General features: G+C 44.0%; 1 protein-coding gene across 1 annotated transcript; it reads left to right on the forward strand.

Annotated features, from left to right (window-relative positions):
• Positions 1-3927: 3927 nt before the first annotated feature.
• PTCHD1 (patched domain containing 1) lies at positions 3928-54740 on the forward strand (the record flags this gene model as incomplete). Its single annotated transcript, XM_079727810.1, has 3 exons — positions 3928-4278; positions 41155-41815; positions 53032-54740. The coding sequence occupies 3 exons, from the start codon at positions 3928-3930 to the stop codon at positions 54684-54686; spliced, it is 2667 nt and encodes an 888-aa protein (XP_079583936.1). The 3' UTR covers positions 54687-54740.
• Positions 54741-72089: the final 17349 nt, after the last annotated feature.

The raw sequence follows: 72089 nt of genomic DNA on the forward strand, positions 1-72089 counted from the left end.
ACCAGGCCAGCTTCTGCATGGCAGGGACTGACTTTCTTCTTCACACACACACACATATTCAGTCAGAGAAAACTAGAATTGTAACAAATATCATTTACTGTTTGTGATATTCCAGGCACCGTTTTAAGTGCCCTACATTTTTAACCTATTTAACCTTCACAGCAACTCTATGTAGTAAGTACAATCAATATTCCCATTTTCCAGAAGAGAAAAGTATGGCGTAAAGAGGTTAAGTTACTTACCCAACAAAAGTAGTAGAGCAAGGATTTAACTTAGTGGCTATAGACCAACAGCCTTAACCTCTACATTATGTTGTCTATGTGTACAATAAATTATTAATAGAGGTTACCTTTGAAAGGTGGTGAAAGTACAGGGATACAGGTGTCTTTCTCTTTCTTTTTCTTGTTCTTATTTTCTAAATTTTCTACAAGTAATATGTATTAATTTTTAACCAGAAAAAGGAATAATTTACAAATGTACTTATGGAAGCTCTGTACCCAAGCCAAGGTCATCGTCCTAATGCAAACCCAAGTCTTTGGTGGTGGCAATGCTCCCCTGAATGTCTGAATCAAAAGAGAAGACAAATCAAATCGGGAGGAGGCAACGCCCTCCCTGCGCTCGAGCTCTCTTTCTCTTAACTCCAACTCAATTTAGACAATACTAACTGGATTTCCCGTATTAAAAAGTGGCAGGGAGACCCACTCTCAGGCCGGTCCGTGTGTCTGAATTAAAGCCGGTAGGGGAAGTTCCCCCCAGTATACAGAAGCACAATTAGGAACCGAGTTGGGAGGACTAGAAGCAAATGCCTCGGTCTCAAAGGTAAGGCCCTTTCCTCGTGGGAGAAAACACCCCCAACCGGCCCGGTGAGCACCGCTGCGTTTGTCCCCCTCTAGGACTCAGCCCAAGCACTGAGAGCGGGGATGCCAGCTCTCCAGCCCGCGTGAAGGCTTATAGTAAAGGGCCGAAAATTGTAGGGACGGGAGGGAACCATCTGGAGGGACAAAGACTTCAGAATGCAAAGAGCTTTGCCGAAATGTTAAAGGCTCCCCAGCAGACCTGTCGGCTGGTTTCCCTTCTCTTACTTCTGGCGCTGCGCTGGCACCAGAGCAAGAGGAAACATCTTTGTTTGCTCCCCGCGCAGAGACCGACTTTAGGCCTCCTGAGAGGTGCCCACCCACCAGCTGCCGCCGGCTCGGCCGCAGAGAACGGTGCTCGCAGTAATTCCCACTGCCACCGTACCCCCCTCCCTCCCCCGGCCCTTTCCTTCTTTCCGAGCGCCCCGGCCGAGAGCCAGGCGAGGCATCCACCATGCCATTTAGCACCTCGGCTGCGCAGTGGTGGGTGGTTTCCCAAAGCGTGTGCCCTCGCAGCCGCTCGCGCTCGAGTCGCCGCTAGCAGGGGCACAAGTCAATGAGGCTTTTCCCTCCGTGATCATCGTGAATCAGCAAAGCGCTGCAGAGCAGCGGCGTCTCCGCGAGCAGAAATTAAGATGACGGGGGAAGGGCACAAGTGGAGTGTTGCAGGGGGATTTCTAGCCCCTCCCGGGAACGGCAGTTCTGAGGGGGTGGGGGGCGGGGGGCGGGGAGCGCTGTTGGCTGGAAGCTGCTGGTGAACCAGAGGGAGCCTTTGGAAACAGAGAGCGGTGTGGGGAACAGCGAGGGGGAGCTGAGAAAGTGGACGAGAGTACGGCTGGGCAGAAGGACCTAGGGAGCGCAGGCAGAGCTGAACGGGTGCGCCCCCGGGGTGGGCAGCGCAGCAGTTGCGGGTGTTGCTGAGGGAATATAGGACGGAGGGTCTGGTGTGGGGAAAGGGAGAAGAGGAACCAAGAAAGGAGGATTTCCCGGCCCACGACTTCCTGTTTCTGACGTGCAAGTTCCCAAGTTCAGTTTGAGAAGTGGAGGGCCGCTTGGCATTGGGGAATCTGGGCTGGGAACGTTAGGGAAATACCTCCCTTAGTCGCGGTCTCCCATCCATCTCCCTCTCCCTCTCCCTCTCCTCCTCCTCTCTTCCTCTCCCTATCCCGTCTTCCTTCAGCTTTGATTAGTATGCATGCCCATGCTCAGTAGTGCGGGCCACACTCCAGGGACCGCGCCTCCAGTGACCGCCGCCTCTCGCTTGACCCTTGGCACTAAAAAGCTAAGCAGGAGCGACCGGAGGCGTGGGATGGGAAGGCCGAGCGCTCAAAGCGCGAAGCCTGGGGACCCCTCTCCGCGCCCCGGTCCCCAACCCCCTGGCCGGACGGAGCGCCTCAGTGGCCCAGACTCCGAGATCCCGCTTCGGTCTGCGTTGCAACGGATGGACCCCGGGGATTGGAGCGCGCAACGAACCGCGCTAAATTGTACCTGTGCGTGGCCGTTCCCGCCGCCGCCGCAGGTCTATCCCGGGCCCGAAGCCGGCGCCCGCCTTCTCGGGGAATTCTCTGGAGGGGGTGTGCGAGGGGAGCCACAGTGGCTGCCTTCTAGCTCACGGCTGGCGCGCACAAGCACACGCCCAACTTTGCCGAGCCGTCGGCGGCCCCCGGGTTCCCCCGCGCCCCCTGCGGCTCGGCACTCTCGGAGACCACATCTCTCCAGGTCTGAGATAAGGTGTCCCCCGCTCCCACACTCGCCCATTTGAGGAGAAGAGGGCGGGGTGGAGGAGAGAAGGGGAGTAACGCTACAGACTCCCTAACCAGCTGTTCACAAACACTCTATGCCCGCAGGGGCGCCCGCTCCAGCCCCGCCGCACCAAGTCCCCCAGACCCGCCAGTGACGACAGAGAGAGGAGGAGGAGGAGGAGGAAGAGGAGGCGGCGGCGGCGGCGGCAGTGCGGAGAGGCGGGAGTCCGGGAGCAACAGAGCCCTGGCGACCGGCGGCTCCACCGACTGACCATCATTATCAGCACTTTTATTACTGGGGGACGGTGTGGGGAGGTTGAGGGGCGCGCAGCAGAACTGTCCAACCCACTCTGGAGTGCCCCTAATTGAGAGCGAGAAGACTCTCCAGAGGCGCCTTTGGAGTGGACGTGCCCCAGACTCACACCCGGACTCTGTGGTCCCGCGGAAGCTGCAATGTTGGGGATATTTTAAATGGCTCTTACTTGAGAGGAGGCGTGATTTCCACGTTCGAGCGTCTTCGCTCCCAACCCCCTCTCCGCACCAGCCAGTGCGCGCCACCACCTGAGCCTGGCGAGAGAGCCTGGGCGCACGCAGTCTTCAGCCTCTTCCTTTCCGCCTCTGGGGGGATTCGGCTCTGAGCGGGTCCGCCCGACGCCCCCCGGGAAAACTCTTTACTTTTTGTTTGGAAAATCGGGGCCATTTCTTTATTCATCTCTGGGCCTCCCGGAGGAGGACAGGGGAGGGGAGGGCGTGCGCGGCGGGCCGGGCCGGGGGAGGGGAGTGCGGGGAGGGGAGGGGACTGGGTGTAGCCTGGAATTCTCCGTCCTCGTGCTCCTAGGCTGGCGCGCAGAAGCTCCCCGCGATAGCGCCGCCGCCACTCCCCGCGCCACCCCGTCGTTGGCCTCGGGGGTCGGGTGAGTGGGGTCATGACGCGCCGCGGGGGCTGCCCCGGGCACCTCCGGCGCTGAGCCGGGACGCTGCCCCGCCGCTCCGAGCCCCTCTGGCGGGGAGGCGGCGGGGGGTGGGGAGGGCGCACGGGGTAGGGCGGGGTGGGGGCGGCGCGGAGGCCGCCAAGCTGGGGGGCTCTCCGGGCCGGCGCGGCCGCGGGCAGGAGGGCGTGTCTCCGGCCCGAGGGGACCCTCCCGAGGCGCGGCGCGGGACTCCCCGATGGTGGTGCCGCGGCTCCGGGAGAGCACCGGGTCTCGCCTCCGCCGCCGCCGCCGCCGTCGCCGCCGCCGCGGGCGCCACCACCGCCGCCGCCGCCGCCGCCGCCGCCCGAGCCCGCGCCGAGCGTGCGCCTCGCCCTCCTCCCGCGCCCGCTCTGCTCTAGGATGCTGCGGCAGGTTCTGCACAGGGGCTTGAGGACGTGTTTCTCCCGGCTCGGCCACTTCATTGCCAGTCACCCTGTGTTCTTCGCCTCGGCGCCGGTGCTCATCTCCATCCTGCTCGGCGCCAGCTTCAGCCGCTACCAGGTCGAGGAGAGCGTGGAGCACCTGCTGGCGCCCCAGCACAGCCTCGCCAAGATCGAGCGCAACCTCGTCAACAGCCTCTTCCCGGTCAACCGCTCCAAGCACCGGCTCTACTCGGACCTGCAGACCCCTGGGCGCTACGGCCGGGTCATCGTCACCTCCTTCCAGAAAGCCAACATGCTGGACCAGCATCACACCGACCTGATCTTAAAGGTGAGAGGGGGGCGGGCACGGGCAGCCTCTGCGGGCGCCGCTGCCGCGGTTGGGCTGGCTGAGCGCGGGGGTCCGGGCTGAGAGCGCCTCCTCTCCCATCCCAGGCGACTGCCGCAGGGGCTCTGCTGCACCGCGCGCCCCTCGAAGGCCGCCCGGAGCCTCCCAGCCTCCCGGGCGGGGAGCGTCCGGGTCCGGGCCCGGCCCTGCCCTGGCCGCCGTCGCCGCCACGCCGGCAGCCGCTGCAACAGTTGGGGCGGCGGCGGCCACGGTGCTGTGGTCGGTGCGCTTGTTTTGGTTGCAGTGGTCTTGGGGGCGGGGAGGCTTTGGGGGTAACTGGGCCAGAAGGAACCGAACTAGAGAAGACATTCTAGAAAGTCCTGCTACTTGAAAACAAAATACTATCTTGGGGGGATTCAGAGACCCCTCTCCCCTGTCCTCATTCCTTCTCCCTTCCTCTGACCCCGGAGTGTTTTGGAAAAGGCTGCTCGGAGGGGCTGTGAGCGGGATGGTAAAGAAAATGCCTCCCATCCACCAGAAAGAAGTGTGGTCCTGGAGAGAGGACAGGGGCTGCCCTGCTGCCCTCTTCCCCGGGCGAGGTAGCCATCTCTGACTTCTAGGGTGAGAGAGAACGTTTGTAATTCGCAGTTGTTTCATCTTTCACGGTAGCTCCTCTCCTTTGAAATGCAAAAAGTTCTTTGGGAAATGGGGGATTCGACTGATGCACTTTCATTTGGGTGTATTTGGGGTGAGGGTGAGGGGCCGAGCCAGAAGGGGGAGGACAGAAGCCAGGCTGTGTGGCCCTGAGAAGAGCACGGGAAACCGAGCAGCTGGTTAGAGGGCGACACTCAAAGAAACAGGGTGTGCTGTCAGCCTGAGGTGGGAATTTCATGTAAAAAGTGAGGTTAATGGTGATAACTTTCAGGAAGTTCCTAAGAAAAGCAGAGGAGTGAGGACTAGAGTTGGAAAAGTGGAGACCTTGGGAGAGAAAAGCAGAAATAGGTGAGAATGTTCCATCCAAGCCCTGGTGGGGATTCTGGGTCTTGTTTACTTAAGGTACTCCTCTGCGGAGGGCAGACAGGAGCCAGTCCCAGCTGGAGCCCTGGGGCCGAGGGATGGAAGGTGCTGGTTTTGTGTGGGTCTCTGGTCCAGATCCAGGATTGGAGGCTGGTTAGATTTCTAGTCTCCTTATCCCACCGGGAGTCAGCCAGTGAACCTGGGGGACTCTTTGCTTCTCTTTTACTCTACAGGTAACCCCCTAGAGACAAGCGAATTTCCCCCCCCCCCCGTATTTGTTGACATGTTATCAATCAGCAATTAGTAATGAGGGGAATCTGACTAGAGACTCAATGCAATTAGGACCTTCCCACATTGGGTGGCTCGTGGTATTTTTAATGGCACACACATCACACATACTCACCACAGAACCTTAGTAACATTAATCCTGAGTTTGCTTTTTTCATGATTATGTTTCCAACATCGAAGTGGGTTTTTTTCCCCCCGATACTTTAGTTACCGTATTTTGACACACAGATAAATACTGCTCCAAATGCTTTCCCAAGAAAACATGTAGTAGTTTCATCATAGGCTTAAGGAAACTATAATTTAGCCAGTCCTGACATTTAGAAAGCTGCCCCATCTTTTGATAGATGATCTACTAAATGATGTTTCTCTTTGTTTTTGTTTTTGTTTTTTGTTTTTTTGAGGTGATGTTTCCACTGGCTTGTTTTTGGGGATTTTTTTTCCCCCTAACCGTCACGCCACTCTGACGGGCAGTCACCAGTTCTGTTCACTCTCAAGGTTAATGAGACATCAACAGGCACATCAGATGCCTTTTCAACTGGACTGTTTCTCTCCTATTGGATTTTGATCTGTTCAGGACAGAAAACCGTATTAGAAGAGAAAGTTGGGACTGGAGAGCCAGGGAGGCTGGCTTTGCCTTCATATCTAAAGGGCAACTTTAAAGGACGGTGGTCTTGTGAGTGAATTGTTTTAAGAAATGGGATGTTTTTTCGTGTTCTAGGTTTCTGGGGAAGATCAAAACCAAGTGGCATAGTGGTCAGAACTCATTTCTAGCTGATGGCTCTCTGGTGAAAATGAATTCACAGAGCTTATGAAAACCCAGACTCATGAAACTGAGGGAACTGCCTTCAATTTTATATATCCATCTTTTTCTTCTTATATCCAACGCCTATATTTGGTAGGTATGGAGCTAGGGGACAGAAAAATGGACCCTCGGTAGTCATGGTACTGTAAAGTGTGGGAACAAGCACTTACTTTTTCCCTCTCTTTTTCTATTAGAGACATGAAAGATTTGTCCTTTACACAAGATGTTAGGAGTGAAAGAGTCACTGTTTCTGCCCTTACTAGTGTTATTCTGATACTTTGTTGCTGGCATCAAGGGTAGCACTGAGAGTTAACATTGTAGACAACACCAGCCAGCCCCTGCCTGTTTTATAACAGCGCACTGGAAGTAAAGTGAGCAAAGCATAACCAGGGTTTGAGGCTTTCTCGTGCCCCACGACAAAAGTGAAGGAAGTAACTTGCAGGGCTGTGTCACTCACTCCTCATGGTGCTCTGGGGTTGTACCTACTCAATGAAGGCGATCCTTCTTGCAATATTAGTCCAGCTACTTTCTGATCAAAAATAGACTGGGAAGGGATGATAACAAAAAATGAAAATCCAGGTTGGTTTTTTCAAAAACATAATTGAGAGTATCAGAGAAAAAAATAATCCACCCTTGACAACCCAGCTGATCTGCTTTGGAGGAGCTTTCTCAAATTCATGCAAGTGACATGACTGCCATACTCTGACCTCTGCAGCGTTAGAATCTGACCACAAACTATGAGACAGGTGACTCTCCCTAGCAATGGTTTCCTCTGAAGCCTACAGGGCAAAGATGTAATTTTGGGTGAAAGTAGGTGGGGCGTGATGGTACTGGCAAAGGATCAACCATTAATTTCTGAACCCCTTTAAATACATGTTGATCTTCAAAAGTCTTCATTTCACTAGAATATTAAATTTAACTCATTACTGTATTTTAACAAAAATCCATGATGTTCATCTCAGAGCAAATTTCAGAGTAGCGCCTCCCGAGCTTTTATGGATATGTTTCTTCCTGATCACCTAAAGTGAAGTGTAAGCAGGTCTTAGTTGATAACTGATCTGGCTGTGATCAAGTCAATACTTGATTTGTTCCATGTGTGTAAAGAACCAATTTAGCCCATTCCTTATAATAATGATATCACCTTCATAACAGCTTATAAGTTATAAGCATATAGTATGTTTAAATACATCAAACACCTAAGGGTAGGCAGGAGAAATGGTGTGATTCCATTTTACCGATGAGAAAACTGCGCCTTAGAAATTAACCGAATTATCTATAGAAAACAAGACAAGGACAGAACCCGGACTGTGACCCAGGGCTCTGACTCCCCGCCCAGGGCTCTTTTCACTATCATTTACTGCCTCCCATATGATAAACTACTTGAGTGATTTTAAATGTACAGTTTTGGCATCCAAATGAGGTATATTCATCCCAAGTCTCATCCCCACCCTATACCGTTGTTCTAACAGTGGCAGTTGGATCATAAGGACGTTCTCTCGACTGATGCTGCCTAGTGTCAATGGAAATCCACTTACACAAACTCTACATGCCCAAAGTAAAGCATAAGATACTTGTAATTAGCAATATACAAAGACAGAAAGATAGACTATTTTACTGGAAAAAAATCTCTGGATGATTGAATGCAGCGATTTCCTGTTTGAGTGCTGTTCATTGGCCAGGTCCGGGTGAATTCAACTCCAATGCCTCACTCACACAGTCCCTGGCACATAGTAGGCCTTCAGTAAATATCTGTCCAAGGGACCTGCCCTAGTTTGCTCAGACATTTACGTGATGGGCAAAGAAAATTCCACAGAAACTACTCTGAAATGTATTTTCAAAATGACATTTTTATGTGTACAACTTTATAGGCAGATTCTAAGGCTTCTCTTTTTCCAAGATACCATTCTTCCTTTCTCTTTTTCCAAGATCACCTCTGTAGTCATATCAAAAGAGGGAAGGGATATGGGAACAGATGTATATGTATAACTGATTCACTTTGTTATAAAGCAGAAACTAATAAAAAAAGTGAAAAAAAAAGAATATCTACCCAGATACTTAAAAAAAAAAAAAAACACTTTTCAGTTTTGCACTTGCATAGGGGCGTCTCCTTTGCATAACGTCCTCTTTTTCAGGGGGACCTCATAGGCTGTTTTATTCCAAACCAAGGGAAGGACACATACTCACTATGCAGACATTCTTCCTTTTACTGGGGAATCTCATTTTGTTCAAATATTGAGTTTCTACTTTACTTAAACTTTTCATGTTTAATTATATTAAGGAGAATTAAGTTGCAAAATGAGATGGATAGAATGTAACTTGGAATTATTTAATTCAAGCTCTCCACGAAGCGCAGCACAACAGCTCACTCAGGGTCACAAAGACCTGATGGCTGGATCAAGATCCCAGGTTTTCCAAATACTGTCTCAGCACTTTCAGTCATCATAGGAATCGCCATTATGTCTTTCTCTACAGTCTAAGGATCGGCAAATTCCAGCCTATTTTTGAGCGTAGGAGTTTTTACATTTTTTAAAGATTGTAACAAAACAAAACAAAAACAAGGAAGAATATGAGACAGAGATGGTCTAAGACTCTCAAAGCCTAAAATATTTACTCTTTGGTCCTTTACATAATGAAGTTCCTATACTATATTCCAAAACCCCCTTACCGGAGCAATTTCAGGAAGTTAATGCTGTTAAATAATCTCTAAGGCAGTGGTTCTCAATCAGGGGCGATTGTGCCCTGCAAGGAACATTCAGCAAGGCTTGGAGACATTTTAGCTCATCACAAGCAGGGGTGAGTTGCTACTGGCATCTAGTGGGTGGAGGTCATGGATGCTCTTAAACATCCTCTGTGTGCAGGACAGCCCCATACAGCAAAGAATTATCTGGCCCCAAATACTGCTTGAAAGGGTTCATGTGTGTATTTCTTTTTGTTTTGCTAGGATTTTTTCATCTGCATTGATTATGTAAAATGAAAAAATGCCAAAGGGAAGTTCACATCCAAAAATCTTATAGAAGTTTGACTGGGGACAAATACTACAACCTGTGAGGAGATGCTCGCTTGGGCAATTGGCCAAAGACCAGATTTTCCAATGTAACCTTCCCCAAGATGCACTTATCTTGCTCTCCTAGAGCTCTGTCCTTTATGGTCTAAATCCCAATGTAGAGGAACCCAGGAAACTGAATACGGTCTAACTGCTTGAATGATAAAGCTGCTGAATTGCTGCTGGCCTTGGGACTTGTCAGAGTGCCCACTGCTGGCAGGCCTGACCCTCGGCCTGTAGCAGCCACCCACCAGGCCGGGCTTCTCCTGACAGTACGTAAGACCCCACTGTGAACAGGGACCTGCCGAGGAGACAGGAGGCCGTGCTCTGTTGCCTAGTCCAGCTGCTTTGCCTTTCTGAACATAAAATGACAAACGAAGAGCTTGCATCCAAAGGACAGGGGATCAAAGACCCCTGGGTTTGGAAGGCACCTTAAAGGTCATCTCCGCAGACACTGGAATGTGCTCTTAGCATCTCAGGGTGCTTTGTCTGGTGACAGGTGCTATGATGCCTTGGGCAGTCCTGTCACTTCGATGAGTTATCCAGGTGGCATGTACTCTTAGAAAAGATTGAGGCCAGGCCTGAAAGGGCAGCATTCGTGCATCTGCTGGACCAGCCAGTTGCCTTTTGCACTTTATTTTTGCACTAGGAGCAAAGTAAGGAGAGGGTGAGATCTCGTTTCATTCTCCTTGCATTTCATGGGAGGTGCATCTGAATAATCCAAATTCAATATCATTCTAGGGTTGTCTGACTTCTAAGCACATGTCATTTGTGTGACTAGTATCCTCCGATGCCCACTCTGTTTGTCTCATTTAGATTTGGGGAGCAATCTTTTTTTTTTTTTTTTTTTTTTTTTTTGCGGTACGCGGGCCTCTCACTGTTGTGGCCTCTCCCGTTGTGGAGCACAGACTCCGGACGCGCAGGCTCAGCGGCCATGGCTCACGGGCCCAGCCGCTCCGTGGCATGGGGGATCTTCCCGGACCGGGGCACGAACCTGTGTCCCCTGCATCAGCAGGTGGACTCTCAACCACTGCACCACCAGGGAAGCCCTTGGGGAGCAATCTTTTACTTGCCCATGTAGATAAGCATTTGGAACAAACTTTGGGTAAACTGCTAACTGAAACTGAAATTTAAATATAAAGCTATAGTGTGAGAGGAAGCCCACCTTTTTAATGACTCAGAGTATCTTGACAGATGCCATATTAGAGTTAGAGAAATATGATTTTTTTTTTAACAAACACAAAGACCGAACCTCTCAGGATTCACCAGACTTACAAACCTCATCCAACAGCTGAGCATTTAACCGGTGACTTCTTGTGATAACTAAGAGAAGAAGTAAGCTAAAAGAAGTTATTTGTTTCCTGAGAGGTTGCAGCATCCCTTGGCACAGGAGCTAGGGGATCTGATCAGCTCTGACTTTGTGGTATATGCCATCTGGTACCTGACTTTGGGGCTCAGTATGAGCCCCAAGTGATACCTGAGATAGGCTTGAAGCAGACCTTTGAAGTCACCTGCTTGGTAGCACATCACAGCAAGCAGGCCTGTCTGCCGCACTGCCTGTGCTGCTGCCACATGCCCGGAAGGCCACAGAACTTCCGAGGTATTCTGCCAGACTGATTTAATGACCAGCAGGGGAGGTGAGTAATCTCTAACCTTTAAAAGACAAAAAAAAAAAAAAAAAAGGAAAATCAACACCAGTTGTTATTTCATATGGGAAGCCCTGAATAATATGTCGTGCCTTCAACTTCAGAAGTCATATTTTGAACAAAAGAAGGCAATGAGGGAACAGGGAAGTTATTTTTATCTTCTTGCTCTCCAGGAAATCCTCTCGAGAATATTGCTTCTGGTATTTTGAAAGACCCCCATTGTTAGGTCTTCTACTTTAGGTTTAACTTGTGGGCTTCAAGTACAGTCGAGATGAGGATTTGAGTGCAGGCAGTTACCTTGGGGCGTGATATCCAAAAACATCGGTAAGGAAGTGAGGACAGGAAATAGGGAGTAGCAGGAAGCCAGTCAAGGGAGTGTTCTCAAGCCAGTGTCCACTGTGGGCACCCAGGGCTCAGTCGCACTGGGGAACTCTGGGAGACACTGGATAACCTCCATCCAAGTTATCCCAACTGCGGGTGAAGGACCTGGATATTCTTCTCCCAAGTCTCCAGCCATCATTAGTTAAGCCAGCTGCAGCCCGGCACAGTACATAAATCTCTAGCAATTCCAGATGCTGTATGTGTTCCCATAAGCGGAATTGTTTTTTGTGGTTGTTTTATAAAAGCCACAGGCAAAGAGCTGCAGGTGCTCACGGTGAGCGGCCTTGACATGTAGAGGTGAGTGTGAGTGGAGAGAAGACAGGTGGAACCCTGAGAGCATCTGCACTAAGGGTCTTACACCCATCTAGAGACATACCTCTAGGAGTTTAGGGCCCACATTGCTAAGGGATGTTCATCCCTTCACTCAACAAGATGGCCATGACCCAGGCAAGAATGACCCAGCATAGCTGTTCAGTTATTCTTGAATTTGATAAGTAACTGCCATTTTCATTTTTGCCACTGGATGGTGGTAAAGATGATTCCAAGCTGGACCTGGACACCACCCGGATTTGTGGTTTTATATCAAGCCCTCACATTTGAGTGGCCTGTGTCCAGCCCCTCTTCCCTTGAGGAATACAAGAGGAGTCTGCAGGCCCCCCTTTCACAGCCCCCATCTTCACACATCTACCTGTGCTGCTCTCCCCGCCTAGAAATGCACTTGCTGCTTACTATGAGGTCAAACTCACATGTCTCCTACTTTGTGAGGCCTTCCCAAATTCATGGCTCCCTCCCTCCCTTAAATCTATCTGGCTTTCAGTTGTACCCACATTCTTTAATGCTTAACTAGATACTCTATAATTTGCTGTATTGTCATGTGATACTTTCTCTTAAGATAGTAAAGCTCTTCAAGGGCAGGACCAATGTCTTATACTCCCACATCTCTCCTAGAAACTAGTATAATGTGGAATGTACAGCAGGTGCTTAGTAAATTGTTGCTGGTTGATGACTTGTAGGATGGAAAACACGCTCTGCCTTCCCTATTCATTTATTTTGCTTGAATATAATTTTGCCGGGTAGCATGACCATGTGATTTCTTTAGATGTGTCTTCACTTCTCACCCTTGATAAACTTTGGTTTCAAACTTGATGATAAGCAATAAGCATCCATTCTGCCTTAGGATCTGTTGATACTTACTTTATATGGGGAGAAACTCATATAAAGAAAAACCAAAACCAAACGCCTGACCACCTCTTTTGGTTCAAGTAGTTTGGAAAGGTGTAAATTGACCTCAGTCTCCAGTGGTCCGTTCCCATTTGGGAGGGCAGACACTCTGCAGTTCCCAGCAAGTACCGTCAAAGGCAGCTCTCCACTACACGTGTCCTTACGTACATGAAGTAAAGTCTCAAAACACTGGCCTAACCCATACTCAAATGTAAACATGAAACACATTTTTTTAAAATCAAGGACGAGTGGTTTTCCCAGTTGTAGCATCAGTGTTCAAGAGATCACCATTCTGATGTCATTCAGCTTCGAATTTCTCAAGAGGGAGCCCAGGGTAACAAAGACTTGTTCTAAGAGGTGAACTTAAAAAAGGATGCTGGTACAGAATCAGTGTATCTCTGGTGAGTTTAACAGAAACACTAGAACTGTTAATCCCTCGGCATTAAAGTGGAGATTCCTTTGCTCATTCTTCCATGGGCTCCACGAATTTGTCAAATACCATGGCTTTGTCAATTCCTTCCAGTTGTCTCAATAAAAACCGTATCTCTGGGCTTCCCTGGTGGCGCAGTGGTTGAGAGTCCACCTGCCGATGCAGGGGACACGGGTTCGTGCCCCGGTCTGGGAAGATCCCACATGCCGCGGGGTGGCTAGGCCCGTGAGCCATGGCCGCTGAGCCTGCGCGTCCGGAGCCTGTGCTCCTCAACGGGAGAGGCCACAACAGTGAGAGGCCCGCGTACCGCAAAAAACAAAACAAAACAAAACAAAAACCGTATCTCTGCTATACAACTAGCATAAGTGCTCAAAAAAAAAATCTTCGTAATACTCAGTAGCTTAATTTGTTGAGTTTTGCACTGTTGTCTCGTTTTTATTCTGGTTTTGGTATAGCATGTAGGCAAGTGGTCATACTGAGTAAACTGACTGCTCTTAGACTCTTTATGCCCACACATCACCTGGGCAACTTGGGAAAATACAGATTCTGATTCAGCCTGGGGTGGAACCTGCAATTCTGAATTACTAACAAGCTCTCAGATGATGGTGATGTTGCTGGTCAGTGGAGCACACTTTGAGTAGCAAGGCTCAGAACCTCATCTTCACACTTGACAGGGCTTTTTGCACACAAAGGAAGCGTTCACTTCTTGTCCGGAAGTATCTCTGGAATGAAAAGCTCTGAGAGTCTGTGGGCTCCAGTTTCAAGGTTCTCTCACAGCCCAGCATGCCAGAAAGGGATTCTCCAGCCATTTAGGTGAGCGGGTTGATAACTCTCCTCTCTCACTTAATTTACATGACTACAGTGTTTCCCTGGGAAATCTTCCCCACATAAGTAGATCCACAAGCACTTCAAAGGGAAGAGTGTGTCAGAATTGCCAGAGATCAGGAGAACCAGGCCAACTGATAATAAAGCCCCTTGAAACTGTGAAACGTAAAATTTTGCTGACTGGGGGTTTTAGTCATTTAGGTCAGTGCACTTCTCCACCTTCCTGTGTCTAAAATTTCTTTTCATATAAAAGAAATCTACAATTGTTTAGGATCGAAGAAAATTTCTCTACCTTCCTGGTTCTCTATGCCTAAACTCTTCAAACAAAACTAACCTCAGTTTAAGTGAAGATTAGCAATTTTTCTCAAATCTGAATATGTTTTGCAATTCCTTGGGAATTTTATTAATGTTCATATTCTGATTCAATAGGTCTGAGACAGCAGGCCTGAGCTTCCGCATTTCTAACAAGCTCCCAGGGCTACTGCTGCTACTGCTGGTCTGAGAACCACGCTGACTAGATCAGTGGATTGGTGGATCCGAAGAACCTTTGTATAATATATCCTGACTAATTAGTGCCATTTAACTGCCTCCATACTCTAAAGCAGTGGTTCTCCACCTTGAGTAGGTATCCCCTGGATGGCCTGTCCGAACACAGATTTCAGATCTCACCCCCAGAATTTCCAATTCTGTAGGTCTGGGGTGGGGCCTGAGAATCTGCATTTCAAACAGGTTCCCAAGGTGATGCTGTTCCTGCTGGTCTAGGGACCAAACTTTGAGAACCACTGCTATAAAGCATCCTAGTAATTAGCTGCCAGGACGAATTCTAAAAATGCAGTTTCTCTCTCTCTGTAGAAGCCTGGACAACAGATACAGCAGGGTGAAAGAGTTATTTGTTCAGCCGTTAATTTTGAATGATGCTGTCATTCAAAGGAGACTACATAAGCCTGAACCTTTAAGTTTGCAGTTTAAGGCAAGCATATTGGACAGAGGGCCCTGCCCCTGCTGCCTGTCTCCAGGAGCTGGAGTTTAGGAGGAAGGGGCTGAGTAGAAGAAAGGACGCTCAGAGATGAGGGGGGGAGAGAGATAGCCCCCCATTCCACACACATGCAGTGTGGATGTTGTTACTACCATCAATGTGTGATTGCCAAAGCTTCCTTCCTTCCAAAGACTTCCCACACAGGGTCACCTGCCATTTGCCTTTGCAGAAACATAATTTACATCAGACCAGAAGGCACAGCAGGTACAAATAGGAGCGACATGTTGTGTTTCTGAGACAAGGACTCAGCTCTGTGGTTGCCAGAGGTGAAGTGTCCATGGGGAGGACCCTGGCAGCTAATGTTCAGTTTCAACTACTGACTGATGTCAGTTCTGTTAGAGAGAGGTAAAGTAGAACTGGAGTGAAGTTCTGTAAGTACTGATTTTGGCATAGTGGAATTATCATGGTTTCAGAGCCCCAAAGTTCTGTGTTTGAGGCTGTGAACCATCAAAGTGTCCGTGATAAAAGTCATTTATCCTCTCTGGGGTCTTCATTTCCTCACCCATAAAATGGGATCAGCAATATCATCATCATAGTGTTGGAAGCCAGAAGGAGATATAACGTGTGTAAACAAACTTTGTAAAGTGCAGCATGCCTAAAGCCACACAAACCTCCCAATATCTGCACTGAACGCACACGTGTTTGGGGCAAGAGAACAACCTCCTGGGGATTCCCAGGGGAGAAGACTAACCACCTTAGTCACTCAGTTGACACATTCCAAATCACTGTCTCCTTTTATAAAAAGTATCTGTACAGTCCGTGACTACCTTTTACTAAACCAGAAGCTTTGTTGACATGGCCTCGTGCTCCCAGATGATGTAATATTACATCAGTCTATATTTTTACTTTGAATTACTCAAGGAGAATTTTAAAATAGCATATCTGATCACCCATCGTCTACACTTCTAAAGCCTTAGACCTACACTGTCCAATTCAAAAGCCACTAGCCACATGTGGCTAACTGATTTAAATTTAAATTAATTAAAATAAGAAATTCATTTCCTCACTTGCACTAGCCACTTTTCAAGTGCTCAGTAGCCCACATGTTCCTGTAATGAACAGGACAGATAACATTTTCATCATCAGAAAAGTTCTATTTGACAACACTGCTTTTCACAAATAAATAACTGATGCATCATACAGCTTAACTAATAAGCAGAGGAATCAAGATGGAAACAGATCTGGCTTCTAAAGCATCAGTAAAAAATTAACTCCACCACATTGCCCCCAAGAAATACAAAAATAGATGAGCAAGGCATGGCCCCTGGTGTCAGATGGCCTTGAAGTAGTATTTCAATCAGTAACAGAGTAAGGAGGAGCTTTCAGTTTCAGCTTCGACATGTAAAGAGCTTGGAAGTTGGCATCCCCATCCTTACAACAGGAAAAACCTAGACGAACTGAAAATCAATGATTTTTCTCGAGCACATCAGAGAACTGAGGTCACGGGGAAAAGTGCCATCCCCAAATCCATAAAGGCATGGAAACAGTCTGCTGACCTGGAGCACATGTCTCTGGTAGAAACATTTAAATGGTAATTTTGACATACTGCTGGCAGGGAGTGGAAGAAAAGTAATCCTCCTGAAATTCACCTAGTCTTCTCCATAACGAGGGGCTACTCTCCAGGGAAGAAGACTTTGCCAGAGCACCATTCTGAAACTTTATCCTAGGTTCGTCCTTCCCACTAGAGCCCCCTTTAGCTTTTGTCTCACGTAAGTTGGGGATGCAGAGTCCACAGGTGTCAGGGCTTCAAGGAAATAGATTAGGAGTGCAGCAGCCAGGAAAGGGAGTAGGAGGCAGGGGAAGAAAACTATACCACTGGAGAAATATCTGTGAAGATCATAGCCCCAAGGCACAGGTCCACTTAAAGACTGAGATTTCTTCAAAAGGTTATATACCATTTACCCTCCCATCACCTTACCACCACACCAACAGGGCTCCAATATAATAATAGTGGATTATAGCTGAAGAGCTGTAAGACACAGACTCTCTCTGAGGAGGAGTACTCAGGAAAGACAAAGTTAAGAGGAGAGACAAAAAGAATGACAATAGAGAAATTTGAAGCTTCTGGTACCTATAGCCACAACAAACATTAAATATATCCAAAGTCCTAGATTAACATAAGTCCTTACTATAAAATTCTATTTACCTCAGTTCCTACTAACTGATACAACATGTCCAGCTTAGGGGAAAAAATTACAAGGCATGCAAAAAAGAAAAAATTTATATAGTCTGAAGAGACAAAAGAAGCATGAGAACCATACTCAGATATGACACAGATGTCAGCATTATCACACAAGAAATCTAAAGTAACTGATTAATATGTTGTTGACTTTAATGGAAAAAGTAGGCAACATCAAGAACAGATAGATAATGTAAGCAGAGAGATGGAAACTCTCCAGATAAATCAAAAGGAAATGCTAGAAATCAAAACTGTAGCAGAAATGAAGAATGGTTTTGATGGACCATCATCAGTACACTCAACACAGCCCAGGAAAGAATCAGTGAGCTTAAATACTGGATGAAAGAAACTTCACATATTGAAACACAAAGAGACAAAAGAGTGAAAACACCCCAGAACATCCACGAATTGTGGGACAATATCAAAATAACATACACGTAATTAAAATGTCAGAAGAAGAAGAGAGAATGCAACAGAAGAAATGTTTGAAATAATAATGGCCAAGAATTTTCTAAAATTAATGATAGACACCAAACTACAGATCCAGGTATCTCAGAGAACACCAAAGAGGACGAGTACCCATAAAAGCACACTTAGGCATATCATATTCAAACTACAGAAAACCAAAGACAGAGGAAATCTTGAAAGAAGACAGGGGATTGGGGTGGGGGAACACCTTACATATAGAAACAAAGATAAGAACTACATTAGACTTCTTATCAAAAACCACACAAGCAGGAATAGTGGAATGAAGTGTTTAATGAGTTGAAAGGAAAAAAACCTCAGAAACCTGAAATTCTATAATTCCACAAAATTATGCTTCAAAGTGAAGGAGATACAAAAACTTTCTCAGACCAAAAAAAAAAAAAACTGATGGAATTCATTGCCTGCAGACCTGTTCTGCAAGAAATTCTCTTCAGCAGAAGGAAAATTACATAGATCAAAAACTCCGATCTATATAAAGAACAATGTTAGAGAAGGAATAAATGAAGGTAAAGTAAAATCTTTTAGCTTTCTTATTCTTAATTGATCAAAAGATAACTGTTTAAAGCGATAATAGTAACAATATATTGATTGACTATAACATATGGATAAGTAGAATGAATGTCAGCCATGTCACTAGGGACAGGAGGGAGGAATTGGAACTACTGTGTTACAACTCTACTACATATGAAGCATTACAGTATTATCTGAAGGTGAACTTAGATTAGGTATTGATATATACTGTAGGCGCTAGGGCAACCACTAAAATTTTTTTAGAAAAAACAAATGCAACAAATAAAGAATACTTACAACTATGGTAGATATTAATCCAACCGTATCAGTAGTTACTTAAAACATGAATGGTATAATGGTATATACCAATTAAAAGGCAGTGACTATCAGAGTGGATCAAGAGAAAACAAGACCCAACTCTGTGTTGCCTACAAGGAACCCACTTTATATATAAAGACTCAGATAGGTTAAAAATGAAGGGATAGAGAAAGATGTACCATGCTAACACTAAGCAAAAGAAAGCTATTATTTTTTTTTTTTTTTTTTTTTCAGTATGCGGGCCTCTCACTGTTGTGGCCTCTCCCATTGAGGAGCACAGGCTCCGGACGCGCAGGCTCAGCGGCCACGGCTCACGGGCCTAGCCGCTCCGCGGCATGTGGGATCTTCCCAAACCGGGGCACGAACCCGCATCCCCTGCGTCGGCAGGCGGACTCTCAACCACTGCGCCACCAGGGAAGCCCAAGAAAGCTATTATTAATTTAAGATATGGCTGACTTCAGAACAAGGAAAATTATCAGGAATAAAGAGGGGCATTACAAAATGATAAAAGGATTAATTCTGCAAGAAGACATAACAATCCTAAACACGTATACACCTAACAAACAGAGTATTAAAATACATGAGGCAAGAACTGATAGAACTGAAAGGAGAAATAGACAAACCCACTATTACAGCTAGAGACTTCAACATTCCTCTGTTAGTAATTGATAGAACAAGGAGGCAGAAAATCAGTAAGGATTTGGATGACATGGACAGAAGTAAGGGCCAGGATGTCTAATACTCTGGGGAGAGTCATGACCCAAATTTTATAACGACAGTTCTTATAGAAGTATAGAGGTTAAGTTGGAGAGGCAAGATACTGGAGAGGGGGAGATCCCCTCCACCGAGGAGACTTATGTAAGTTTGTAAGCAAGAGGCTTTGAGGAGAAAAGCTGCCGAAGGAGAAAAGATGGGGGCTAAATTAGACCACCATTTTCCAAAATGTGCTTTAGTAAAAATTTCCTGTGATGCGGCAAAGAAAATTGGCTTCTGTGACCAAATAACTTTGGGAAACAATGCATGTAGTAGCCCCATATTGAATGCACATTAGCATATCAAAGGCTTTTAAAAGCTCCTCTGTAAAGAAATCTATTTAACTCTATCCAGTTCAGCATTTCTGAAATTTATTTGATCATGAATACTTTTTACTTTTTTGATGACCCTTATTAACAACCCAAGGAACTAATGTGCTTCAGAATATAGACTGAAAATACTATCCCCAAAATAGGGAGATGGTATCAATAGGATTTGAGGTTCCCTGGATCTGTGAGTAAACAAAGGGAAAAGGGTGAAGTCGGCTTAGAAGTTTCCCACCTGGGTAAGTAGAAAGAGGAGAAGGATGTTAACCATAACAGGAAACAGGTAGAAGAACAAATTTGGAAGAAAAGATTCAGCTGCTGGATATATGCCAGTTGAAATATTGCCATAATATGTATTTGCAAATCATCAGGAGGCAGATGGAAATTCAGATATGGAGTTTGGAAGAGAGGTGAGGCATTGATGTGAACTGGGGATTGGTCAGCATAAAAATGACAAGCCAAACCATGGAGATGGAACTCACTGCCCGAGAAGAGTTAATGAATGTGACAAGATCAGAAGTGCCAGAGATAGAATCTTGAGTAGTATCAAATTTACAACGTAGGTAAAGGTAGAGAAGTCAGTTAGATAGACACTGGAAAACCAGGTTGAGAGGTAGGAGGAGAGGAGAAAATTGTGTCATGGAATTCATCATGGGAGAGAGGGAGGGTTTTGGTCAAACCACACATATTGAGCACCTTTGTTTGCCAGGCACATAATCAAGGATGCAGCAGTGAAGAAACCATGCCCATGCCTTAAAGGAACCTATTGGATTCCCACGAAAATCTCAAAAATGCCTAACCATCTTAGATATGTTTAAAGTACTATTTTGACTTAACTGTGTGTATCTGCTGAGAGTTCAAAAAAATGAGGACTGAAAAGTAGTCATTGGATTTACCTGCTTAGAAGTCATTGTGGACTTTTGGTTGAGTGCTGGGATACAGTCCAGAATGGAGTGGTTTGAGAAGTGAGTGGGAGGTGAGGAAATGAAGTTAGCAAGCGTGAATCACTCTTTCAAGTGTAGTTGGAGACAGCGTATGTAAAGAGCTTCTTAAAGAAGGGAAGCTATGGCAGAAGTTGGAAGGGAAGTGGGGTCAATGAGACCTTTTTTAATATGGGAAAGACATAAGCCTATTTCAAAGCTCATGGGAAGGAACTAGTAGAAAAAGTTTGAGGACATGGGAGAAGAGGGGATAAACAATACTAGGAAGAAGGAAAGGAAAGCCAGAACCCAATGGAAGCAATTGATCTTAGAGAGAGGAAGGGTCATGGCCTTGATTTTCACAGGACAGGGAGGATAGAAATGAATGGATGTGGGTATTTTTAGAGATACGGTGGCAGCAAGTTGAGGGTAATTTCCATCTGATGGCTTGGGGTTTTCTCTGCAAGACAGAAAACAAGGTCAGTAGCTGAAAGTCTTGTCAAGTGCTGAAGAAAGTGAGCGTCTGTCATTTTAATATCTATGGGCTTGGAGGCTAATTGACAAGGGAATGAAGAGACTAGGTGGTAAACTGGAAACAATCTCTCTGGAATTTGGGTATGAAAGTGAAGAGACAGTCTCTTCCTCCCTTTTGTCTCAAGATGGGCAAAAGTATAGGGAAGAAATTAAAGTGGAAGTGAGAGGCAAGCTGAGAGAGCTCACACTGGCTACATTTACATTTCAGAAGAATATGGATTATATAGAAGCAAGGATTTCTTAACTCCAAGAGTTGTTTGGCATCTGGATGGCTCATCAGAGGAGACTGAAATGACCTAGAATGGTTCAAAGAGAGGTTGGGATGGTGTGATCTCCAAGGGTAACATGGCCTTAGAATTCCATCACGTATCTCAGTGGTCCTCAACCCTGGCTACATGGTCTCACACCCATAGATTCTCATTCCACTGGTCTGACAACAGGGTGGCCCACTCCAAATGTGGTCCTCACACTGGCAGCAGCAGCAGCAACAGCAGTGTCCCCTGGGACCTTATTAGGACAGCAGACTCCACCCAGGCTCCACCCAGACTCCACCCAGACCTACAAGATCTGAATCTGTATTGTTACAAGATCCCCAATTGATCTGTGTACATATTAAAGTCTGAGAAATGCTGGACTAAAGCATGGCCTAGAGCAGGGCCAGTCATGGGTACTTTTTAAAACTCCCCCAGGAAATTCTAATGTGCAACCAGACTTGAGAACCACTGCTACATAGAAAAAGAGATCCTTTTGAAACTGCATTAATTAAGCTCATGTGGTAAAATGTCATAGTATTACACACACACAGAGACACACAAAGAGTGCACGTAGAAACCAGTGAAATCCAAACAAGGCCTGTAGTTGAGTTAATAGGAGTGTACCAAGTCAGTTTCATGCTTTTTATCATGTACTATGGTTATGTATGATATTATCATTATGGGGAAGCTGAGTGATAGACACGTGGGAACTCTGAACTGTATGTACAACTTCTTGTGAGTCTTAAATTACTTTAAAATAAAAAGTTAAAAAGAAAACATTTTAAGCTAAGAGAACGCCTGCCTAGGATGAGGAGCAGCTGTTGTCCATCATCATCTAAGAAATAAACGGGCTCCATCATTCATTCGGAGCGGAGCCATTGGAGGATTTAAAGCAGAGGGATGACAGGTTTGGATTTGTGTTCTAGAAAAATAAATCTGGTGGCAATTTAGAGGATTGACTAAAAGCAGAAAAGATGAGTTAGGAACCTGTTTCTGTCATCCAGATGGATTATAAGGGCTAGAACCAAATCAGGAGCAATGGAAATGGAGCACGAGAGGATGGATTTGAGAGATTTTGGAGGTAGAATCCACAGGATGTGATGAATGATTCAAGGATTTGTCAACCTTGGCTGTGTTTGTAGGCCCCTGGGAAGCTTTTTCAAATACAGATACCTGAGCCCTTGCCAAGGGATTCTGATTTAAAGGTGTGAGGGGGAGCCCAGGCATCTGAGTTTGTAGAGTTCCACAGGTGGTTCACATGGGCAGGGTTGAGAGCAGCTGGCTCTGACTGAGGAGGCGGGAAGTGCAGGGGAAACCTCACAGGTTTTCAGTCCAGTCGTGCTGGAACCACAGAGGATGACGAGAAGGCAGCAGAGAGGCAGCCAGGATAAATTAGGGAGGTAGCCCTTCCTCTTGCATTTGTTTTATGTTGAGTAAAACTGTAAGACTCTGAGTTAAAACGTGTAAAGCCATTATCCTTGCAACCTAGCTGTCTTCCCATGGCTTGTCTGAACATATATTTTTTAAATGAAAATAAAACCTTAGTTCGTCTGTGCCATCCAAACATAACTTCAGCTTATTTAAAAAGAACGACAGGGACTTACCTGGTGGCTCAGTGGTTGAGGGTCTGCCTGCCAGTGCAGGGGACAGGGGTTCGAGCCCTGGTCCGGGAAGATCCCACATGCCGCGGAGCAACTAAGCCCGTGTGCTACAACTACTGAGCCTGCGCTCCAGAGCCCGCGCGCCACAACTACTGAAGCCCACGCGCCTAGAGCCCGTGCTGCACAACAAGAGAAGCCACCCCAATGAGAAGCCCGCGCACCGCAATTCAGAGTAGCCCCCACTCACCCCAACTAGAGAAAACCCGCACACAGCAAGAGACCCAACGCAGCCACAAGTAAATAAATAAATAAATGTATTAAAAAATAAAAATGATGACAGCAGAAATTAACACAACATTGTAAATCAACTATACTTCAATTAAAAAAAAAACCAACGACAACAGCAACTTTCTGTTAACCCCAAATTGTGAAGGATTTATACAAACAACTCTTCAGGAGGCTAAAGGCTTTGAGAACAACGTGAAATTCCTTGTGTTTACTGCTGTTGGCCCCTCTGCATATTCTGGAAGCCCCTCCCAACCTTTCTCCCAAATCCATGCAGATGCTGTTCCCGTTTTCCTCTGAACAAGTCTTTCCTTTGGGGTTGCTGAGGCTGCTTTCTGGAATCCATCCAAAAGCTTGCTCCTGCCCGCCCCCTGCCCTCGCCACCACCACCGCATCTCCTGGGTCACCAGGCCAGCAGGCGCAACGGAGCCTCCGCAGTCAGTGCTCACTGCTAATAAGCCCCCAGATTCCATAGAAGGGCTTCTGGGACCGTGCACCATGCCCTCAGAGCTTCAAGTCAGAAGTAGCCGATGGCTAGTGGTTTATCTTTTTCAGGGTGACCCGCCAATGCCACCAGTCTCCAGCTCATAAAAACAATCTGGGGTTTCCCCACTGAGAGCTGCTTGCTGCCTATTGGGATCTCTCTTCATAAAGCTGTGTGCAAAGCACCATGAAGACGTTTCCATCTCAAAATGGTCTGTTCTTTAGCATTTCTGTTTTCCCCATTAAAGACATTTTTGCCCCTTTTTTAACTTAAAAAGAGAAGTTACAAAGCTCACCGATATCCATTATAATAGTGCAGAAGCACCTCATAACATATAATAAGCACATTACAGAGTGTAACAATGATTTAAGTGGTTAATGTGAGATGGGAAACACTAAGGTGACATTTACAGGGATACTTCTGTGTTTATGTCTCAGCTTTCTACTAGCTATGTTATTTACAAGGTAACAGAGTAATGCCTAGGCTCATCCATTTCTTAAATGAACCCGAACTAACTTTGAGATCTGCAGGCTGGTTTATATTGATTCTGATAAAGCTACTTCAGCATGGAAAAGGGGAGAGGAAATAATAGACTCAGAATTTTAAAATCTCCTTAGTCCATATTCCAATGTCCTATTCTTTCTAGAACTGCCTATATTAATAAATGCCTGTGGTATTCCCTTGAGAGCTGGGCTGGAAAAGCATTACAGTGCTGTTTTGTTTTGTGTTTAAATTGTCACAGCATCTTTACTTTTAGACATAAAAGTACATATACTCATTGTAGCAATCATCATTCCCCACGTGTTCTGGTACCTCTTGCTTGTCTGTTTGCCTTTTTGTTTGTTTTGCTTTCCCCCCCACCCCCCACCCCGAGTATTTGAGAACTACCTAGTTCTTTTGCTTGATCACTTCTCAATATTTAACTAGGCTTTAGGCCATGCAAGTGGAAGCTGTTTAAAGCATGCTGGTGATGCCAAGGCGATTGGGCAAGAGTGTGTTGGCTTGTCCAGAACGTTTCTTTCTTAAGTACTGTGTGCCTGCACTGTGCTGGGAGTGGGGATATAACAAAGAATAAGACTCAGAGAGCTGAAAGATGTCCTTATGATATGGCAGGTGATGAGACAGATGTGTCCACACGCAGGGGACCAGAGAGGACCTTGTCTGCATTTCCAGGGCAGGCTCCCTGGAGGGGGTGATGCCTGAGCTGAGTCCATCGCTCCTCACAAGTCCAAACTCCCAGGAGGGAGGGCTGGGGACCACAACTAGGCTGCTCACTCAGCAGCCCTTTCCAAAGCAGCCTCACTTTCTTATTAGTCCTGCTCTGCAGCAGCTTCTCCCCCTAAACAGAGAACATGGCTCTAAAAAGTGCCCTGCAGATCCTTCCTGCCTCACATCAGATAAGGCACTGCAAAATATCATGCTTAGGAAACCTTGCCATCATGCCTCCCACAAAAAGAGAAATGCTACTTCTCACAAAGAATAAAGCCCTCACATCATGAGACAGGCGGTAGCTTTACGACAAGACACCACTAGACAGCCAGGAAGAATATGGGATTTCTAGGCATTAAAACCATCATGTGCCTCGTGACTAGAAGCTCACAGGTGATTCTGATTGAGATGGGGCGAGGCTCCAACATTTACTAAGAACCTGTGATGTGTTCCTCTGCCAGGCACTCCATCTACATTGTCCCATTCAGAAACCAACAGCACTCTAGATAGTAAGCCCATTTTGATGGTGTGGAAACTGAAGCTCAAGAAGGGGATATACTCAGTGTTATCAGGTAGTCACCTGTTTGGCTGGATATGATCACAAGTCTGTGTGGCCCCAATGTCAGGCTCTGTTCAGCATGCCAGGCTGCCTCTGGAGCTCTTCTTTTTGGCTTTCTTTACAAGCCAGCCCCACTTGTCTTGAACTTACATATTCTCTTAAAAATCAATAAAGAAAAGACCCAACAACCCAATAACCAAAGGGACAAACAGCTTGGACAGGCACGTTGGAAAAGAGGATAGCCAGATGGCTAATGAGCATATGCAAAGGTGCTAAGCTTCAGGCATCATGGAAATGCACATTAAACCAAAATCAGGTACCAGTACACACCCACCAGAATGGTAAACATTTTAAAGACGGATAATACCAAGTGTTGCTGAGGATATGGGGCAACTGGAACCCTCATACATTGATGGCGGGAATGTAAAACTATACAATCACTTTGGAAAACTTAAACCAAATATATGCCTACTCTCTGATTCTGAAATTCCACTCCTGGTCTCTGTACCCAGTGGTATGCTGAGACTGGCTCCCACTGGCTCCTGAAAGCTGATTGGGCACATCTCTTCCTAACCCACATGCCCTTGGTAGCTTGGAACTGGTCATGGTGGCGGTATTTACAAATCGTACAAGTCAGAGCTATTTTTGTTAGAGAACTTACTGTTACACATTTACCAACACACCACTGCATATACCTGAGAGAAATGAGTACAGATGTCCACAAAAGGACTTGTACAAGAATGCCCATCGCGGTTTTATTGATAACAACCCAAAACGTCCACCGATAAGAGAATGAAAAAATACACTGTGGTATGTTCATGCAATGAAATACTATGCAGCAAGAATTAAAATACGAGCTATAGATAAACACAACAGGGATGAATCTCAGAGGCCATGGGCTGAGTAAAAGAAGGCAGACAGGGCTTCCCTGGTGGCTCAGTGGTTGAGAGTCCGCCTGCCGATGCAGGGGACACGGGTTCGTGCCCCAGTCTGGGAAGATCCCACATGCCGCGGAGTGGCTGGGCCTGTGAGCCATGGCCACTGAGCCTGTGCGTCCAGAGCCTGTTCTCCGCAACGGGAGAGACCACAACGGTGAGAGGCTCACATACCGCAAAAAAAAAAAAAAGAAGGCAGACACAAAAGAGTACAGCTGACCTTTGAACATCACAGGGGTTAGGGATGCCGACCCTCCGCACGATTGAAAATCCATATATAACTTTACAGTTTGGCCCCCCGGATTCGTGGTTCTACATCCACAGATTAACCAACCACAGACCAACCACAGTACTGTAGAATATACTTACTGAAAAAAACCCGAATGTACGTGGACCCACACAGTTCAAACCTGTGTTGTTCAAGGGTCAGCTATACATACTGCATGATTCCATTTACCACAAACTCAAGAATAAGCAAAGCTAATCAATGTTGATAGAAGTCAGAATAACCTTCCCCTGGGGGTTGTAGGGGTATTGACCAGAAAGGACACAAGGGGGCCTTCTGGGTGCAGTAGATGTTCTGTGTCTTGATCCAGGCGATGTTTATATAGGTACGTACATATAAAATTCATTGAGCTGTACACTTAAGATTTGTGCACTTTTCTATATACAGGTTACACCTCAATAATGAACGCTGTACACACATACACATTCTATTCAGTGACCCCATTAATAAGGTGGAAGCGTTAGACCACCATCCCAGCAGAGCATCCAACAGTGGTGAGTACCGACATGAAGAAAAGCAGTCTGAATCTTGGCAGGCAAATCAGCTCAGTTTTACTGACATCTGACACACCATCATCATGCAGACTTTCAGCACCTGTACTGGCAGCACGTACTCCCTGGGCACACCACTGCCTGGGAAGGAATCCAGTGAACACACCAGCTGTCTCTCCCACACACCTACCACCATAACAGCAGAAATCCAGAAATGTAAAGACAGGGACTCTCATCCAACATGGGCGACATTCCAGCACTTGCTGTCAACAGAGGACACTGAAGCCTGAGACCTTACCTGCTGAGATGTTCCAGAAGCATGCAAAGAGGCTGCTAACTGTGTCTCTGAGTGTCTTTTTTTTTTTCAAATAAAGAAAAGCCAAAGAAATGCCTGCTTCCTTTACCATCAGCAAGAAAGATGAGAGATCATGTCATCTCACAGTTCATTCCTGGCAGGATGTAGGCCTAATCCTTTCCTGAGGGGTTACCGTGCATTCTTGTCACCAATATACCCTGGACCCAACATGTGATTAGCTATAAACCTTAATGAGGAGAATGGACTCTACCCCAAATGAGGGAGAAGTGCTGTTGGTAGCATCCGGACATTGACATTCATGAACATATCAGAGCCACTTGAGGAATATTTGCTGCATACCTACTGTATGCAAGTTGGCAACATCAAAGAAATGTGTCCACCATCAAAAGACAATATGAAGAGAAGCTCAAAAGATCATAAATTTACTCCCTAAGGGTTGAATTTTGACGTAACCATTACTTGAATACACAAGAAACTGGGGGGTTGGTTTTAGAATGCTTTAGTATTTTGAGGATACTAGGAAACTCTAATTCCAGAGGCTTTGAGTGTTATTAGACATCTTAGTTTGGGTTTCCCCAGAAGCAGATCTTAAAATAAGAAATCAAGTAAAGGTAGTTTATTTGGGAGTTGAAGGGCAACCAGAAGGGATGCAGGGCAGTGAGACAAAGGGGAAGGAGCCTCAAAGGGTATGTGATCAAGCAGACCAAGGCTGTGGGCAACTAGAGCACAACCCACTGGGGAAGGAGCCTCAAAGGGTATGTGATCAAGCAGACCAAGGCTGTGGGCAACTAGAGCACAACCCACTGGGGAAGCTCTGGGAACCAGTTTAAAACACACTCACCCATGAGTAATCCCACCCATGGGGAGGGAGCTGGGTATTTCGATGCCAACTCCCATCTGTCATTGCTTGAGGTCTGCTCCCAGGGGACGTCAATTCCCCAGAAATTTTGGCCTGCCAAGCAGATGGCAAAGTGGGCTCTCTGACAAAGAGGGGTGGGTACTGGGATTCAAGGTTAGGTAGGTATATTCTCAAGAGCTAAGGGCTGGAGGATATGAACAAGGTGCCAACCACATCTGCTACAGAGGAACTTGAAGCAACTGGCCAAGAACTTCTGCACTTGTATGGTCTTTACAATCATACACACAGAAAAGTGCAAGGCCACACATCGGCTAGACCTGCACATCTATAAACATGCAGTTGATAGACGACACATTAAGACCCAAACCTAGGAAATGCAGTTCAAGTGATTAATCAGTACTGCAGATTTAAAAGTTGTCATCGGCTTCTACTACCTGATTCTCTGTTTGAAACCCTTCACTGGCTCCCAAGTGCCGACAGGACAAAGCCTGTCTTCCAGGCTCAGCAGACAAGGCTTCATGTGGCTTGGACCTTGCTTGCCTCTTTAGCTTTCCTCTCAGTTCCCGGACCAGCCTGAATCACTTCCTTTTCCCCGACATCCATTTTGTGCCTCGAGTTTGCCCATGCTGTAGCCGCCACCTGATATACTCTCCCCACCAGTTCCAGAACCCATGCCAAGCCTCTGCCTGTGGTTAATTTATTCTCATTCTTCAGGTGCTAATTTAGAAGTCACTTCCTCAAGAAGAAGACTTCCCTGGTACCAGCAAGGTTGGTGTAGGTGCCCTTCCCTTAATATCCAGTATTTCTCCCATCTTAGAACTCCATGCAGATTTTGTAGTTGCCTCTTTGCTTGTTTGTATCTCTCATAGTTTGAATGCTCTGTGAGGGCAGAGCCATACCTATCTTGTTCACATGGCTTGATGTAAGATTTACTAATAGTTACTAATACATATTTGTTGAATGTGAAAATCCTCCCTCATCTGGCCCGTCTCCTCTCCAACTTTGTATTTCATTGTACCCCCACTGCTACACACACACACACACACACACACACACCAACATACTAGACTCCGTGTACTCCCCCTTTACTCCTATTATAGAACTGTAGCACTTTACTTCACTCTGTGGTTCGCCTGTGCTAACCAATTCTGACAACCTGCCTAAAGTCCCTCTACAATACTCTAAGTTTATTGAGGGTAAAACTATGTCAATATTCTTTATCTCCCCAGGGCTTATATTAATGCCCAGCATAGTATAGACACCTAGTACATGTTGAGTAGATGGTTCACTGCTTTAACTGGTGATGAAATGCCTAAAACTTTCTCTGTATGACCTCTAACTCCCAACGAAGCACAAATGCTCTGGCCTCCCATCTGCCTGAGACCCATCACAGTCTTCACATCTGCGAGCCTTGAAAAATTTCATCAGCCAAGTCTGAGCGCCACTGTCGGCCTTAAAGCAAGACAGAATGACCCAGAGTGACACCTTTGGACATGGAAAGCAACCTTGGCTCCTGGCTGGACGAAGCCACATGTCAGTAAGACAACCAAGGGGAAGCTATCTGTCAATTCCAGCAAGGCCAGTGTGCTCAGGGCAGGAAGATGGAATGTTCTAAGGGTACTATGGATGCACTCCACCTCTGCAGGAGTGAACAGAACTAGGCTATGTGAGAGCTGAATCTTGCAAAACATCAGAGCCTTGACATGGAAGGAAGTTGCAATGGTGGGAAGGTAGGTGTGGTTGGAAGTAGTTAGAGACAGAAGGAGTTTCTCCAGATTCCTTTCCCAGAGGCCTGTCTGATGACAGGATAGCATCACCTGCAACAATCTAGGTTCCATCAGCAGTGATGGGTCTGCAAACCAAAGGACTGCCATCTCATGCCCATTGTGAGGCATAAATGGATGAAGTCACATCAGTGCTTACCTCCTCTGAGACCCCCATAGATAGGGAGAACATCCTACTTTGCTTATGATGGTCCCACTCTATGCCTGGTATTCCTGTGAAATTACTAGTGCCCTCTTGCACTCTCAAAGTGTTCCAGTTTGCATGATAAATTATATGGTCGCCTACATGGACAGCATTAACATCAGGGCCAGAAACAGACATGACATTGGATATAGGTACATGGGAGTTTTTATGTTAGTCTCTAAACTCTTCTGTATTTAAAAGAAAACTTTTCCCCTCCAACAAACAAAAACACTAGAAAAAGTTCAAACTACTCTATAATTAAGCATAACACATAATTATTTCAGTACCCAATCTCCTACCTAAATTGTTTCTCTGCTCTTACATTTTTTACATTATAGTCTAACCATATCCATTTGTCTAATGAGGTCAGCCATTTGTCTGCAGTGTGTAAGTGACAGGACTAAATTCAATGTCATCTGTTTATTTAAGATGGAAATGATATGCAGGTAGAACAGTAGCCTTTGGGTACAAATGAAGTATCATTCAATGTCACCAGAGAAAATATAAATCAGCAAGAAGGAACAAACACTGAAGGTTCAGTCAGCACGGCTTTGTTGGGCTTCCTCTATGTACCATACAGTACGGAGTGAAGCAGAGTCCCTGCCCTCATGGAGCATTTATATTCTAATGTTAAACTGCCTTTGTGGAGGAGTGATACCCAAATCCTGTACACCCCCAACTTAAATCTGATGTTTTGCAATAAATCCCCAAATTGCCAGCCCTTTTCACAAATATGTTCTATAACGTATTTTTTTCTTTTTCCTTCTGCGTGTGTGTATAGGGGGTGGGGGGGAGAGTCACATAGAAAACATACAAGATGCAAAGGCTGCTATCTGGACCGATGAAAGGCTTGTCTTCATACATCTGTTTTTGGCATCTCCAGCTAGTGGCATGTGCTTGTCACTAGTAATGAGATTGTAGCTTCTCTCTGAGGTCTCTATCATAGATATCTGGCATTTGCTGGGCCTCACTGTTCACTACAGGTCAGAGTCTTGCTGCTTCCCCTAGGCTGCTTTGTCACGTTTGACCCCTTGATTTTGCTACGTCGTCACCACTTTTAATTCATAACTGCCCCTAACCATGTCATTCTGTGGCTTGACCATGCTTAAGCCTAACACCCCAAAACAAGTTTATCAATATCCAAATGGCCAAAGCACAGAGATGAAGGGGTAAAGTCTTTACTGTGCCAAAAAAACCCCATTGGGAGACAATCTTATGAGCCCAAGATTTAAATCTGGGCTGATCCACTTACTAAATTTGTGACCGTGGGCAAGTTAAGTTCCTTGCGGCTCAGTTTCCTCACCTGTAAATGCAGTGTAACATCGACCTCTCCGAACTGCTGTGAGGACTGAATGAGATGATAGATGCAGCATTCTCTGCACAAAGCCCAAGCCTTCATAGGCAGTTAACACCTTTTAGTTTCCTTCTTTCGCCCACACCATAGTCCCCTTCCTGGTCGGATGTGCACAGTAATCTAACTGGGCAGCTAACCTGAAAAAGGTGGAATGGTTTCAGGCTGGGAGCTTATCCTGGAATTAGCGAGTGCAACTTGTAAACACATACAGTCCAGCTCTTCTCTTCAATTATGTGTATTGATGCATGCTATTAACCCCATTTACCCTTTAGTCTCTAGTAAAGATGTGAGCAAACATCTGTCACCTTTACGTTTCATTGAAGATACTTTTCAAGAAACACTGAGGAAGTTCTATGGGTAAAAGAAAAAAATTAAGGGGGACAAGGCAAAACAGAGGATAGAAAGGGGGTTTTTTGTTTGTTCATTTTGGTTTTTTTGCTAACAAACCTTTACTGGGTAACACTTGTGTGTCAGAGACTATATGGAGCAGTTTCCATTCAATTTCTCACTTATCCTCCAACAATCCTAAGGAGATAGGTACTATGATTGACCCCATTTTACTGATGAGGAAGCTGAGGCACAGAAAGAGCTATTAAGTAACAGCTTAGTGTTCGGGATCACATAGCTACTAAGAGCCACAGCTGGCAATTGAGTCCAGGCAGTCTGTGTTCTCCACGCCACATGAGGCCACCAACATTGGCACCTCCCAGAAAGATCAAGGCCCTAGCAAGCTGAATCACAGAAACTATCATGGCCTTGACCATTTGCTCTGTAAGACTTCTTTTCAGATCTGGAAAAGGAGGGCAGCAGCTGAGACACTCCTGTGATTTTTAAGGTCAGTAGCTTTGTAAGGTCAGTAGTTTGGGAAACAGAAAAAAAAAACATTTCCAGGAAGAAAATCAGGTAACACACTCTTTTATGAATTAAATCAAGTACTCGCTCTTATAAAGCTCACGGTCCACCACTCAGGAGTGCCGCCGCCATGTCATCAGGCGGAACGTTTTCCTTGCTCAGTGCCCATTACAAACTTAGTGAATCCTTTGAAGGAAAAAAAATTGCCAAAGAGCTCATCTGATGAAGACGCTTGTTCATAATTTTGTAGATTTAATATTGTTATCAATTATTTGCAGTTCCAAATAGTTCAGCGATGTGGGTTATATGGCATTTTTTTCCCTTAAGCTGAAAACTGCTAAAAGTGTGCATTCCAGTTGCATGCAGGGACTCATGGCCATAGTATCTGCAAGTCTCAGTTTTGCTCGTGGAAAAGGGAATGAGTAGATATTCTAGCCCCAAACTGTTGTCTTTTTCCTAAAAGCCTGTCCTGGTACCACCAAACTGGTCCTTGGAAACCAAATAAAATTGTCTGTGACCCCCTCCCCCCAGGGGAGTTCTGGCAGGACTCTTGGAAAGGAGGAGGGGCTAAAAGGGGAAAGAACAGACCCTCGCTGAAGGTCAGTCAGGTGATCCACATAAAACTGCCAAAACTGAACCACTCTTTTACCTATAGAAGTGGAAATTTCATATGGTTTAACCCGATATTAAATGCCAGACCACACACCTTTTTTATGTTATCACACTTGATCTTCATAATGACCCTATGAGGTCAGGTTTATCCCCATTTTACAGATAATGAAACTGAATTAAATGCCTGAAGTAACTGTCTTAGTTTGGGTTCCCCCTAAAGTTGACACAGAGTCAAGGAACTGATGCAAGTAGTATATTTGGAAGACAACCCCAGGAAGCACTGGTAAGAGAATGGCAACATGAGACGGGGAAGGGAAGAAGTAAGTTATGGGGACATTGTCAAGCCGGTTACTCTGTGGGCAACTGGAGCCTAATCCCACTGGGCAACTCCAGGAGCCAATGAGGAACACACGTGGCAGAGTCAGCCCACCTTGGGGACAAGGGAGCTGGGCTATTTATACACAAACTGTTTTTAGTCATCGATCCAGGCTGCTTGGGATTGAGATAGTACGTTAATGCTTCATTATTTCCACATCAGGCTGGAAATAGGGCTGCTGTGCACTGAAGTGGTAAGGAGATAGGGGCAGCTGTCTACGCCCTGAAAGCTAGCACTAAGCAGCAGGATTTGAACTGGTGGCATTCTGACCCCATAACCCATGTCCCTCCCACTACAGCACAAGATGTTGCCAAATCGTGGGAAAGATCACGGGCTCCAGGAGAATCAGGAATCAATTGTAGGGTTGTGTCTGGACAGCTGCAAGATACTAACCACTCCATGCTTCCCTGCTGAATAAGAACTACGTTTGTGTAGCCCTCTAGAGTTTACAATATGCATGCACATCTATCACCTCATTGGCCCTCATCATGCCCATGAGACAGACTAAAATCCATTCACTCACAAGATTATTACAGTCATGTGTTTACTCCATAACTACTGAGTATATGTTTCAGGAACTAAGTAATGGAGATGTAGAAGCAGACCAAAGAGACAAACACTCCAGCATGGTAAAACACATATTCTAGTGGGGACAGCAGAATAAAGAAACAAATACGTATATATTACATATAATGTAATGCCATATCATAATTGGTGCCGTGAAAAACTTAAAACAAGCAAAGATGATGGTGATGACGAGGGATGCTATTTTTTAACTTGGGGGTGGAGTCAGGGAAGATGATTACATTTGAGCAGCGAAGTGAAGGAAGTAAGGCTATCTGAGGGAAAGACATTCCAGGCAGAATCATGACAAAGACGGGCAGTGTGACTAGGGCACGGTGAGATAGGAATCCATAGAAAGTGCCAAGGGCAATGGATCATCTTGTTGGCTACAGTCAGGACTTGGGTTTTTGCTCTCAGCACGATGAGGAACCACTGGAGACTTTAGGGCAGGGAAGTGGCAAGGTATGTGTTTTCAAAAGTTCATTCTTTATTTATCTCTAACTCATGTGGCCAGCAAGACCCAGAACAAGGACTCAAACTGAAGTCTTCTGACTCCTGATCCAGTGCTTTTCCCACTTAGGTTCACAGTTGTTCTCCAGACCTAGACGTCCTCGGTATCCTTTTTTTATTTTTTCTGTCCCCTTGCATAGTTATTTGTGGTCTCCTGACCAAATCTTAAAACGGTTGTTGCCAGTTCCCCAGGCATTTGGCTCCTTGGGACTTCTCTTTGCCTCTTAGCCAGTCAGCTTTAATATTCTTCCATTTCTGAGAGCATCCTGTTCTCTTAGTTACCTAGCAAAACTCATGACCCACAAACTTGCTCAAGCAGAGTTTGAGCTTGACCATGAAAGTCAAGTGAGGACAGCAGGATTCAAAAATAACCACTCTAATCAGAAAGTTTAACTTTACAGATTTCCAGGAGTCTTCATATCAAGGAATTTTTTTTTTTTTTTTTTTTTTGGTAATCAAGAGCAAGTCAAATTTTCTCCCAGACTACAGGAAAAAAGAGAGTATTGAACCTGTGGTTCATTGCATTCTGTCTCATCCAGACCAACGTGGAATCAGGCAAAAGTTGCAATGAGATATTGCAATTGCCTTTTCCTTCGTCATTACTATATTTTGTTTCGAAAATCGCAGATTTATTTGCTTCAAATCCAAAGCTGCCATGTCTTTTCAGTCAAGGCTGCAAAGACAAACAACCTGTTTGGGGAATTATAATGTGGGGCTTCTAGTGTCAGCACCCGCAACACAGTGTTTACCACCCGTAAAGCAAGGAGAAAAACAGAAACATTCCACTCTCCCAGACCTGCACTGGCACTGCAGTACTGACAAAGGTAACCATTTGTTTTTTTGGTCACTGGAGCAGGTCAGCATGACACCAGGCACCTGTGTGTAAAGAAAGCGTGTGGATAGTCACTTGTTTAGCTATATCCACAGCTTAAATTTGGTGTCCTCCGAACATGCTATGTTTCAAAGGCAGAATGATATTTCTGTCCACTTATTAAGGCATGACTAACTTGCTTTTGGCTGCACTACAAATGAATCACAGTAACAATCCCCAACTTGAGACTGATGTTCTGATGTAATACACTTCTATTAAAAGAAGAGGAAAGAGAGTGGGTGAGAGTGAGATCATGCAGAGACAGAACATAACACCGAGGGAGCGAGCGTAATTGATGAACTGCAGAGACCAGATCCATCCACTTCAAGGTGCTTTCCTGTGTCCTGGGTGAGGATACCTTGCCAGTCAGTTCCTACCCACTTACAGTGGCAGAATATAGACCCTGATCAAGGCCTGGAATTTGGACGGACTCAGTGAAGAAAACACTTCATTCGGGGATGAAAACCAGATATTCCTTGAAAGCATTTTAAAGCAATTTTGATTTAGTGTCACTTTGAAGGTAATGTTTGGGGGCAAATGATATAGGTTAGAAAGGCAAACCAATAAGCTCCCCTTTTAAACTGTTTCCATGTGTGCAGCTTATTTGGGAGTGGCAGAAGGAGGGGGCGGGAAGGTGAGATAAGGAAAGGAAGGCAGCTGATAAAGGTGGTGCCATCAGACTGATCCCCCCGGGGACCCCCCACCTCCTCTGAGCCTCCCGGCACAGCTGAGCTTGCTGGGGGACAGCTTGAGGTGTTAATTGCCCTGCCTGGCAGAATGGCCTTCCTGCCTTCTCTCTCCCCTTTTTCAACAAGAAACAAATATAAAAAGAGCTGGAAGGTTTCGTAAAAGCTCTCTGAACCCACAGGTATTTTTCCTATGTTAATTACCAGTCAGGAGCAGACACTTCCTTCCTCCCAGTTCCCTTCTGTACTCTCCTCTACAAGGTGCCCCTGCTGTCTTCTGAGGAAGATCTGAGTGTGCCAAGGAGAGGCAGAGAGGAAATTAGACTCTGGCCTGTCGTGACCAGCAGCCCACACTGGCTTTGTCCCAGGCTCTGGCAGAAGGGGATTATAAGAGCCAGTGCCTCCCCAGCACGGGAAATCACTCAGAGAAGGGAATCTTTTTTTTTTTTCCAGTAAACCTATTTTCCCTATCCTGTGGTTTTCTTTCTGGGTTTCATCTACTATCAGATCTGTCACTGACCTAAAAAGAACTTCAGTGTGTTGGAAAAGCATACTTCAAGCAGCTGTAATAAATCTCAAATTGATATTTATGAAGTTAACTTTCTCTCACTGAGGATCTGATTGTATACTTTGTGGGTGTCACTCATCTTCGAATCATGTCATGTTAGAACCAAATTGTCCGTGGAGATTAGCTAGACCAACCTCCTTTTTTTACTGAAAAATCTGAGACATGAAGAAGCAGAGTGACATTCCTAGGGTCTCCGACACTCCTACCTAAGCAGCAAAAGCCAGACTTGAAGTCAAAACTTATTACTGGATTCCATTATGCCCCCCGGTCTTTTTTCTTGGTATGCCGGTTTTAGAAGTTTCATTTGGCAACTAAAGAGGCTGGATGGAGAGTAAGAAAATTCAGTAAGTTCAAAACCCATCCCCTTCATTACCTGTTAACATTGCCATGTTCTGTTGCTGCCTAAAGATGAAGTTTGGCTGTTTGGATTATTTCTGGTCTCTCTTAATGGACCCCAGATCCCCAAATGTGGCCGTCCCACAGTTCAGTCACATCAAGGCCGGTCATTTGAACCAGGTGGGCTGACAATTCTTCACTCTTCCCCAAAAGTTCTAAAGTTGCCCTGGTATAGACTCTCTAGGCCTCAATTGCTCCAGCTATAAAATGGGAATAATGATTTAACCATGTCCATAGAGTCTTGTATTGAATAAATTTTGAAAACTATATAGAGAGTACTTAGCAGACTAGTTACTATTACTGTCATCATTCTTAGCCTGAAGGGTGATGAGAGAAAAGAATCTAACAATTTAAACAGTATGTTCAGAGCCCTAGAATGAATCTCAATTTAACATTCAGTTTGGCCTCTTAGGCGGCAAATACAATAATAATAAACATACTGTGATCAAGACCGACATTGGATTAGGCTTTACTAGAGCGCTCGGCATTGTCTACTGTTAGGATAGTCCCTTTGTTTTGGACGTCAGATCTCTTATGTGATTTTCCATGTGTAAGTGTGAGCACCCTAAATTCAGGGAAATTATCCTATTTTGACAACACAGTAGATTTGATGGTACTTACTGAATGTGTGTTGAGTGAATAATCCAAAATCTATACATAGTTATAGAAACGTGGATTATATTCTGATTCACATGACAGATTCAGACTATATTAAGGGTCAGGACTATTAGTTTGTCATTTCCCTCTCCTTGTCTTTTCTGAGGGTCTCTAATAATAAGCTTACAGGGATTGAGATTGTCCATTTCATGGACTGAGGTGTCTTGGTCACCATCTCAATATCATGCTATGATGTTTTCCTATCTTTCTTTCCCCCTTCTGCCCCTAAGAGCAAAGATTAATTTAAAGGCAAAGATGAAGTCACTGTAAACTAACTTGTCATCGTTTTCACGTTGCTTTTCTTTTTCAGTGCAGAAATTTAGAGTGAGTATAAACCAAAAAAAAAAAAAAAAGCATAGCTTTGATCTCTGGCTTCCATTTTCTCCTGTGAATATAATCTAAGATCACCTACTAATGCCTCTGCTGTCCTGAGTGGGGCTCCTTTAGGAAAGTAAATCAAGGCATTCTAAAACCCCGCACAGGTAGATGTCCGAGTAGCACGTGCAGTGTGTCTGCCCGTGGCTCTGTGGACAGCCAAGAGTAGACGGTGCGTGTACTTGACGTGTAGGCATAAGAACCAAAGATCAGAACTGAGTAATCCCAAAAGTCCCAGGAGGGAGTCTCCATTCTCCTTTCCCGTATCTCTCATTATCCTCTCACCTCTTATCCCACAGTAAAATCCCAGTAGACTCCCCCTGCCAGGTGGGTGGCCTCAGCCAACACCCCTTCTCTGGCTGCTTTTTCACCCAGCATCTCCCTGCCACTGAGAAGCAAGAGTGACACACGTTCTACCCACCTTCCCTTCGGAAATTCAAAGCAGGTGAATCTCACAGCAGTTCTGGTTACTGAGAGTTAAGAAACCTTCCCTCTCAAACTTCAGTAAGGTTCTTATTTTCCAAGCCTCCCTCCTATGAGCTGGTGGTACAGGGGTTAACAGCATGTCTACTTTCTTTGGTCTGTGGTCCCACGGGGTCCCAGCAGTAGATCGGCAGAGTTGGCAGATCACTAAATAGTTTACAACTCCCCACCCAGTGTGGCATGGTCGCCTTAGAGAATGGATGGAAAATATCCCCTTGCTATAATTGGGTTCAGCCCTGTGGCTTAGCACCATCTTATTTGGCAATCTTTTTCTCTTGACATATTTAGTAATCACTCTAAGGGAGATTTATTAGACTGTTCATGGGAACAAACAATGCACTAAATATTACACATATGCATGCTTTCAATACCACTCCTTTTCTAGCCTATTCTGAACCCTTCCCCCAAAGTCTTTCTTTTAACTCTCTCTTGTCTTTAAATTCCTCTTGGTTCTTCTCTCCTCCAAAGTAACTTCTCATATTTTGGAATTTTTTTTGTAGTTAGGAGTTCTTTTAATCAAAATTCACTGGGCCAAGCTTAGAGAAGAATGGATGAAAACACACTCTCAGTGTTAGAACCATTCAAGACATTTTGCTCTTCATCAACCCCAAAGCATCAAAACAAAAATTTAGCATATGGTTAGAGTTTTGTGAAAACAGTCTCCTAGGTATCCCTGGGACATCAACTCGTGCGTGTGTGTGTGTATGTGTGTGTGTGTGTGTGTATGAAGGAAAGGACTCAAAATATTTCAGCCAAGTGTGATACAATGAAGTGTCTCCTGAACCTCAGGGTTGGGGCCCGTGAGGAGATGTGAGGAAGGAGGACTTTGACAGCTGGTGCCCCTCAGACATTTTCAAAAAACATAGTAAGTATCCCACTCACCCTGGCACATGCACGCACAGGAAAATGTCTCAGCAAATAATCCAGCTACGGCAGATTTAAGAGCAAATCTATCAGGGTCATGGAGATGCTCAGAAGGCTATGAGTTATAACGGCGCAGCAACAGTATGGCAACTCTGGATGTGAGGCTTTTGTTCCCTTTAAGTGTGAAATGTTCCTCGTTCATCAGGTATGTAATAATGGCTAGCTCTGCTCTTGGGAGAGCCCTCTCAGTGCCAGGCACGGACCTAGATGTGCTCATTTGTTTAACACTCAGCTACATGTCCACTAATGGCCTCATTCACAGAGAGAAGGCCTTATTTTCTCACCTTAGACTGTAGATTACACACGCTCCTACATATCTGAACTTGAGCCCTTGTGATTTTTTAGAGGTGGGGCAGTGAAAGCACAAAACCAGGATTTAGTTGCTAGCAAGAACCTTCATCTAGCTTCTGGTATTGCCAACCTAGAGGCATATGGTGAGGGGCTAGGAGCACAGGTTCTGGAACCAGACTGCCTGGTAGAGCCCAGCTCTGTGTGGCCTTGGGCAAGTGACTTGGCTTCTCTGTGTCTCAGCTTCCTTGTCTGTAAAATGAGGCTAGTATTTGTACCTACTTTAGAGTTTCTTGTAAGGATTAAATGACTTAATCCAAATAAAGGGCCTAGAACTGTGCCTGGCACGTAGCAGGGGCTGTTAAATGAGTGTCTGTGTTCCCCTGTGCACTTGGATCACAGGCATACAGAACCCGGGCACAGCAAATCTGATTTAGGGCAAGGTGTGCAGAATAAATCCTACTGTGTTCCCTTAGCATGACTGCCATGTATCCCAGCCAAGCTCTGCAGTTACAGCTCCGTTCCCACAGAAGCAGAGAACACAAGGGCCCTCAAGGTGAACCGCTTGTCTTTTATGTCACAGAGTGACTACACTGAATGGGGAAATCATTTAGCTGCCCTACAAATTGGCAGCAAGGGATGGGCCTACAGGGGACCTGTGCACTTGGAATTGCACCTTAGTTCACTTTTTACGTTTTCAAGGGGGAGACCTTATACTGGGGTGGACCAGTATAAGATTTTCAGGTATTTATAGACCAACTGAATCACACATAAAGAACACAACATGTGGGCTTCCCTGGTGGCACAGTGGTGGAGAGTCCGCCTGCCGGTGCGGGGGACACGGGTTCGTGCCCTGGTCCGGGAGGATCCCACATGCCGCGGAGCGGCTGGGCCCGTGGGCCATGGCCGCTGAGGCCTGCGCGTCTGGAGCCTGTGCTCCGCAACGGGAGAGGCCGCAGCAGTGAGAGGCCCGCGTACCGCATAAAAAAAAAAAAAAACCACAACATGTAGCAATAATGCTGGTACTCCTCAAACTTTAGCTATATCAGAATCCCCCGGAGGGCTTGTGAAAACCCAGATTCCTAGGCCACACCCCAGAGACTGTGACTTGCCAGGTCTGAGAATTTTCATTTCTGACAAGTTCCCAGGTGGTGCCGATGCTGCTGGTCCAGGGACCACACTGTGAGGACCACTAGTCAAATTTGTGTTTTACATCCTTACTACCCACTTCTGATGTAAGGTTATAACATTTAATTTGAACTCTTTAGCTTAGAGATGGCATGAGTGACTCCCTTTCCCCTCCCCCACAAAAAATAGAGACGTTTGAATCCACAGAGCTAATGTCACTTAGTAATGTCTTATTTTTGGTAATAAGCACTGACTCTCATTTTTTCCCCATAGTTGCATGCTGCTGTGACCAGGATCCAGGTTCCAAGGCCTGGATTTAATTACACATTTGCTCACATATGTATCCTGAATAACGATAAGACTTGCATCGTGGACGACATAGTGCATGTCCTGGAGGAGCTAAAGAATGCTCGGGCCACCAACAGGACCAATTTTGCTATCACGTACCCGATCACTCACTTAAAGGACGGGAGGGCAGTTTACAACGGGCACCAGCTTGGAGGCGTCACCGTGCACAGCAAGGACCGAGTGAAATCCGCAGAGGCCGTCCAGCTCACCTACTACCTGCAGTCAATCAACAGTCTCAACGACATGGTGGCAGAGAGGTGGGAGTCTAGCTTCTGCGACACCGTCCGACTGTTCCAGAAATCTAACGGCAAAGTCAAAATGTACCCTTACACGTCCTCCTCACTGAGGGAAGATTTCCAGAAGACCAGCCGCGTATCAGAACGCTACCTGGTCACCAGCTTGATCCTGGTGGCCACCATGGCCATCCTCTGCTGCTCCATGCAGGACTGCGTCCGCAGCAAACCCTGGCTGGGCCTGCTCGGGCTGGTGACCATAAGCCTGGCCACTCTCACTGCGGCCGGCATCATCAATCTTACTGGTGGGAAATACAATTCCACCTTCCTGGGAGTCCCTTTCGTCATGCTAGGTAATTACTACCCTTTGTTTTTCTGTTTCCTCCTTCTGGTGGTGGTGACTGGGTTCCTAAAAGGCAAGGAGAAGCCTATGGCGTCCTCCTCTTGCCCAGAAGCCCTGGGGCCAGTTCTATAAGGTGGTGTTGGGTCACAAGAGGCAGCCTTATCTGGTAAATGTGCCGGAAGTCCAGAGTCCTGGGTTCCAGCCCTGGTTCTCCGTTAAGTAGCTGCATGGTGTTGAGCAGATATTAATCTCTGTGCTCCAGGGCCTTAGGTTGGGCTTCCCCAGAAGCAGACCCTGAGACAAGGATTTAGATACAAGTACTTTGAGACCCCAGCATGGGAGTGAGGACATGAAACAGGGAAGGAAGACGATTCGGGGTATGTTAATCAGCAGGTTACCGTTGTGGGCACCTGTGGCTCAGTCCCACTGGGGACCTTGGAGAGACCTCAGAGGTCTCCTTGAGGGGTGAGGAGGCTGAAAGCTGCGCAGTGTACCCAGAAACCCTATGTATGATTCATTGAGGGTTCTCCCCCGAGTCATTAACTCCCCAGCAGTTCCCAGGGAAGACCAAGCACATTCCTGCAGCTGGAGAAATCCCTCAGGTTACCAGTATTTGGAGTAAGAAGACTTCCGTGAGCTCAAGAATGGGGAACGGGAGGGTACACAGGTTGGGCACGAACAGTGTCCACTGGCCTCGGTTTCCCTACCCGATGGACTGAGCGGGTGTGAACATCACACAGAACGATATGGTAAACGTACGAGAACTTTGAAGCCAACAAGTGAGACATAAATAAGAAGGTAACTTTTTCCTGTCTTTGCTATGAACTCAGGAGAACGTTTTAAAATGATAGTGTGAGAATCCCACTATGTTCTCTCTTGGAGGCTGCAGGAACTTCCTGATAGAGATAATTGTCAACATAAAGCCGTAGGGGTCATAACATAATGTCAGTTGCTCTGTCCATCTGATTTTGAAGGTGCCATGCCCAGAAAACCTGAGATGGCAGAGTTCTTGTGGGCCAAGGATTCAGTTAGCTTCCCCCTCTTCTTTGGCAACTTCTCATCAATCCCTTTAGCAAAATTAAAATGTCATTTGGAATCAGATACTGACATGACAAATGAAGTGACACTTCTCATTGGCTGAGGAAAAACTATGGTGGAGTTCATTAGTATGCCTTGTGTCCTGTTTGGGGGTAGTAGAAAAGAAAGGAATTTACTCGGGAAATCTCAGCTGCATGATGGTTAAATGATAACGTGCGGGGCTGGCAGGGCCACAGAATTACGTGCAGCCTTCCATGCTCTGCGGCCTGTGGGAATTGAAACCCAGGCAATAAACACATACTAGCAGCCTTTGTGGAAAAGTGGGGCACTGTGCGGAGACTGAGCATGCTCCGAATTTACCAGATCGGTTTACTCATCACTGCCGAACTCAGCACAGGACGAGGCTGCCATACTTCCTCCTGAACTCAGTCTGTTAAGATGGCAGCATCACTTGCCTCTTTAAGATTAACCCCAAGACAATGTGGGTCAATTGTGGAATACAGGGCGGTTCCTTGAAGCGTGAGTAAGGACTGGTTATGAGGAGCTTCCACGGAGGCCTGAGTCAAGATTTCAATTAAAATGTTCTGCTCATGATTAGTCAGATGCTTGGGGGGTTGTTTTGTTTGTTTGTTTGTTAGCTTTTCATTTTAAAAATAGTGTATTTTTTGCTGTGATTGTTTTTGTGGGAGGAAGATAAACGGGGATAAGGGTTTATGGGAAACTGAAGGGAGACAGGTTCTTAAGGTGAGGAAAAAAGGATGTCAGGGCTAGAAAAAGGACTATCATTCCTGGTTTTATGACACTCTTAAGTAGTTACCAGTGAGCTCAAAGAATGATACAATATTTAAAACTTCCTGAAAATGAATTGCATTCATAAAACAAAATTACAATATTTAGAGGTCTTTAAAATTAATTTTTAAGTAAAACTAAACAGTAATATTCAAAACTTCTTCAAATTAATTTCACTAAAAAATCAATTTCACTATAAGTAAAATGAAATTAAATATTCAAAACTTCTTGAATTTTATTAAGTAAAATAAATTACAATATTTAAAATTTCTTAAAACTGATTTTTGTACTTTTTTAAGTTTTAAATATTGTAAGTAGAAGTCAACACAGAAAGGAATACAGCAGGTAGTACTGGTGTGGGGAGGGATGTAAGAGATGGAAAGATGCTGTTAGCAAGGGAGACCCAGTATCAGTGAACTTCACATGAATTCAATTCAGAAAAATCTGGCATTTGTCGTGAAAGAGATCAAGCGCCACAGTGCCCCATACACCCTTGCTTGTAATTTGTGAGGAATGTTACATGCATTGATTTGATGGCAGTTTTCCCTGCTGACAGTCAGTAGGCAACCTTTCTGTACATTTTCAGCTCAAAGAGATCTCAAATTACTTCGTCACAACATGAAAGGAAGCTACGCATTTTAGTAGCTAAGGCCATTTGCAATAAATACTTTGCATCACGTAATGGATGCTTAATATGCTCGTAAAGCCAACAGCGTCTGGATTTAGGATAGTTGCCCTTCTGTATTTCTCAGATAAACTTTTCGTTCTCAGATTTGATTGTAAAATGAAATATAAGCCAGAGCATGCTTATAAATGTTGCATTCAGGACCAATGTTTAATTCTGGTTTTTTGATGACCAGTCCTAAAAGCCAATAAATATTTCAAATGACCAAGAAGAAATGCAGTGCAAAGTATTTTGCACTATGAGTCAATAAACGTGTCCAGTTTCTAAACTAAGCAGATTTAAGCAAAACTTCTTGATTTTCTGTGATATTAATATACTATCAAATAAAACTTTTAAAAAAAAGATGGCCTCCTTTAGAAGGAAAAGTATCTTAGAAAAAGTCTCTTTTTCCTTTCCAGACATTTCCTTGGCTGACAATAGGTCTATAACATGATAAACAATTATAGATTTAAAATTCAACAAACTAAACAGTCTCAGTGTGATGATGCCAGTCACATAAGGCCAGACCCAGCCAAATGCCAAAATGGCAGTAGATTTAGAATGGAAAATTTTAAGACCATGTGTGTCAAGCAGTATTAACCTGACAAAATTCCAGAATAGGAAAGAATTTGGATAAACTCTGAGAGTTCACCATAATGGGATGTGACTGTGTGTTTCTAGCCAAGACGATACGTGACATCTCTGGCAATAAGAATATATCCTACACAGATGAATCATTTTGGCAATGATGTAAGCATAGATACATCAGGATTTAGAATGTTTTTAATCAGTGTCATGCATATTAGACAACCCCACTTCTGCCAAAACCCCTGTCCATATGAGTCAGATCAGTTTAATTAGAGCTGAAATTCTTAAAGGTCTACAGTATCATAAATGATCATTGACATTTTTTAGTTGTTATAATTTGGAGAGGAGTTTATTTCATCCATACCCCTTATGCGTAATGTAATATCCTTTCTTTCCAAACTATGTTAACACCAGGTATTGAGGTACCTGAACTGCCATTTGTAAACATCTCACACTCATCATGTTAATCCGTTATGGAATTTCCTTTAAAGGATGAGGATTTACAACGTTGCCCTGCAGTTGGGTATGATTTAAGAAATTGGCACAGTTTTTGCACATGCAAACTCTCCTTATAGGCTTAATATTTCCACAGCTTTGCTGATCAGACACAAATCAGGAAAGGAATGGAATGCTGGAGAATATAGAAGGGAACAGAAGGAAGGTTTTCTTCCTTCTTCATCTGGCAGGTTTGGTGCTTCATGTACATTCTGTACAGCTAAAAGGGGAGAATTCAAGTTGTGGTGAAAGATATTTTGAATATTACTTTATATGTGGTAATCTAATTTATAAGGGTTGCTTTGCACTTATTAAGATACAAGAGACTCAGAGACCAGATGAGACGAAAACTTTTCTTCAAGAAAAATATTCTTCAAGCCCTTTCACATGTTTGGGATTTTGAGACAGTCTAATGTCAGATCCAGGGTTCCCTCTTCCTTCTACATTATCCAGCCAGGCCACTCAAATTCAAGGACAGGAAAGGAAGAAAGGATGTGATTAAGTGTTAGGAGGAGACTAATAGCAAGGATATTTGGCTTCGTTCAGGTATATATTCTAAGATTATCTGTATTTAGCAGAAACCAGAAGATCAGGTTCAGTTCTCCGAGAATTTGTTCTTATTTGCTGCCACCTAGAATCTGACGCAGTATATGGAGCTCAGGCTTATAAAGAGGTAAAAGTTCCTGTGCAAGAAATTTCGTTCTAACAGAGAAATTGAAACTCTTAATTATCTTGGCTCTAAACTTAAGCAAACCTGCCAAGGTTTGCTTTCCTGATGAGTATTCTGGTATATTTCTAAAGTCATGAGAAATGTGAGAGGGAAAAATCAGCCAGATAATAATAAAATACAAAATTGTCAATATTCAACCATTTTTCACCTACAAAATTGGTACCAATTATCTGACCATTTTCAAACGACAAAAGTGGTCATTTCTTATGGCTCAACCTACTACATTATCGTAGAAGTCCATTATTTGCAACAATAGGACAATCTACATGATGGAGTAGAAGTATGCTTGAATGCTGTGGAAATACTCTGCTTAGATATAAATCACTAAAAGGTTCAGTAGTTTCTAGAAAAATAATTGATTTATAGGGGTTTTGTTGTTCCCACTGTTGTTTACCTCTGATTTGGAATAAGAGAGTAATTTTTCAAAGTTTTTTTTCCTGAGTAGCTTTTTTTCTAATGACCTGTGCTCATTGTGGGACTAATTTACAAGGATACTGTGTAATCAAGTTTTGTGGCTAGTTCTCAGCTTTTTATTCTTATGCTCCACCACTCCTTACATAAGGGGTGGGTGCGGAAAAATAGGTTTGAGGGGATGGATCAAAGACGTTTTATTGTTCTATCCTTAACCATAAAGGAAGAAAAGAACGGGACTAGGGGCACAGTCTAGGAGGGCAGAGCTCAGTTAGGCAGAGGAATGCAAGGGTGCTTCATCTCTGACCCAGGTCTCTTGGGTATCCTCTGGGTGGTCTAGCCAACTAGTCTAGGGAATAGGAGAGTGGCCAATTCCATGAAGGTCCGGCAGCTGGAAGCAACATCAGGACACTAAGCTGGTTATTAAAAAAAAAAAAAAACAGACCATGAGGAGAGACACCCAGTTTGTTGTTGCATTTGGATTAGCATCTCAGAAAGTCACTGCTGGGGCCCAGCAGTGTTGACCACATGGGTCTACAGTAGCTCACAACGCAAGCAGATTCATAGTCATTGTCAAGGAAACCCTGCATTTCACCTAGGCTACTTCACCAGCCAAGAACCAAAATGTAGATGGAACCTAAGGGAGGGATTCTAGCCCCTTCTCTGCACTGACTGGTGTAGCAGCACTAACATTTCTCTTCCTCATCAGTAAAATAAATTTCATATCAACTTACTAGTCATCTTGTGTGTATGTGTATGCATGTGTGTGTGTATGTGGGTACATGTGTGTGTGTCTCTGTGTAATATGAGTGCATAATACATATTATATATCACATTACCTATATTATATATCATATGTAATATGATATATTATGCAGTAAGTTCATGTTTATATATATTTTATGTGTTTATAACATTACATATATTGTTTAAATGTCTGAATAGAAATACTATATATTTCTCTCTATATTACATAGTATATATTCACACATTTTATATGTAAATATATAAAATGTGTTTGAATAAGATATGCCACATATACATATATTTATATATTACATATGTCTTCTATATGAAGAGATATTACACAATGACCATAGCATATATTATGGGCCACAGTTGTACACACTGATTTTATATAGTGTGTGCATGTGCGTATACACACACACACAGTATGTAAATACTTTATCTTTAAACAAGGAAGAGCTATTAGCCAATTCATTTCTTGGACTCTTATCTGCAGCTCTCGAATGAAGGAAAATCATGTCTCAGATTAAAACCCAATGCTGTGATTAGAATTACCAAAATGTGACAAGCCTCTGGTAGAAAGAGTAAGATGTGTGTATTCGCCCTGATGTGAACTCTGTCTTAACTTAGAGTACACCTTTACTCTCACTCTTAACTGTGAGACAAAACAGGCTGTGATAAACCAAACAGTTCAGTGTAGAAAGTAAATGTTTGTAACAGGCAAAGTGTAAATGTAACCCAATTAATGAACTTCTCCCTTAAAACAGATGTTACTCAAGCCAGACATATATACACTTTAAATTTCTTCTCAGAAAAACAAAAATCATGAATTTATGTGGATGTCATGGAAGGAAGAGCTTTCTATAAACATGAGCTACTTAGTGAAACTTGTCTAAGAATAAAATATGTTTTAAGCAGATTTTGCTCATGCATTCATTACACTCCACGGATTTTCTAGAAGAATGTAGTGATTTTATTTCCATATATGAAATCTGGCACTGCCCAGGCATGCTATAAACGGCTTCAGTGTCTCCTGATATTAAATGTTTTCCCATTGAAACTGAAAGCCATCTCATTTTACCTCCTCCATCTTCTTAGTTATTCCTTACTTTTAGGGACTCAGGATGAGGAAATCCTGCTAGGATTAAAGGATTAAAATGTGAGGAGCGTCCAAAGGCATCAGCCTCCGTGCTGTGGTTCTGTGTGCTGGGGAAGGCAGGAGAATCTGGGCCTGAAGAAAAATCTGCCTTACAAAGTCCAAATGTACAAAGTAGATCGATTTGCCTGTGATATTCATTGGCAAAAAAAAAAAAAAAAAAAAAAAAAACAAATCACCCAGACTGCCTCTGACAGCAAAACCATTAAATACATTTAAAATGTAATTGACTTGGGCTTCCCTGGTGGCGCAGTGGTTGAGAGTCCGTCTGCCGATGCAGGGGACACGGGTTCGTGCCCCGGTCCGGGAAGACCCCACATGCCGCGGAGCGGCTGGGCCCGTGAGCCATGGCCACTGAGCCTGTGCGTCTGGAGCCTGTGCTCCGCCACGGGAGAGGCAACAACAACAACAACAAAAATATATATATATATATATAATTGACTTTATGAACAACTTTCCGTAAGTGTATCTACTGGGTAAAGTTAGGTTAACTCTCAACTATTCACTTGTCAATTCCTGCGTCGGTGGATTGTAAACAATCCCAAAGGCTTTGGTCAGGTCCCAGAAAAGAGTCTGGGTGAGAGTGAGATTTAATCTGTTGAGTATTCCTGAGACTCACCCTAAGTGACTGGAGGATTTTCCACCATTAGTGTTATTTATCATCTGTGCTGCCTTGTCTCTTCATTGCCTCCAAAGCCTGCAAATTAACTGCACATAAAGATAGAAAATTCTTTGGAAAAGAAGAAAAGTGATTAGCCTAAATCCTTCGGTATTTGACTTTACTAGATGAAAATCCCAAAGACTACTGCTAATAAAATTTAAATTGCACTCCTGGTATAAACTGTATCTGAACACCGGTGAAGAGCTCTACTGTCCTTATCCCAGGGCCTGGCTAAAAGCCTGCGCTGCCACAGAGCATTCACTCATGAATAATCAGAACTTGGACCTGTGTGTGTGTCTTGACACACTGATAGGCATGTGTTCATATGCATATAACTATACAGACATGCGATGAACTGAAACAGAAACAAACATCTTGAATGTGCTTTTCAAAGACTAAGTGAATACTTTAAAAGCTTCTTTATCTTCAGAATTTGATAGAATCAGTATGTATTGTTTAGCAGTTCCCTCTGGCAATTCATCAGCCTTAACCACTGTGACTGTACGAGAGGGAGCACGCTAGGACGCTGGTCAGTTCCTGGCAGGCTCACTACCACGCAGCAGTCTTTGACTTCCAGGTCTCAGGCTGCCCCAGGTCTTGGACCTGCCCCTTGGATGATGAGCCCAGGCTCCCATTACGTGCAGGGCCCCTGGTCACCAAGGGCTAAATCTATTTGTTGACACTAGAGAAAGGAGGCAGCTGCTGAGAGAGGAAAGTGAAGAGGAACAGAATGTACCAAAATCTTTCTTCCCTGCCTTTCCTTGATTTTCATTGGCCCAGTTTCTGAAATGGATGTAAAAACAAAGACCTGGGCTGGCTGGAGGAAAAACTGGGAAGGAGTTAGTCTCTGTGAGATCCTCCTTACCTATGACTTCCTCTGCACTCCCTCCCCATCTCCATTCTCTGTCCCATTCCCCAGACCAAAGGGAAGCTGCTTCAGTAGACACACTATTCCAGAGGGGGGCTGCATTTAAAAGAATACCCTTGAAGGCCAAACCACAGGCAATTCAGTTGTGACGATGGGCAGAGCAGACATTCTTGGGGGGCAGAGCATTCCTCATGTCCTACGGCTCTTGGAACATGTCTCCCCTTGAGTCCAGGCCAGAAAACAGGGGCTCCACAGTTCAGCTTTCCATTAGGGTAATAGACCAAACTCTTCAACATAAATACCCAGCTGTGAATCAGGTCTGGTGCCAGCTAGGCAGTCCAGGCTATTCATCCCTGGGAGGTGCCTGCAGCTATGTTGGCACTCATCCCTCCCTTGATTGACTGAGCTTCAGTAAGGAGGCCCAGTTATGGTGTTAGCAGTTGTCCCTGAAATCCAAAGAGCTCTCTGAAGACAGTGCACAACTGCAATTTGGAGTTTAGGGTGTAGGCATCTGCTAGAGGGGTGTGGCTTGAGAATCAAGAATCTAGCCTATCAGGAATAACGGTGGGGGCCTTTGCAGGCCAGGCCAACAATGACTAGCAACAAACGCTGAGTGATCAGGTAAAACAGATTCTTTCTCAGGGCTTCCTCTTCTGGCCTCTGTATCTGTATGCACACCCCTGTAGCGAGAGGAATGAAGGAGAAGCATAAGCCCCTATGAATAAAATCGGAATCCTCTGGAACTGCCCCCAGAACCAAGAACATGTGATGTTCTTGAGTCAGGACTCAATAAAAATGATCAAACTATAGAAGGATAAGGCATTTAAAATGCAGCAACAGATCTCAAGAGACAGGCAAACAGCTTACTTCCACCTTTCCTTGAGTTTGATTATTTTCATTCTGGACCCTCAAATGCCTTATTCTTTTCACCTAGTAGCTCTGTTAACTCAAATTCCTTTCCTCAATTAGCTTCTAAGATCATCCAACGGCAAGGTAAGAAAAGGATTCTTACTGTATTTTCCAACAAGAGTCAGGGTCAGATAATATCATTATAAAACATCACACCAATTGTAAAAAAGGACTGCAAAACAGATTTAATTCAAATCCTACTATATGAGTAATTCTAATCCTGCTCTATGCATCTTTATTTTCTTACCATATTTAATGACTCAGTACCAAAGCCCTGTTTTAAAACTTTTGTTTGTTCTAGCAAGAAAACACATAAAATTCCATTTGCCATTTTCAGTGAAACTCTAAAGTGTGTTTTGCCCACCAGAACTTATTCTACATGGCCCCAGGTGAAATGGTCAGTATTGTTTCCCCAGGATGCAGGTGCCTCGGAGGTATTTTTACCCTCATTTCAAGGGATCAGTTATTTTAATCAAAGATCAGCTGGTCCTTCCTGAGAACACAGTGGCAACAAACTTAATAAATAGTTTTCCCTGGTAAGACTAGACATTAACTATCTAAAACATAATTAACAACAGTATGCCAGTCAACGAGTGCACTTTTTACTTCATGTCTGGGGAGTTTAGGTGCCTCCAGTTTAATAGGGGCCACGGTGCTAGTTATCAAATTGACAGTCTTGACCTGACCTCTAAAAGTGGCTGTAAAGCAGTGCCTAGTAAATTAAGATAAATGCCAAATCTCTCTGAGGAAACAGGCCTATATCGTGACTATGAAATGGGCATTCGGGTTTGAGGCCAAGACTTCACAATAAATATATAAATACCAGCCTGGGCACGAGGGAAGACAAGCGCTCAATGACTGAACACAAGATAACAGTGACTCACTTTACTCAGTATGACGACTGGCTGGAGATTTTAAATTCATTTTTAAAAACCAGACTATTGTACCACAGGGTAAAGATTTTATTATCCTCAGTAATGGGATTGACTATGCCAAGGGGTAGAAGCAGAAAGTGAGATCTGCTGATCTCAGTGCCAAGACGGGGGCGACAGAAAGCCACAACAGGTCACTTTGTGGGTCTTTTCAACATTGCAGCGGCCTGGAAACCTGGGGAGGCCCGTCCAGGAAATGTCTGGCTCCAACTAGGAAAGATGGGAGAAGTTCAACTAGATCTGGTTTTAGGCAGTAGAATAAAGTCAAAACGGGCACTTACTGTACCTCTGCTGTTCCAAGGTTACTGGAATACTAACCAAGGAGCCAAAGGCACTAAGTAGTTCAGGAGAGAGGTTACTGATCTGGCCCAGTCCCTCAGAGGCCATTGCCAACGAGCGCAGAGAAGCCAGCAGAGTCACCGCCTGCCTGAGATGCCATCCATAAACAACGAAAACGGGTCAAACATCCCTGAAGACAAGAGACACGCCACAAACTTTCAACCTGAATTTTCATTTTTATCCACTGAGTTCATAGGAATCTTGTCCCTTCTTCCATCCTTCCTGTTCACTGAAACTTGTCCCTACTTATTTTGCTTCCCTCTGTTTCGCAGATTTATTGCTTCCTGCGTTGATATTCGGACAAGAAGAAAAAAGAGGCTGTGATTTAGGTTCCTGTGAAGGCTCAGATTAAATCCAGTGCTTCTTTCTCCCTAAAGCCTTCTACTTGGCCAAACTTAAATGAGGTGATGAGCCGTTAACTCAGAACCCTCTGCCCACCGCCTTCGTCTGTGCTGACCTCCAGCCAGACTTGTGGGGATGACAAGCAAAATGATGAGGGGCCAGGCATCCTCTCTGGAGTGTTCCACCAGCCAAGGCAAACAAATAGTCTGCAAACTGCACCAACAACCCTAAACTATCAATGTGCATAATCCCCAAAAGACACAGGCACACGTCTACTCAGATTTTTATAGGCAAAAGTTCACCCAGCTTTCCTGAGCCAGAAGGAAGCATGAGGATCTTAGCTCCCCTATCTTCCCTCTACCCCCTAACATTTACGATGCACTAAAACACGAGTTTCTCTCTCCACAGGAGAAATCAGTGACACTTACTGTCACCTGTCACCCCTAGGACGGGTTATATTTCCTTTGACCCAGTAGTTCCCCAGGACCAGGGTGTTTCCCCACTTTAGAGAGATTCACCTTTTCAATTTTTGATCTGGTCTTTTTCTGCCCCCTCAGGTCATGGATTATATGGGACTTTTGAAATGTTATCCTCCTGGAGGAAAACTAGAGAAGACCAACACGTTAAAGAGAGAACTGCAGCAGTCTATGCAGACTCCATGCTCTCCTTTTCTCTCACCACTGCCATGTACCTGGTCACCTTTGGCATAGGGGCCAGCCCTTTCACGAACATTGAGGCAGCCAGGATTTTCTGCTGCAACTCCTGTATCGCAATCTTGTTCAACTACCTCTATGTACTCTCGTTTTATGGTTCCAGCCTGGTATTCACTGGCTACATAGAAAACAATTACCAGCATAGTATCTTCTGTAGGAAAGTCCCAAAGCCCGAGGCATTGCAGGAGAAGCCCGCATGGTACAGGTTTCTCCTGACAGCCAGGTTCAGTGAGGAAACAGCTGACGGCGAGGAAGCGAACACTTACGAGAGTCACCTATTGGTATGTTTCCTCAAACGCTATTACTGTGACTGGATAACCAACACCTATGTCAAGCCTTTTGTAGTTCTCTTTTACCTTATTTATATTTCCTTTGCCTTAATGGGCTATCTGCAGGTCAGTGAAGGGTCAGACCTTAGGAACATCGTAGCAACGGCGACACAAACCATTGAGTACACTACTGCCCAGCAAAAGTACTTTAGCAACTACAGTCCGGTGATTGGGTTTTACATATATGAGTCTATAGAATACTGGAACACTAGTGTCCAAGAAGACGTGCTAGAATACACCAAGGGGTTTGTGCGAATATCCTGGTTTGAGAGCTATTTAAATTACCTTCGGAAACTCAATGTGACCACTGGCTTGCCTAAGAAAAATTTCACAGACATGTTGAGAAATTCCTTCCTGAAAGCCCCCCAGTTTTCACATTTTCAAGAGGACATCATCTTCTCTAAAAAGTACAATGATGAGGTTGATGTAGTGGCCTCCAGAATGTTTTTGGTGGCCAAGACCATGGAAACGAACAGAGAAGAACTCTATGATCTCCTGGAGACCCTGAGGAGGCTTTCTGTCACCTCCAAGGTGAAGTTCATCGTCTTCAATCCGTCCTTCGTGTACATGGATCGATATGCCTCCTCTCTGGGAGCCCCCCTGCACAACTCCTGCATCAGTGCTTTGTTCCTGCTCTTCTTCTCGGCATTCCTGGTGGCAGATTCTCTGATTAATGTCTGGCTCACTCTAACGGTTGTGTCCGTGGAGTTTGGAGTTATAGGTTTCATGACATTATGGAAAGTAGAACTGGACTGCATCTCTGTGCTATGCTTAATTTATGGAATTAACTACACAATTGACAACTGTGCTCCACTATTATCCACCTTTGTTCTGGGCAAGGATTTCACAAGAACGAAGTGGGTAAAAAATGCCCTGGAAGTGCACGGGGTAGCTATTGTACAGAGTTACCTCTGCTATCTTGTTGGTCTGATTCCTCTTGCAGCTGTGCCTTCAAATCTGACCTGTACACTGTTCAGGTGCTTGTTTTTAATAGCATTTGTCACCTTCTTTCACTGCTTTGCCATTTTACCTGTGATACTGACTTTCCTGCCGCCCTCTAAGAAAAAAAGGAAAGAGAAGAAAAATCCTGAAAATCGGGAGGAAATTGAGTGTGTAGAAATGGTGGATATCGATAGTACCAGAGTGGTTGACCAAATTACAACAGTGTGATAGCGTCTGCTTGTTATATTCTCACCCTAGGTCTTATCAAGAGCAAAGGGATGATGCTAATGGAAACAAATTGAAAGTTGTTCTTTGCTTTTTCAGAATAAGAAATAGGCATTGCCAAAAAAAGTGAAGGACAAGGTGGGGAAATGGGCATTGCATATTTTCAATCTTTAAAACAAAAGGTTGTCACCAGAGAAAATTTACACACACACACACACACACACACACACACACACACACACACCTAGGAGACTCACAGTCTCTTAAACTAAGATCAAATAAGCAAAAGCTTATTAGCAAGCAGAATCCTCTTTTATTCACACTGCAGATGTTGCTGGTATTGTGATAAAAACCTTCTGATTGAAAGGTCAGCTGCCAAGGCAGAAATAGCTTTGAGCATTGCTCAAACAATAAAGCTTCCAGAACTTCTGCAGAGTGGTAGCTCCAAGCAGGGTCTGTGGTTTAAGGTCTAAGGTCTTTGCCATCTCATCTATCCCCACAACACCCCAAGGAGATGTTTGTGAAAGTTCTGGCCACCAAAAGCAAGCCAGAACCTCAGAAACAGACACGTGGCGGAGTGGCCATCACCCATGGACTGAAACTGAGTCACCTCTAAACTCACCCAGGTGAGGCAGTTTTGTTGTCCAGAATGAATTTATCATACACCCCACCCACCCACCATCAATATACTTTCAACATTGGTATGGTTTGGTTAATATACCTTTAAACCAATGACAGCTCCAGCAATGCAGAGTTAAGGCGATTCTATTTTGGTATATCTTGTTGCTTGTCACCAAATGGATCTGCTTTATTAGTTACAGCTCTTGGCAGGAGGCTCTGAGTACCCAAAACCACAGAGCCAAACCCAAATACCTGGCATGATGAAGGAGAAGCAGGTGTCTACTTGAACACAGAGATAGTATTTCCATTTTGACAAAAAAAAAAAAAAAAACGGCCAGCTGGTACAGCTGTTTGCGGTTTGGCCCTACATGCATTTTTTTTTTTTTTTGCATGGATGCCCAGAAATAACATCTGCCCACACATAGCTGAGGAAGGAGAAATGAACACTGACATGGTTATCTGCCACAGCTTCCCACTTGTAGCGCCAGTCTGCCTTCGCTCAGGAGACATGCTTGCTCAGAGATACAGAGGAGAAAAGTCCTGAAACTTTGTAAGTCCTGAAACTGAGAACTTCAGGCAGACATAAAGGGCTGAAAGTGAGATAAATGGAAATGACTGGAAGATGTAATCACCACCATAAATCTATCAACGATGATAGCCAAGCTTTCCTGCTAACCTGGCTGCACTTTCATCTTCCTGGTCCCCACGCCCCCCACCTTCGTCGGTACCCCTCTACTTCCTTGCACGGCCCTTCTGTACATTATCGAGCCTAGATGTTTATACTGTTGACTTGCAGTATCTACAGTATCTAAACAGAAATGGTTTGATCTGAAGAGGCTGTGTATGTTGCCCCCGACCCCTGCATTTCTTTAAGTCTATAAAAATGAAGCTAAAACCTGGTCACACTTGAGGTAAATGTCTACAGTATTTTTCCCTTTTAGAGACGTAGCTTATTTAGACATCTGTAGTGGTAAGCATTTCCCCAAAGCACCTAACCTTTCTGGACCTTAGCGGATGTACTGTGCAACTTCCCCATCCCCTGCAGAGGAGGAAACTGAGACCTAGGAGAATAAAGTGACTCACCCAGGGTCACACCACCGGAGGGTTTCCATCATTTTAGCATGCCTAAGACAGGGCAGGCCACTTTTAGATCTTCTCATAAGAGGGCTACTACTCCCTTCAAAGTACATTTCCAAGGAAGAAACATAGGACTTATTGGCCACAAGGCAGACTGTTTTTTAATGTCTGGGTAATGTTTGGGATTTAGGTTTACCATTGTCTTTCCAGACAGCAAAAATGCCCAAATGATTCAGATGGAACTACACCAAGTGCAAACCTGTGCTTTCTATTTCATGTACTGTTGTTCACACAGTTCTAAATATATGTGCAGGGGATCATAGCTAGTGCATTACACACTTGTTCAATCTCTCCTGCAAACACACTAAGCGATCATACCAATGTGTTATGCACTCAACTAGAAGATAATGAGCTTTAATCTAAGGACAAATGCAATCCTCGAAAAAGGGCAAGTTCGCATAATAGATCTGCGATCAATTCTCTCTCCAAGGGGCCTGCAACTAGGCTATCATTGATGAAACACAGCTGAAGAGGGGATTGGTTTTATTCTTAAATCATATGTTGCTAAATCATTTTCTGAAGAGCGTGTTCTAAATCAGCCATTGATTTAGTGCCGGCCACGTGGAGCACCTTGGGTTACAGTGACTCCACAAAACTGATACAACACACACCAATTAAGCAGATTTTGTTGAGAATTTAACCATTCAATTTGGTCAACCAGAATGACTTACTGTGGAACTTTATTTTATGACAGATAGTAGTTTTCCCTCTTGATTGGGTCTCTGTACACCTTGGGATATTGTATTTTTAAATGAAGGGCATTTTCAAACTTGTCAACTTCTCTTTTCAGCACCTGAAATCAAAGCTTATGGAATTCTGACTGTGGAATGAATGAATTATTTTGGGGGGAGTCTGCATGCCAAGATTGACTACTTATTATTTATTGTTAGATCATTATTATTTATTTGTTAATATTCATTATTAATAATTGCTCTGATAGCATTGGTTTAGCCCCACCATGGAGAAGACATTTTAAAAATAGCTCAGAATCACATCCCCCCAAAATTTAAGTCTTTACTTCATGAAGTTTTACTTTTTCAATTGCTATAAAGAGGGAAGGAACGATCCTAGCAAACACTTGCAAAAGTTTTATTTTTCAATTAATTCCAACCAAGACATTAATGTCCACTTTACCAAAGAAACTTATTTGGTTGGTTTTGAGTTGGTATGTATTGTTTGTTTACCAAAGAAAATATTCCATTCATCAAAAATATTTCCCTTGCTCAACTAAAGAAAAAAAAAACTGTGATACTTGGGCTTTCTTGGCCATTCATAAGGAAAAAAAGAAAAGTCAGGGTAAGGGTGATATTCTCTCATTGAGTTAAACTCAGCAGAAGATGTAAATTCACAAGAAGCTTGGGGTCTGCAAGAAAGAAAATGGCACTTGAAATAGGGCATTATTGTTAAGTTCTACAGCAATAGCCCAATGAATAGCATGAGGGCTCCTCGGGCTAAAAGGAGCATATTTGTTGCACAGAAAAAATAAGATAATCGCTGATGAAACTTCTTCACCATTGTTCCAGCTCATAAGTTTTGTTTTGGGTTTGGGGGGTTTTAGGTTTTGGGGTTTTGCTTTGCTTTGGTTTGTGACATTTGTTTGTGTTTTCTTGTTTTGCTCCTACCATTTCTACCATTTCTACCCCCTCAATTTTCAGGCAGAAGTGAGATAATCAGATGCCATCCTCCATGGCTACAGTTATTTGTGCAATATGCTGCTCTGAATAAGGCCCTTGATAACCCTTTTATTTTAACTAACCACCACCCAATTGTTCTAAGTGGCATTCTGGGACCATGACATCACTTTCCTCCAGCCCCAGCAATGGAGCCTGGCTGTGTCTATCTCAAGAACAAGTGGGCTGGGCAGCCGCCCTGGGGGTGTGGCATGAGTCAGAGCCTCTTGGACACAAATGATATCCTCCTCATAATGGCTTTTATTCCTTCGGATCCTATTAAAGTAGCCCTGCAGCTTATAGTAGTGTTTGATCTCTGTGAATCTCTGTTTTCTCATCTGTAAAATGGCGATAATAACAGTAACTATCTTTCAATTCAGCAAATACTTACTGAGCGCCTAATATCACCCAGGTACTGTTCTAGAGACTGGGGACAGCCGTGAACAAATCACATAAGAAAAAATCTGCCCTCGAGAGCCTACATTTGAGTGATATTGTGGGTTTACTGTAAGGATTAACATGAGAAGATGTTCAGAGAGCACTCGTGGCAAGGCCTGGCATAGAGAAGGAACTAAAGACATTATTATTTGTAATTTGTCCATCCCACACAGTAGCACTAGAGCTCAGGATGTAAAGCTACAGAGAAGCAGATTTGTGCAGATCAGAGCCCAGGATTAGGGCTCTGTAAAAATGCAGAGTTGTCCTGGTCATTTTAAGACATTCAAAATTTGGCTGGATCATCACTTAGTGGAGTGAGTGTGAAGGTGGCACAAGCCCTAGATGGTGGAGTTGGATTGTAATCCTTGAAAGAAAGGGATACAGGCAGTTGGGAATGGAGTGGGGAGGGGAGGGGAGGGTGCTTATTTCATTGCTATGCCCAGCTTGTCTGAAGACATTTGAACATTGCTTTGGGGTAATTTGCTTTTAAGTCTGTGCTACATAAAAAGCACCAGGTATTTAAAGACAAAGTTCCTATTTTTTTAAAGCATGGCAAATCTGCAACACGAAGGAAAATATTAAATTAGTACTACCAGATTCTCTGGCAAAGAACTGAGAATGGCTTCAGCCAACACATTGCAGAGTACCTCCCCGTGGTGGTTACAACTGTTTATTTCTGTCTCATGCCAGTCCAGGAGAAAGCAAAGAGGCAAGTGAATGAGCTAAAATCCATTCACCTGAATAGGCAGTGTCAGGCTGTCCTCCCCAGCCCGCCTCTCACCTGCCCCCCTCCTGCCCAGGTGATGTGTTTGAAGTCCTCTGATACCTATGAGGGCACCATGCAAGGAAGAGGAGGTGAGGTGAGCAGACAGCTATGGCCTGGGTGTCAATTTTCAGGTTAGATTAAAATGAGCACGGCAAAGGTTTGGAGGAGCCAACCCCGGGGAAAGAAGGCTTCTTTTCAAAGTACAAAGAAAGCAACGTGTACCAAGGAGGCGACCCACAGAGGGCCCTTGGTGGAAGGAATGCTGTTCCTGTGGGACACGCCAGCCTCTTCCCCCTCCAGAATATTGACACCAGATGAACCATTGGATAGAATTAAGCTTACCCTCCTGTTTTTCACTTAGGAAAATGGAAACCTGGAGAAGTGAAATTACATGCACAGAGCCAGGTAGAAGCAGATACAGGACCATGATTGAAGTCTCCTAGCTCCTAGCCTCAGTCCTTTCTCCATTCTGCCACTTTACTGCCAAATTCTATGTGTCTAAATTACGGGGTCTTAACCTGGGGGCCATGAATGAGTTGGTGGGAGGGCGGGACTCTGAACTCCTTAAAATTGAATTATACGCAAAAATGTGTATATATGTTCCATATGTGCATTTTCCTAAAGAGAGTTCATAGTTGTCACCAGGTTTCAAAAGAGGTCTGTGACCCCAAAAGGGTGAAGAACAACTGTCCTCAATTAATAAAGACCTCATTGGGAGTGCGATCCTGGTGTCCTCATTTTGGCTAATGGGCAATCAAGAATTTCTCAACCATCTTTTCTCCGAGGAGCCAAAACTGCTTCTAGGTATTGGTCTCTTCATGCCCAGCCAAGTGCCTACTACTCTTCCTTTATTCCTCATTCATTCATTTATTTAATCTGCAAACATGTTTTCATTGTCCAATCTATGTTCTAGCACCAGTTAAACACACTCTCCAGGGCAAGACTGGGGAAAGGACCCCTCTGCATCATGCTCTTATTGGCAGAAAGAATACCAGGCCGCTACCACATTCTTACTGTTGCAACAAAGGAATATATAGCCTCAAAATTACAGTAACCACTCCCCACACATAGACACACACCGAGGGGGCAGCCAGCAAAGGTGACGTGTGGATGTGGGCCCTGTTAAAGAAGAAGCAGCAGAGCAGCCTATTTCCAAGCTTTACAGGTCTGTGCTTGTGGCAGCAGCATGCCATCCTTGAAGGGGTGCTCCCAAGTGATCCCCATTCAAGAGAGGGAGAGAATGGGTCTCATTCATCTCGGTAATATTTGTAGTGAACACATAGGAAATCACGGCCATGGGCATATGGTTACATTTAAGGTCAGATGTGTCTTGGACACACATATACAAATTGAGGCCCGGTTCTCTAGACTCCCAACCATCAGCTAGATATCGTAGACATGGATGGAGGAAGCTAGAGAATAAACGACTCTATTTGTACCTGTTAGTTGTGCTTCCTCTGGCATGCACAAGGAATGTACCTGGGTTGTCCTAAGGGCAAGGCTGGCGAAGCACTGCTTAGCCCTCCCTGAAGCACAAAGGAGGCACTGGTGACTGAACAGTGCCATTTACAGAACCCTCTGCCCAGCCGTGAAAAGGGAAGCCTTCTGTTGAGGTGGAGGAATATCAGCCCCACTTTGTAGCATGTGATATGAAGTTTGAAGACTTTGCTCACTGAGATCTATAAAGTGCTTCGTTTAATTCCCACAAAATGGCGAAGACTCGGCCCATTCCTATTACCCACCCATTCCAGGCTCATCCTGGGGAAAAGCAATATGATTCTCTTTGGCAAAACAATGTACTTAATTTCCAGGGTGAAATTTCAACATGTTTGGCTCAGACTTTCACATCTTTATTCTTTAAATTCGTTCTGCCAGAATTGCTTTTGCCCCCATCCAGAATCACCAAGGCAAATTCCACGATGGTGACCATAGGTGACTGGCCAAAATTGGTAGTGACCCATTAGCGCTGCTTCACACGCACACACACACACACACACACACACACACCAGGCACACATAATGCATGTACACACACCTATAACACATGTACTCACATAAATACATACATGCACATGCACACTGCCTTTTACAAGATACCTGACACATTTGAGGCACATTAAAATGCTTTAGTAGGCCCAGCCCTGTGGTTCAGTGGGATTTGGCAAGCCAAAGGCTTCACCTATCTGTAGGGAACCATAAAAAATATTATCTTCCCCTTTTATATGTTTCCTATGCGTGAGCATGTCTGAGACCAGCCACATAATACACTTTAAGAAAAAGAGGGCTTCCCTGGTGGCGCAGTGGTTGGGAGTCCGCCTGCCGATGCAGGGGACGTGCGTTCGTGCCCCGGTCTGGGAGGATCCCACATGCCGCGGAGCGGCTGGGCCCGTGGGCCATGGCCGCTGAGCCTGCGCGTCCGGAGCCTGTGCTCCGCAACGGGAGACGCCACAACAGTGAGAGGCCCACGTACAGCAACAAAAAAAAAAAAAAAAAAAAAAAAAAAAAAAAAGAAAAAGAAACCTGAGGAAGTGAATGTTTCTTGGAATTTACAAAGTGCTAACTAACAGCTTTAAAGTGGAAAACTGCATTTAATGGAATTTTTCTAAGTCATAGGTGAGAACAGCAGTGACCCCAAACCACAGAGATCTCTCCCAAAGTCTGGAATTGTGGAAGTTTACCTAGAATTTTTGCTCTGCAATCCAGACAAGGAGAAAAGGAGTGGAGAGGAAGGAAGAAGTACATATGGGGTGGTCTCTTCGTTTTGCCAACTGCCAGTCTTAAGAAGGAGTGGGCATTTTCCGTTTATCTGCAGCATTAGTTTGATGGGAAAGCCAGTACCTTTCATCCACCTCAAGGAAAGGAGGTGCCACCCAGGGAAGCCTAGTGATAAGAAACATCAGTTTGAGAGAAAAGTCACACAAGTAACAGAAAGAACTATCCAACACCAGAAACTTACAGCCACCCCACAACACACAAACACACACACACAAACAAACAAACACAGGGAGTAGACATTAAGAGAAGTTGGGGAGGGGCTTCCCTGGTGGCGCAGTGGTTGAGAGTCCGCCTGCCGATGCAGGGGACACGGGTTCGTGCCCCGGTCCGGGAAGATCCCACATGCCGCGGGGTGGCTGGGCCCGTGAGCCATGGCCGCTGAGCCTGCGCGTCTGGAGCCTGTGCTCCACAACGGGAGAGGCCACAACAGTGAGAGGCCCACGTATTGCAAAAAAAAAAAAAAGAGAGAAGTTGGGGAAAGGAGCCCTAGTGCAGTTCCTAAGATTTAGAGTGTGGCAGGAAAAAAGGTAATTATTGGGAAGGTGAAATGAATCAAATTTGTGTGCGATGAATAGAAACATGAGCTGAGAATAATGGAGTTGTTCAGGAATCTCTATAAGATAAAAGACATGGAGCCTGAATCTATACTTTTTAAATAAAGTAAAAGGACCCCACATTTTCTTTTGAATTCTCGATCTATAATTCCTCCTTAGTAACTTTATGAGAACACACTCAGGTTCTATTTTTGTTGTCTATGATCCCATAATTCACCCACCCACAGTTACGTATTCACACTCCAGCTTAGATGCTGTGAGCAGAGTTGTTGAATGCTAGGCCCAAACAAGGACAGTTTTAACTTGGGTTTAATGATTCCTTGGCCAAATTTCTCTCATTCCTCTAAATGTGCAGATGTTTCAAAGCTATAAAAAGGATGTCTAGATAGCCAATGCATTTTTTTTAACATCAAAGGTAACTCCTGCCAACAATTATTAACAATGAAATAGTCATAACAGCTAAACGTTCCTTTAGCAGTCCAACTTCAGTGGGTGACAAAAGGCAAGAGAATCTATATCAAACATTTAGTGATGCTGGGAAAGATCCTCACCCTAGACATAAAATAGTTTAGATAGCAAAATGTGGTCCCTCTCTTATTGTCATCGCTAATGAAAGAAGTTCCTGAAATTGCATATTATTCTGTAAAGTCTAGGGCTAAATCACAATGAATTTTAAAGTTGTATCCATGGTAATTGATCTGAAGATTACATCTTGTCAGTCAGATTAATCACTAAATTGAGCCTTCAGAAGTCTTATCTATTTCTTCAACAGAGACCCCAGTGTTACCTTGTGTTTCCCACTATTTTAGTTGGGTTTCTTCACAACAGGAAAGTAGGTGATTCTGAAAGTAATAAATTAGTCTTAAACTAAAAAGGAATATTCAAATCCTAGAGCACATAATTAGTTCAGCTTGGTCAGATTTGAGACAGATAAGCATCAAACCCTACTGGGAAAAATACCACAGTTGCACCCCGCGCTTGACAAAGTGTGAGTCACACCACTTTGATCCATGGCAGGCAACACCTGCTCAGGTAGAATTAATTGAAAACTTGCCCAGAAAAATTTCCCACAAAGAGTTAAAACACTTGTCTATCAAGGAGAATTAACCAACTATATTTTTTACCTAAAGTCAAGGCATGTTAAAGATGTTTAAAGAAAATCAGGAATAAAAAATGACCAACTCCTTCAGGAAACAAAAAATGATGTCCTATATTCCGTACCACTTGAGTTTCTCTGACACCTAAAATATGTATTTACGTCATCTCACACCTACACAAAAACAAAATCAGCAGGGAAAACTGTCCCACTGATGATTGGCAATCCCACAGTTCCTCTCCATCTGACCAGCTTTCACCAGAGGGCAATACTTCAGGCTTACACAAGGAATTTATAGGCTGTAGCAGCCCCCGAGCCACTTAGCACACTAAACCTGGGAAATGCCTCATGCCAAATACATTGAGGCCTTAGCTGACTATCCTTTCATATTAAAACCCCATCTTCCAATAAAGCACCCTGTTTTCAATCTTGAGAGCAAATTCCAAGGGTAAAGAAGATTTCAAACTTATTGCTTTCACTTTTTCATACAGGTTTCTAATCTTCTGATAGACACAACCAAAGAGAGAAATGGCAGTGGGCCAGGGCAACATCTTCAGTTTTACTTTTTTTCCCTTTCCTTTCTTTTTTACATTCAGATATTTCAGTGCTTTTTAACAGCAGTTAGTATGTGTTCTTTTTTGTTGTTTTGTTTTTTCCAAACGAGCAATCAAAGAAGTTTATATGACTTAATGTCTTACAGACAGAGGTTTGGGTTTTTTGTTTGTTTAGCAGCAGATGTCGTTTAATAAAAACCCTGCATATGGTGCCTTCTTTGGCTGTAATGGTCACAATGTTACATCTCTGTCTCTGGAGAAAGAAAAGAAAAACGCATTTCCTGGCCTCAGTTTAATACATGATCACAAACAGTTGAATAAAACTGTAGCAGGAAGAATCCTATGTACCTACATGCCTGGGCTTAAAGGAAGTCAACAGAGGCCAAAGAAAAATATAAATTTGGCCTCTTTTCCATAGAATTCTGACCTCCCACAGGCATTTAGAGTTGAGAAGGAAATGCTCGGTGTAGGTCTACACCTACATGGAGAGGGAGCAGAAAAGCCTGCGAGGGGAGTGACAAAGCAGTATACATGCGTGCGGTGTCAAATCAGTGGTCGGGGGGGTGGGGGGGTTCGTTTTCGTTTATTTCTCAGGGCCAACTGAATGGATGCATGATTTCACCATCACAAAGAAAGTGTGGATCCAAAATTATATGTCACAGGTACTAAATTACAATATTGATCTTGTAAAAATGTAAAGGATTGGAATGATTTCAAATTTTCTCTCAATAGTTCTGAGCTGGGAATAGCAAAGAAGTTGCACTCATAACTCCTGTCTGTTAAAGTCCTTATTTAGCCCATTTCCATGGAAACTGAAATCAGATCTCTCTCTCTCTCCCTCTCTGCCCCCACCCCCTTTGTTTCTCTCTCTCTCTCTCTCTCTGTCTCCGTCTCTCACACCCCCCACATACATACACACACACACACACACACACACACACACGGGAAAAAAGCTGTCTAGAGTTTGGTGGGTGCCTGTGTGTGTGTGTTTGTCTGTGTGTGTGTGTAAACATCCACAGGCTAATTTCTGTGTGGACACTCTCATCAGTGGTAACTCTCCAACAAATGGAAGAAAGGCCAGACTGGCTTCCTTTTTCAGAAGCCAACCTGTAATGCAGATAAAAAAACTTAGGTCAGAAAACCAGGCCTTGACTAGCAAATCCTTGAAGAATTCCACTTCACAACTGCATGTTCAATTAATTTAGTCAACTAACTTGGAAATCTTTTATGGTAGGAAGACATACATAAGAACTAAATTTAATTCCTTGGGTTTTTGCCACTTTGCTCTACTCTCAAGCATCGCCATTTCCCTAAATAGCCCAGAAAATAAGGACCGAGGGAAAAGCGAACATGAATGAGCTCATTTTCATATTTCAACATATACTTAGTTAAGTTTCAATCCTAATGGCAAAATACGTGCACATTCCAGACTTATGCAGATATTTAGTAAATGATTCCATCTTAGTCCAACTCTCCCTTAAAAATAGACTAACACTCAAGCTGCTGCCTATAAAAGGGCACTGCTAAAACTTTCAGTGAGTTTGTTAGAAGAACGAATACTGCCTCTCTCCATACTCCTGCGATGATGTCATCAGGCAACCAGGATGCCTTCAATACATGGACAATTTCTGATAGGGGAAATATTTTACTTTCCGTTTCTGTCTTTTTTCCATAGGAAAAGATAAAAACGCGATTTCTTTTTAAAGAATTTCACTTAAAAATGAATTGTAGATGATAATTTTGGAGCTCAAAGTAGATTCTTTTACCACACCCCTCAGTAAAGGTGGTGAGTTTTGTAACTCATGAAGTATTTAGCTTTTGCTGGAATCCAAAACAGGATGGAAAGCTGTATGTTTTAGCTGGCAAAGATCAACAGGGCATCGGGACAAAACTCATGTTAGATATTAAACATGAGACTTTTGATTTCAACCTCACTGCACCACATTTTCATTTGTGTTTATACTTGAATGGGTGGTCTTATACAGGGATGAGGGGGCTGACAGTCTGTAATCAAAACCTGGGGGGAGGGGTAGGCAATGATTTTAAAATGGAAAAGTCATTTCTTAGGATTAAAAAAAATAATCAAGAGTGAGGGTTAGAAAAACTAAAAATTCTCATCACCAAGGCATGACTCAAGACTCCAGGCCCCTCCCTCTTGGGAGCAAGTGTTATCTTCCCCAGGGTACTACGTTGAGATGACATTTCATCATCTGCATGAAAATCTTCATTTCTGCAGAAGACATCACTGATTCACAAGAATATTAAAAAACTCCCTTGAGTCATAGCACTTAACTCACCAAACTCAAGAGGATCCACTGAGAGGGAGCCGTAAAAGAATGTGTAATAAATACTTATCACAACAGCTTGAACAGGAACACGGATGTGGAATCTGTAAGAATGTTGAGTCCCATGAACTGGGGGTCATTAAATAAAAGATCCCAGGCTGTTATGTCTGTCTGCATTTATATGAATTAAGAAATGTGAGGTTGTTGGCAAAGGGTCCCACTTAATCTTTCACTTTTGTTGACCTTGTATTGTAGAAAAATGACAAAAAAAAAAAAAGAAAAAGAAAAAACCCTGGAAGTAGTATTAATGTTGTTAACAGGCCTTGCCAATTGACCTCCCATGGTTAAAACGCAAATTTTAGAAAGAATCAGTACTACTGAATAATTTTTATAAATATACATACTGAATCCAATGCTTAGACTTGAAATAACTATAGTGTGGTAGTCTCAGATTTGTACCCCTGCATGCCTCTCATGAACGCAAAAAGAATATCCTCTCCATCCCTTACTCTTTTACTGTTTTAGATGTTCCAGAAATATCCCTAGACTTGAGCCACTGTGGCTCAAATACTCCCCAAACAAACTTTTGCAAGTGTAAGCACTCAGGGGTTCCACTAAAGCTTCCAGACGAATTGTACCCTAAAAGTTACAGAATTATGCATCAACAGCTAAAGGACACAATTATAAGCTGAAATATTGTGACACACTGTGTAATGCCACACAATCAATGCAATGTTCAGTAAACGTATATCTTTTTGTCATTTTGTATTTATTTATACAGAATTAAAAATAAAGCACAGGACTAAAAACAAATATGTGTGTGTCCCTTTTACTTCACTTTGATGATGACAAAGGGAAAGCAACAAGCACCCCTGCAAAAATGTTTGGCCATCACACAGCATTAAAAATAAGGAGATGCCAAGTTGAACATTTATTAATATGTGATCTGCCAATCAAGAATCTTCTTTGTCTTGGTATTATAACTCAAGAATTTTTCAGAATGTAGCTCATAAGGGCCTTCCATTCTGCTGCTGGCATAAAAATGAGGAGGATGAGTGTCTTAGGCTGGTTCTTCCCCAGAATCAGACCCAGAGACAAGGATGTGGGTACAAGTCATTTATTTAGGAGGTGATTCCAGGAGCACCAGCAAGGGAGAGGGAAAGTGATATAGGGAAGGAAGATAATAGGGGATATGTAAATGAACCATTACCTCTCTGGGCAACTGGGGCTCAATCCCACTGGAGACTTCTGGGAGATAGTTGTGGAAAATGTGCCAGAATTGTTCTACGTGAGAAATGAGGAAGCTGAGGGATTTACCTACAACTGCCATCAGACACTGGAGTGCAGGTGTTCTCTGTAGATGCTGTTGGCATACACTAAAACAGTGAGTGTCAAAGGATATGGACAGAGCACCAGTAATGCCTGCTACAATGAGGAACGTTCTTCAAGATACACACAGATAATGAACAGAATCTTATTTAATTCTCTGAGACATCATCGGTGTTGAAGCTGTAGTGCCATAAGCCAGGACTCAAGGCAGGCAAACTGAGGCCTAGTTAAGGTCTCCAGCAGAGTTAACACCACCAAGGGAAAACTAAAAACTGGTCAAGGATATGGAAGAACTAAGGCTATAGGCACGGTCAACGCAGATAAAGATCATGGCCCCTCAGGTGTCATGGCAGCTAGGTCATCGTGAAGCATGAACAAAATAAAGAAACCAGATGACTCCAAAAAAACCAGGTCTTCAGTGTTTGGACCAAGAAGAGTTCCAATTCTAGGTTTACCTTTGTATACACAAGAAGCTTCATATCCAGTGGTGTGCTGAAAAACTTTAACAACTGGCTTTCTGGGGAAGTGGGCAGGATCGGGGGTGGGCACAGCCAATTTCAAGCTATTCACAGTTTAGTAACTAGCTCAAAAATTCCTAAAAATTTAATAATTGTCTCACAAGCTAGCATGAGCCGGCTCCAGCACACCACTGCCTATTGCTCTCCACCCAACATCCAGCCACCGTTTGAGGTTTGAAGGGCTAAGGGCTAACCACTAGAACATATCCAGATCCTAGTATTAGAGGTTATCCTGTAACTACCTCAGTACCTTTGTGGGTAGAAGACACTATTGATTTGGGTTCTGGGGTTACTCACTGGAGACTGCCCTCTTGGTACTCTCTGATTCCCCTTCATTGTTATCTTCCTTAGAGCCTTTGAAACCCTCTGTGTCTGAAATTAAGATGCTGGCAGAAGTGCCTCTGGGTCAGACCATGGCAGTCCTTTATTCCCACCTGTACATGGGCATCTATAATGTATTTATTTCATTCCATGTCTGTTCCAATAGCTTGTTCCCTAACATATGCACCATGTATTTATAAGAAAACCAAACTACAGTCATATCCAAAAGCAGAAGAACCTGGGACTGGCATGAGTACTTAACTTAATGAACTCTTACTGCCACACCGCTGTGCACAGCCCTCTTCTGGATATTGTAGTTGATGCAGATTGTATCTGCCCCAAACCATGAACAAAATGTTGCACATGCAATTCAACTGAGAGACATGTTCAGTTCACACAACATCTAGCTTCTACCTCACCGAGAGGACAGGGATTCCTGTCTCTCCCCCATCAGAGTCACTGTCAACTTAAAAAAGCTTTTGCACAGCAGAGCAAACCATAAACAAAACAAAAAGACAGCCCACAGACTGGGAGAAAATATCTGCAAACAATGGTACCAACAAGGGATTAATTTCCAAAATATACAAACAGCTTATACAGCTTAATATCAAAAAAACAAACAACCCAATCAAAAAATGGGCAGGGCTTCCCTGGTGGTGCAGTGGTTGAGAGTCCGCCTGCCGATGCAGGGGACACGGGTTCATGCCCCGGTCCGGAAAGATCCCACATGCCGCGGAGCGGCTGGGCCCGTGAGCCGTGGCCGCTGAGCCTGCGCGTCCGGAGCCTGTGCTCCACAACAGGAGAAGCCACAGCAGTGAGAGGCCCGCGTACCACAAAAAAAAAAAAGAAAAAAAAATGGGCAGAAGACCTAAATAGACATTTCTCCAAAGAAGACATACAAATGGCCAACAGGCACATGAAAAGATGCTCAATATTGCTAATTATTAGAGAAATGCAAATCAAAACTACAATGAGGTACCACCTCACACTGGTTAGAATGGCCATCATTAAAAAGTCTACAAATAACAAATGGTGGAGAGGGTGTGGAGAAAAACGAACCCTCCTACACCATTGGTGGGAATGTAAATTGGTCCAGCCACTATGGAGAACAGTATAGAGGTTCCTTAAAAAGCTAAAAATAGAGTTACCATATGATCCTGCAATCCTACTCTTGGGCATATATCCAGATAAAACTCTAATTTGAGAAGATACATGCAACCCAGGACTTCCCTGGTGGTGCAGTGGTTAAGAATCTGCCTGCCAATGCAGGGGACACGGGTTTGAGTCCTGCTCGGGGAAGATCCCACATGCCAGGGAGCAACTAAGCCTGTGTGCCACAACTACTGAGCCTGTGCACTAGAGCCCACATGCCACAACTACTGAAGCCCGTGTGCCTAGAGCCCATGCTCCGCAACAATAGAAGTCACCGCAATGAGAAGCCCGCGCACCCCAACAAAGAGTAGCCCCTGCTTGCCACAACTAGAGAAAGCCCATGTGCCGCAACACAGACCCAACGCAGCCAAAAATGAATAAATAAATAAATTTTTTTAAAAAGAAAACATACATGCACTCCAGTGTTCTTAGCGGCACTACTTACAATAGCCAAGACATGGAAGCAACCTAAATGCCCATTGACAGATGAATCAATAAATAAGATATGATGTGTGTGTGTGTGTGTGTCTATATATATATATAAAAGGAATATTACCCAGCCACAAAAAAGAACGAAATAATGCCATTTGCAGCAACATGGATGGACCTAGGGATTATCATATTAAGTGAAGTAAGTCAGACAAAGACAAGTATCATATGATATCACTTATAAGTGGAATCTAAAAAATGACACAAATGAACTTAGTTACAAAACAGAAATAGACCCACAGACATAGAAAACAAACTTATGTTACCAAAAGGGAAAAGGGGGAGAGGGAAGGATAAATTAGGAGTATGAGATTAACAGATACAGAGATTATATACACTACTATATAAAAAACAGATAAACATTGAGGACCTACTGTACAGCACAGGAAACAATTTTCAATGCCTTATAATAACCTATAATGGAAAAGAATCTGAAAAAGAATATATATATGAATCACTTTGCTGTACACCTGAAGCTAACAGAATATTGTAAATTAACTATACTTCAATTTTAAAAACGGTTTAAAAAAAAAAAGCAACCACTTTTCAAGCAATGGCTCAAACGGCTGCATGCCACTAACTGGCATTCACCACAGCATTCACATTTTAAAATAACTATTGCCTTCCAAGTGATTTATATCACCAAAAACCTGTGTTTCTTTAACTATTAAGTTCTACAGTTTTATAAACTCCCTGAGAGCCATACCAGTTCTGTTCCGGATTCATGCTGAATTGTGTTCCAATTTCTTGGTTGTTTCTCCTCTGTTCAGAAAGCAAGATAGATCTATTTTCAAAGTAAAATATTCCCTTTTCTCTTTCTCTGGTCTTCCATAAGTTTAAAGTCACTAAGACACCTCTCATATACTCTTCAGATTTCTTTGCACCTCCGTAAATTCTCCTCACACCTCTCCCTTGCTAAGGTGGCAAACTGGAGTTGAATTCTTGTGTTCCCATGTTTTGTGACAAAGAACTTTTAAATTATGTCTATTGGAGTACTATATGATAAAAGACTACAAAGTTCCAATTCTTTGTATACTGCTGCTTTGCAATTTCTAGCATTCAGAAGGCATCTCAAGGAAGGCCTGGAAAGGAAGGAACTATCCAGTTCACAATTCTTTATCTTTCTACGGCTTCCCTTCATGGTAGCTGCCCCTTGATCATAGCCTCTAATCAACACTATGATTTTAAACTTCTTTGTATAATTTTCTGCTCTAATCTGAAGCCTAGTAGCAGCAAATAGCAATGTCATTCACAAGAACTTTTCAATTAAGTTCCAACATTTCCTCAAGATGCATTCAAAGAGAAGTATTTCTTTATTATTCCCTGGCAGATTTTCCTTTGGAGAAATTGTGACCTACAAAATATTTCATTTTCTACTACATCTCTCCCATCCTTCTGTCCACAGCAGCCCGATAGTACTTATTAGTCGAAGAAATAATCAGACAAGAACAACTGGCCTTTGAACAATGAGAAATACTGCCTGATATATTTTTCCCTATTACTCATTCTTGGTTCCAGGTAGCAAGAATGTGTCAGCTTTAACATTTCTCAGCATCTTAAGTCCCAAGGCAACATTTCTAAACCCCTAGCTTCATCTCAAAACTGAACTAAACTTGAGGGACAGTGATAGGATTCAAGATAGCAGGCTGTCACTTAGGAATCACCACAGGATTAGAGTATCTGGATAGGCAAGAAGGAGAT

This window comes from Hyperoodon ampullatus (genome assembly GCF_949752795.1).
Source record: "Hyperoodon ampullatus genome assembly, chromosome: X".
In the NCBI taxonomy this organism is placed as follows: domain Eukaryota; kingdom Metazoa; phylum Chordata; class Mammalia; order Artiodactyla; family Ziphiidae; genus Hyperoodon; species Hyperoodon ampullatus.